At 37.1% G+C, this 71744-nt stretch overlaps 6 protein-coding genes, 1 long non-coding RNA gene and 1 other non-coding gene across 15 annotated transcripts; 5 read left to right on the top strand and 3 right to left on the bottom strand.

Moving 5' to 3' along the window:
• Nucleotides 1-1030: 1030 nt before the first annotated feature.
• Nucleotides 1031-3462, top strand: LOC105034344 (limonoid 21-O-acetyltransferse). Its single transcript, XM_010909470.4, is given in 2 exon segments — nt 1031-1705; nt 1707-3462. Coding segments are annotated over 2 exon segments (1278 nt in total). The 5' UTR covers nt 1031-1078; the 3' UTR covers nt 2358-3462.
• On the top strand, nt 3302-3461 carry LOC114913055 (U1 spliceosomal RNA). The gene has a single exon (XR_003799080.2). It is a non-coding gene; the product is annotated as a U1 spliceosomal RNA (small nuclear RNA).
• A 1199-nt stretch (nt 3463-4661) lies between the features above and the next one.
• On the top strand, nt 4662-7146 carry LOC105034343 (small ribosomal subunit protein bS21c). The gene is made up of 2 exons (XM_010909469.4): nt 4662-5222; nt 6724-7146. The coding sequence occupies exons 1-2, from the start codon at nt 4774-4776 to the stop codon at nt 6830-6832; spliced, it is 558 nt and encodes a 185-aa protein (XP_010907771.1). The 5' UTR covers nt 4662-4773; the 3' UTR covers nt 6833-7146.
• Nucleotides 7147-17752: 10606 nt separating this feature from the next.
• On the top strand, nt 17753-20496 carry LOC105034342 (glycosyltransferase family 92 protein Os08g0121900). Its single transcript, XM_073242558.1, has 2 exons — nt 17753-18118; nt 18612-20496. Exons 1-2 carry the CDS (start codon nt 17965-17967, stop codon nt 20189-20191), a joined length of 1734 nt encoding a protein of 577 aa, XP_073098659.1. The 5' UTR covers nt 17753-17964; the 3' UTR covers nt 20192-20496.
• An 8283-nt stretch (nt 20497-28779) lies between these two features.
• Nucleotides 28780-36059, bottom strand: LOC105034341 (nucleoside diphosphate kinase 2, chloroplastic). The gene is made up of 7 exons (XM_010909467.3): nt 35743-36059; nt 35498-35554; nt 35300-35386; nt 34084-34164; nt 33774-33886; nt 33616-33665; nt 28780-29119 (listed from the first exon to the last, which is right to left on the bottom strand). The coding sequence occupies exons 1-7, from the start codon at nt 35986-35988 to the stop codon at nt 29052-29054; spliced, it is 702 nt and encodes a 233-aa protein (XP_010907769.1). The 5' UTR covers nt 35989-36059; the 3' UTR covers nt 28780-29051.
• A 6483-nt stretch (nt 36060-42542) lies between these two features.
• Nucleotides 42543-63310, bottom strand: LOC105034340 (serine/threonine protein phosphatase 2A 57 kDa regulatory subunit B' theta isoform). 4 transcript variants are annotated; one of them, XM_010909464.4, is made up of 5 exons: nt 63152-63310; nt 62816-62975; nt 61262-62652; nt 43089-43392; nt 42543-42906 (listed from the first exon to the last, which is right to left on the bottom strand). In XM_010909464.4, exons 3-5 carry the CDS (start codon nt 62468-62470, stop codon nt 42872-42874), a joined length of 1548 nt encoding a protein of 515 aa, XP_010907766.1. In that variant the 5' UTR covers nt 62471-62652; nt 62816-62975; nt 63152-63310; the 3' UTR covers nt 42543-42871. The 4 variants fall into 4 exon arrangements, with proteins under 4 accessions (XP_010907766.1, XP_010907764.1, XP_010907765.1 ...); XM_010909462.4 differs by having other exon boundaries at nt 42543-43392; XM_010909466.4 differs by lacking the exon at nt 42543-42906 and having other exon boundaries at nt 43031-43417.
• A 3214-nt stretch (nt 63311-66524) lies between these two features.
• LOC140851109 (uncharacterized) lies at nt 66525-67081 on the top strand. The gene is made up of 2 exons (XR_012133915.1): nt 66525-66634; nt 66788-67081. It is a non-coding gene; the product is annotated as an uncharacterized lncRNA (long non-coding RNA).
• An 11-nt stretch (nt 67082-67092) lies between these two features.
• On the bottom strand, nt 67093-69666 carry LOC114913052 (probable thimet oligopeptidase). 5 transcript variants are annotated; one of them, XM_073242615.1, is made up of 6 exons: nt 69389-69664; nt 69155-69267; nt 68712-68785; nt 68536-68640; nt 68356-68436; nt 67093-67261 (listed from the first exon to the last, which is right to left on the bottom strand). In XM_073242615.1, the coding sequence occupies exons 2-6, from the start codon at nt 69189-69191 to the stop codon at nt 67205-67207; spliced, it is 354 nt and encodes a 117-aa protein (XP_073098716.1). In that variant the 5' UTR covers nt 69192-69267; nt 69389-69664; the 3' UTR covers nt 67093-67204. The 5 variants fall into 5 exon arrangements, with proteins under 5 accessions (XP_073098716.1, XP_029117425.1, XP_073098719.1 ...); XM_029261592.2 differs by having other exon boundaries at nt 69407-69663; XM_073242618.1 differs by having other exon boundaries at nt 68712-69021; nt 69407-69662.
• Nucleotides 69667-71744: the final 2078 nt, after the last annotated feature.

Raw genomic sequence — 71744 nt, 5'->3', positions numbered from 1 at the left:
TGGATTTATATATATTCCATATGAGATCAATATCCCTATATCAAAAGGATTGTATAAGAATTCAGAATTCTTATACAATATCCCTATAAATTCTACTGTTGTTCAGTTTCCAACATTTTACTGATTAATTTGCTCCTTTTTGGGAATGTTCTCTTTAACGAATGAGACTAGAGTTTTCAATGTTGGTAGGGTGTTAAAGTCCTGGATCAGGGGACAGACTAAGAGAACATGGTCCTAAAAGGGAGAGTTGGACAAAGCTGGTTAGAGTTCTTGACGAGCAAAGAAAAGATTTGAGAGATAATGGATATATAAGATCGAATCAATAAGATTTGAAGGTTATGCTTGCCCTAGATAGAAATTATTGGCATTTACACACACACACACACGAGATAATGGAGATATAATATCAAATCAATAAGACTTGAAGGTTATAATTGCTCTAGATAGAAATTATTGGCATTCACACGCACGCGTGCACGCACACATACATATAGTCTACCTTTATTTCTTGACATGCAAATCCGTTGGATATCAAAATCTATACTCATTCCATATTCAATATGTGCATGACTTATAGACCCACTAGATCTTACGATTTCATGCTAGTTTGACCTTGACCTGATCGGATGGATAGATAGGTGGTCGAAATTTAGAGGATCCTTTAATGGATCTAGGTTGATAGTATGTAGACCTGGTCCCATCCAAACCCACCATGTTATGGGGCAGACCTGGATCTAAACATTAGACCTAGATCGAATTCAGGTTGCATTTGGGTCAACATCGACTTGGACTTGGTCAACATGAACTAGGCCAGGTGTTGATTGAGAAATTAGGATAGCATTTCTTGCTCTACAAGAATCTTGACCTTGACAAGAAAAGACGCAGGAGCCCGGAAACCATTCGAACACGGCTCCTTTCTTTCCAGGCAAGTCCAAAAACAATGGACCCTCACAAAACTTTCAAACACGGCTCCTCTAGCACTCCCCTCCCAGCAGCCATTCAGATAAAATCCTAACACTGGCTCCCACTTAAATAAACACCCAAGGGAGCAGCATAGGCTACAACCATTATTTCCACCATGTTGGCAGTCCAAATCATCTCCAAAGAAACCATCAAACCCTCCTCCCCAACCCCCCAAAACCTCCACTCCCTGCCACTCTCTCTCCTCGACCAAATCGCACCTCAAATCTACAGCCACATCCTCCTCTTCTACTCCAAGAATCCACCACAAACACTCATTCAATTGAAGTCATCCCTCTCGAAAACCTTAACACACTTCTATCCATTAGGTGGAAGGATTAAAGCTTCCAAGGATGATAACACTCTCTATGTGGAGTGCAATGATGATGGTGTAGAGTTCATCCATGCCCAAACAAACGCCGAGCTCGACTCCGTCCTCCTCCAACCTCCCATCGATCAATTCAACGAGCTCCTACCAATCAAAGCAAGCAACTTCCGATATGGTGATCCCCTCCTTGCGGTGCAGCTCACTTGGTTCAAACCTCACGGATTCGTGCTAGGTTTCTCCATCTCCCACCTCATCGCCGACGGCGCCTCCATGGCCATGTTCCTGAACCGCTGGGCCGACGTCGCCCGCGGGCTCGAGTTGCATCCGGCTCCCCGGTTCGACTCCATGGCCGCGTTCCCTCCTCGGCCTCAGTTCACCACCAACCAAGCACGAAGCAAGAGAGCGGTCAACCTGCTGCGATTATAAAGAGGTTCGTGATGAGCCGAGAGCGATAGCGAGGCTGAGAGGAGGAGGCGGCTACGACAATGGCCGAGTGCATGCACCGACGCGCATCGAGGCGCTGTCGGCGCTGGTCTTGCGTTGCCTCGTGCGAGCGCGAGGGGAGGCGGCGCGAGGGAAGAGAGCGGTCGCTGCGCACTCTGTGAACCTTCGCAGGAGGCTGTCGCCGCCTTTATCGGATGAATCCTTCGGGAATCTGTGGATCAGCGTGGCCGCGGTGGGGAAGTTGGTAGGAGATGGGTGTGATGATGGAAGTGGGCAGGGGGTGTTGGAGGAGGCTTTAAGGAATGGGGTGAGAGAGGTGGATGAAGAATATGTGAGGAGGAAAGCTGAGGAGAGGTGGTTGGGGAGGGATGGGATGGATGGAGTGGTGGAGGGGGACAGTGAGGTTTGGATATTTAGTAGTTGGTGCAGGATGCCATGGTATAAGACCGACTTTGGGTGGGGAGAGCCAGAGTGGGTTGGATGTGGGATCAGTGATATGAAGGATGTTTGTATACTGATTGATACCAAGGATGGGGATGGAATGGAGGTTTGGTTGTGGTTGAGAGCAGAGGAGATGGAGAGGGTGGAGAGGGACCCTGAATTCCTGGACTTCATCTCCTCTTAGATTACAAACAGAGCAAAATGTTTGCTAGCAGGAATATTAAGATTTTTGAGGAATTAGCATAAATATAGGGATGTCTGCTGGGCTAATTAGACCAAGGGATTTCTTATCCATTGTAAGAAAGATGATGGATTTGTTGTTTGATATTTTCTTCATTAAGAGAGAGCTTCAATTGTGTCATTAAATGGCTTATTTGATATAAAGAATGCAAGTTATGAGAACAGAGGCATGGTGAAGAACAAGATGCCAGGAAGGAGACAGAGTGTGTATTTGATATTATGCTTCAGTTTAAAAAATTGTGAACAATATCCTAATTGAATGTCCTATGCTTGGACCATAATTAATCATCTATGTTACATAACAACTGCAATCATATTGCAAGTAGAATGGTCCTAGCTGAGGTTTGGTCTTCACCTACCATCTAGGAAGTAAGAATTCAGCAATGCATGCACTCTTGGTTTAGGAAAATTATTAGATGGAACAGATCATATTTAAACTATTCAAGATCAAAACAGGGGTGAGAATTCATCCTGTACGTGCTCCCCGGGATGATGCCAGCAAGAATAAATTTCAATAAAAGCAACCTGAGGTGTTACTGACATGGATACGATGCTGAAGAAGTTAACTAATAAAGAAAAAAGGGACACTTTTGAAAGATTAAAGTAGTTCGGAACATTTTCCCTTCTTCCTCCTTCCCATGGGAGTGGTGGTTTTGGATCGTTGAAGAGTGATTCCCTGCTCTAGATCTCGTGTCAGATCTTGGTCGTGCTACAAAAGTCAACGCCCTTTTCTAACGATTGCAGTGGCGCCGGCGGCCGGACGGGTTCTAACAGCAAATCTTTACAGGAGGAGAGCGGTGTTAGTTTTTTTAGTCCCACATCGGATAAAGAAGAGGCACTGGCCGGCGCAAGCGACTATAAAGCGTAAGCGAGGGCAACGATGGATCCATACTTACCTGGACGGGGTCAATGGGTGATCAAGAAGGCCCATGGCCTAGGTCAGGGGCCCACATTGCACTTGGTGGGGGCCCTGGTCTACCATCTCCCCAAGTGGGAGAGTGGACGTCATAATTTGTGGTAGAGGGGGTACGCGTTCGCGCGGCCCCTGCAACACTATGTTACAAGCTTTGTCTACGATTAGAGCTCTTATTCATTCTCAAATCAAAATTAGTAGTTTTAATAGCAGGATGACTTGAAATCCCTAAAAGATAATATTGGTCTATAAATATATTCAAACCTTGCAGGTCGCATTCAATTATATAGATTTTCTAGGACTCTGGTCTTGGTTTTTTCCTTGAAGAAAGGTCAAAATTCAGGGGAAAAAAAAAAACAAGCTCAGTTTTTTCTTCTCGTTTGTACAGTTAAGTCCGGATCCGATCGCCTCCACTGGTTTGATTGCACATCATGGAGCTTTGAAAGTCAATAATAATCCCTCACTGCTATATTAAAAAAAAATCAATTAATGGGATGGGACACGTCTCCCTCTCTCTCCATTTCCCCTCCGTCCCAAGCCAGATCTTTTTTCACTTAAATTTGTGAGGTTTGTGTATATTTTCATAGACTACGCATTTGTTGTACAAGAGTTAGTATTTATCATAGATATTTTAATATTTATTTTTATAAAATTAATATTTATACTTAATATGTGATTATTTATCTTTAAATATTTAATATTTATTTATTTTTAATTTTAATTTATCTTCTCAATTGTTGTTTATTATGATGCAGTCTACCGTGTGGGGATGGCCCATCTATTTTTTTTACTATGTTTATATTTGATTTTATTGATTAGATATTTATTATTTTAAAATTAATATTTATTTTATAAATATGATTAGTTATTTTTGTAGGATAAAAAAAAAAAATAACGAGAACACAGAAACAACTCATGTTTAGAAGGATAGATATAAACATTGGTTGCATGCTCCATTCTTTCTTATTAAATGTGAAAGTAGGATCTAAATCAGAAGATCCAAATCTTCGAATCCAAATTTAACTCTCTCTATTAAAAATTTTTAATTTTTTTTAAATAATAAATAATTAATAAAAAAATTATGAAAAAATTAAAACATCTTAAAAATAGCTTGACGAAATTCATATCAAAAGTTACCAACAATAAGAATTTGACTTGCACTAAATGGTCTTGGAATGGAGTTGTTGGAAGCCCGGAAGGCCTATGGACCGTTCACAATATCAAATATCTTGAAAGCTTGTTTTAAAAAAAAAAATCAAAACACCACGTATTTGGTATATTTCATCACATCAAAACTATTTTTATTAGATGGCCAGCCCAAGACTGCCCCAACCCATTTTGCATCGCCGAATGGGTTGTCTCGAACAATACCAGTGCGGCGGCTAAACCGGCATTTTGCATCGCCGAATGGGTTGTCTCGAACAATACCAGTGCGGCGGCTAAACCCATGCTGCAACTCTTAGCCATGCCTGCTTCTCTGTGCAACCTCCTCTCCTTCTTGCCCTCCCTTCCCCTCTCCGCAAAAAAGGAACCATCTTTTTCTCCTCCTCCTCCTGCTACTACCGATCTCCCATGGCGGAGACTCGCGAGGAACAGAGAGAATGGATCCCTCCTTGTTCTCCATTCTCCCACGGAGGCAGCGCCGGGGAGTGGAGTTTTGAGGAGCTGCTTCCCTTCTTTGGCTTGGGCCAACGTGATGTTCGCCAATGGGGGCTACTATAACGTCCAGGTAGTGGTGGGGGAGGACGAGCCGGAGGAGGTGCTTCTACGGAGGTTCCGGCGAGAGGTGATGAAGGCTGGGGTCATCCAGGAGTGCAAGCGGCGCAGATGGTTCGAGAACACCCGGGAGAAGGGGAAGCGCAAGGCCCGGGAGGCCTCCCGGAGGAACCAAAAGAGGTTTGCTTCTTCCTTTTTTTTTTTTTTTTTTTTTGCATTTGATTCTGAGATTGTTCGAGTTCAATGCTTCTGCAGTCAAAATAAAATCTTTACTGCTGCATTTTATGGTAGATTTTATGATTCCAGCTTAATCATATTCTTCTTTGTTATCTGTTCTGCGATGAATGTCTTGTGAGATTTTAGGGTTTAGGAAATTTCTGGGCTTTCCCCCTTTTGGCTGAGGGATTTAGTCTCTTAAGGTGGATTATTTGTCTAATTGGATTTTATTGCTAAACATTTACGGATTGCCCGTGGTAGATTTTATTTTATTCCGTACTGAAATTAGGAATCGGTAACTTTGGTAATTATGTTTGTGTTGGTTATGTAGTCTTCTGTGATATTCATGAGTCTCTCCCTAAGAGATTCAGTTTTTTTTTTAATGTGAATTATCTATTTGTTGGGTGGATTTCTGTTACTAAACATGTCATCAATATGACTTTCTCAAAATTAATCAAAAGTTGGTTTCTTTAAGTTCTTGCTTTTTTATCAAAAAGAGATTTTTACAGCTTCTGTTATAAGTATTCCAGACTGAAAATAGATTCTCTGATCATAATTTCTTGGTTCTTCATTTTTTTTTTTTTGGATGTTGGTGGTGTTTTGGGATTTTTGAGTGGTTCCTTTATTCTTCAGGTCTTTTCTGGTGGGAAGGTGGATTTTTTTTCTTAGGTGAATCGTATTGCCAAACATGTAAATTGCTTATGAACAATTAAAACGAAGTTTATCTGAGTTCTTGGTCTTCGTTCAAAGAGAATTTTTTACCATTTTTGTTATCTCTATCCAGAGAGACTTAAAATTGCTTTACGATATATATATATATTTTTTTCCAGCCATGTATTTCTTCTCTGTTTGTGTTGGGGTCCTGGGGTTTCAGATTTTTCTGGTTATTCTTATTAACTGTTGTAAGGGGCTCTATGTTCTCTGTGTGCCATCTCTTTCTGGGGGATGTATGGATTTCACTTCTTGGCCACATTTCTTTTAGTGAAAAGGTTATCATTATGAAATGGTCATGATGAACTCAAAAATGAACGCTTAAAAGTTTTCATGCTGCTTCAAAAAGAGAGCTTTTTTGTGGGCTCTTTTGTTTGGTGGAGTCTAGGGAGTTACAGTTGTCATGGAATTTCTCCCTTTCATGTAGGTAAGTGGATTTAGTTACTTGTTGGTCCATTCGTTTCATATGGATAGGTGGATTTCATTATTTGTTGGATTTTATAACTAAATTGTTGAATCATATCCATTCTCCAAGATGATTTTAATTAAATTTCTATTAATATGCTTGCCTTTTGTAAACAATCTATCCATTCTGTTGGGTCATTTGACTGACAGTTGCTTGGATATTTCAAAGGATAAAATTGCTTTAAAAAAAAAAAAAACACTTGCAATGATTTTTGTTACAAGATTTAGTGTTAGTCTTTTTGTAATGCTGATCTCAACTTCTCATCGTTTTTCTCTTGCATATTGGTAGACGTTTTCAGCCAAAATCTCCCCTCAAAGATAAGCAAGTAGACCCAATGAAAAATATAGAAGAGGAAGAAGACAATTGGGAGCTTCCTGAAGGAGAGCTTCCCTATTGAATTGGAGCCACATATCCCTATTTTTTGGCAGGAGACCGTGCAGTGTCTACACCTCTGATGGATCTGATCTCTATGCTGCACAATTTTGTAAGTTTGAAGTCCAATCCCATTGTTGTAATGGAGGTCCAATCTTTTCAAGTTTGGTGACTATCTCATGTGTTCATGATTTATTTGTTTGTTTGCTTTGAAGAACCATTCTACCTTGTTCCTTTTTTCTAAAGACTGACATAAAACAGTGTTACTTTGCCCATGTTTTTGCATGATTTACTCGTAATGGAATCTATGCTCTCCAAATCAAGGGCTTCTTTCTCCAACATCCTGTTCAATTATGTGCATATTGATATTGGAAAACTGGGAAATTGAGGGTGTTTTGAATCTGTTGCATTCATTTCTAATGCCTTGCACCTGAAGTTCATTCATGTTGTCTCAAAGTGAACTGCCATAATTTCATGAGAGAATCCATGCTCCATGCAATAAATCCTTGAACACAGGCACGTTAAGGATAAAGAAATAAAACCTAAGTTGTAATTCAAATAGTTGCTGTAACAACATGATCCCATGGTTGTGGCTACCTGATTTTGCTAATTTTTTGTAACTCAACTCTGTAAATAGATATTGGAGTCCTCTCATGGTGATGTGGGAGAATTACACCAAGTAAATTCTAATTTGTTTATTATCAGACATTAATGTGATATAAAATAATTTCTGTGAAGGTTTGTTTTGGAACAACAGGTTAGTAATTTTTATCATTTTGTGACAATAATCAATGATAAACCATATGATATCATTAAACAAAAAGTGGATGGAAATGTATAAGTTGTCTCTAATAACTTTAAAAATGTTAACATCTTTAAGTAAACAAGCATTACCAGTATATATATATATATATATATTGAATGAGGCGGCAAAATGCCACCTAGATTTATTGATGAGAAGGAACAAGAGATTCAAGATGGCTATTTACAATGTGCAGAAGCCTTAGCACCATGTGGTATCTAGGGTTGGCAATTGGATTGGATCGGGTTGGATACGGGTCGGATCGATACGGATCAAGTTAGAAAATCATCAATCTAAACCTAATGTGTTTATTAAATAGATCAAAAATTCAGGTCTGAATCTAATCTGTTTATTAAATAGATAATTTGATTTGATCCACTTAATCTATTTATTAAGCATATCAATTAAGTTAAATGAATTAAATGGGTTAAATAGGTTAAACGTGTCGGATTAAATGGATCAAAAACAGATTAAGTAAGTTTTAAACAGATTAAACAGGTCTGAAACGGATTAAATAGATTATCTAACTCAATTGGATCTGAATATTAAATAGATTAAACAAGTCAGATATCTGAAATTCAAATTCGATCCAAATATTAAATGGGTTAAACGGATTGACCTATTTATGATCCTAAATTCATTTAGTCTAAATCCAAATCTATTTATGGTGGATCGAACATGAGTCGGGCTGACGGTTCGAATCATATTTTGCCGGCATCAGTGGTACCTAGAAACAAGATTTCAGGCAAAGAGGACTTTGGTGTGAGTTCAGACAAAGTGAAGGAAATTGTTTTAGAAAGTTATAAGAGAACTCCAGTCGATGCTGTGCGAATGTGTCCCCTTGAGCCAGACCTGAGATGGTTGCAAGAACCATGTTCCATCGCCAACGTAGTTCGCCGGACTTGAAATTCGAGTTTCAGCAACAGAGTTTATGAATTTCCAGAGCTTGTACCATTCACGTTTCAAGTAGAAAATGGTTTCAAATCATTCCAGATTATGGTGTGCCCATCCTTTGTCCTGGTTGATCTCAGTTGCTCCTATAAGCTGAATGAAGACAGAATTCTTTGCAGCACAGAAAATACAAAGCTGCTTCTTGTTTGTGAAGATTCTTCTGTTCCTTTCAAGCCAAATTCCAACCGTTGATCCCAAGCTCGGCGCAGTGTTTTATGAATTTTATTCTTCCTCCAAGTGCCAGTGGTCCAAAGATTCTGAAAACTATTAGGCCAACCGGGCAATTTGAGGCACGACTTCAATATGGTCTAAATACATCCCACAAAGGAACATTTTAGGAAGAAATGTGAAACATTCTCCACATTTCCTCCAAAAAGAGTAACCTTAATTCGCTGGCCATCTTTTCCTTTGCAGAATTTCAGTTGTATGCAGCCTATTCTTAAGAGCAAGCCAAAGGAATGCCTCCACTTTCTCCAGTACTGCAGCTTAACAAATAGTTTTGTAGAATGGACAAATCCACAGCACGATAGGGCCTCACAAGATGGAGCAATTCCATCAAATCACCAAGCTGATCCATCTGCTCGAGTGTGAGTTGCCATGAAACTAGCTTGAAGTTCTCTAGCTCCATTGAGAGACTATGAAGGCATTACAATTCAGCGCCATCGATGATAAGTCCGGAGAGAGCTGCATCAAAAGAGCCGTTCCTAGCCGACTCTCTTCCCAGAAGCTGGTATTCTGACCATTTCTTGAATTGAATCTCGTGCGGTTCTAGAAAGCAAAGAGATCACTCTATCAATTACACTAGTGTTGCAGCGAGGCTCCGAGAGAGGGATGATGAGATCGGTGTTGGGCTGATCCCAAAAAGATGATAAGAGTTAGGCCGACATAGACCACGAGTAGATTTATAAAAGGAGTCTTAAAATCGTGGGTTATCCTCAAATTTAGGATTCTCCGATACTTAAGTCAAATTATGTTTTAATCATGATGGCAAATTCAAATTCAATATAAATTTTTAAAATATCAGAATGAGCATGCAAAAGATAGAGCCATATGTAGCGATTGAAATCATCTATAAAAATAATATAATATCTAGAGCCACTCATAGAAGACAAGGGTGCGGACTCCAAATATTAGAATGAATAAGGTCAAAAGGGACGGTAGTAGTAGATTGACTTAAAGAAAAAAGTAAAGTGGATTGTTTAGATAATTTGCAGTGAACACAATATAATTTTTTTATTATAGAGACAGAATCTAACAATATTTTGTTAACTAATTGAGATAATTTTGAAAAGGAAAGATGACCTAAATGGTTGTACCAAGACATAAAAGAGGAGTCAGTAAAAGAAATAGCAGTGCTTGAGTAAATACCAAAAATATGAGGAACATAAAGCTTATTCAGGAGAAACAGATGATCAATCTTATAGCCCGTCCAACTTCCTTCTCCATCGAGCAATTCTACACAACATAGCCAGAAGAGAAAAAGTTATTGTAAGTCTTTTTTCACATAGTTGACCGATAGAAATAAAGTTCATAGAAAGTTGGGGAGCAAGAAGAACATTAAAAAGGGATAGATTATGAGAATGAATGGTTTCACTATGGCTGGCGGTAATGAATGATCCATTTGTAGTTTGAATATGAGGTAGACAATGAAGAGGAGAAACATGTTGGAAAATATTGGAGTTAAAGTTTATATGGTTGGAGGCGCCAGAATCAAAGAACCACCTATCCAATGACTTATCTGACAAAATGGAGGTGTCAGAAGAAGATGAGGCTACAGTATTATCAATAAAGAGAGCCTGATGAATCATTGTCTGGATATTATCAATAGTAAGAAATGTAGTTGCTTGTGCTATAGGCTCCGGTACGATAATAGCAGTAGTGGAGGTGGGCGATCTCCAGGACCTCGAGTCTTCGCTCACATGTTATTGGAGTTTAGATGGGGACAATTCCAAACAACATGTCCAACCTTCTTACAGTAGGTACGCTGTGTAGAAAATACGTCTTGAAATCGAGAACGAGGTAGAGGTCGAGAATCAGATTCTCGATTAGGACAATTACAGGCAATATGGCTAAGCTTCTTGCATGAATGGCACTAGATTTGAGATAGACCCTTCGATTTGGCTCGTGCAGCCAAAATGAGAGAACCATCAGGACTGGAGGAGATGATCTTCTTCCGAGTTTCTTCCATAATTAACTTAGAAAGAGCAGTGTCAACAAATGAAAGAGGAGATCTGTACAAAATAGAGGCCCGAACAAACTTAAACTCATCATGAAGAGCTATTAGAAACTGAAATAGGTAGAATTCTTCATCAAATTGATAATAGAGTTCAGCATCATGGGTCCAATTGGACTCCATCAAGTAAGTTGATCTCAAATCAGAGATATTTGAGAATGAAAATCAGCCATTGATTGCTCCGGTTGTTGTTTGAGGTTGCAAATATCCAGTTCGAGCTTGTATTTGAGGGCAAAATTTGTCTGATTGTACCATTTGGCAAGGAAGTCCCAAATCTCCTTTGCGGTATCGAACTTGCTGAATTGTAGACTGATAGACGTACTTACAGTACTTGAAATCCATGCCATGATCTTGTTATTATTGATTCTCCATTGAGCAAAAGAGTCGTCAGGTTCAACTAGATATGGAATGTCATCAATAACATACTTTCAAAGTCCATGTCCCTTTAGAAAAATCTTTATCATAAAAGACCATTGGCTATAATTGGTCCCATCAGCTTGACTACAATTGATTGAGCCACTTCAGTCATTATAATGCTAAAGAACACAGTGGAAGAAAGCCAACTTGAATGATTTGGAATTCAGCCTAAATCAGCCTAAATAGGATAGAGGGGAACCCTAGCAGAGCCGGTGCTCTTGGTGTGGACCGATTCAATCAGGCTGGCATAGATGAGAAGCCTTAGGCAGAGAAGAAGAGCCAGGGGAAGTATTGGCACATCTGACGGATGGCGTGCTTCCTCATCATAGAGTAAGAGATGGATCCAAAAATGTGGACTTCAGGGCATCCTATGCAAGTCCTTGGTCGGTGGAATGAGTGGTGAGATCCAGCTAACAATGGATATGCAAGCAGATCTAACAAAAGAGATGGAAGGGTGGGGACTAGTGGGATCCAGCCAGAGAGAGGAGGTATAGATTGTAGACATTCAACATGGCATTAATTTTTGACTGCCGACTGCTTCGATTCTTGTCATCAAGAGGTCAAAAGATTAGAAGAAGAAGAAATAGATAAAAGAAAGAAGAATACAGATCTCTGATTGAGAAAAAGAGCAATAGGAAGAATGAGAGGGGTGGGAAAGGCGTTGTTTGAGAGATCATGAGGTGGGGTGGAGGGGGGAGTGGCGGAGGTGAGCGGCAATTGGTGGGGTGAAAGGGTGTGGGCTTGAGTTTGCCGGGGTCGGGAGAGGGAAGGAGAGGAGATGGCAGCAGGGTGGATCTACGGGAGCCGGAGGGCACGGCAATAGGAGGCGATTGTGCGGGAGCGGGAGCCGGGAGCCGGAGGGTGCGGTAGTAGGAGGGTGGTCGCGTGGGAGCTGGGAGTCCGAGGGGATGGTGGCAGGGCGGGGCTGCGGAGGGTGCGAGGGGCGGTCACATGGGACGGGGCCATGGAGGGTGCGAAAGGCACGGGAGGCACCAGGGGCCGGAGAGGGAAAGCTAGGGAGGTTGGTGGCATCGGAGCCGGGGGAGGGGAGGAGGATTGGTGGGTGCAGACAATGGGTGCGGCATGGATGGCGGTTGCAGTGCAGACAACGGTGGGAGATCGGAAAGGCAAGGGGTGGGAGGAGAATGGAAGAGAATAGATGTGGTTATAGCTCTGATACCATGTTGAGGATTAAAACTTTATGTCATTATGCTTGGGATTTACCCCATTAAATATACATTCAAAAGGTTGTACAAGGTAAATACTAAATCATCCTACAACAATGTCCAGCCAATATATCCCAAACAAAGACATCCAAACATGAAGGTATATTTCACAGCTAACCCAGCCCAAGGTTCGCTGTACCGGTACTGGACGGTGTGCCGGTGCCGGACCGATATGATACGATACCGGTACCATACATACCGACACACGGTACGCCTACGCGTATCGGTCCGGTACCGATACATAATATTTTTTTTTATTTTTAATTTTTTTTTGAATTTTTGAAGTTAATAATTGATAAATACAACCTCAATATGGCATTATATTGCATATTATTGACATATTTGAGTTTAATTTGGAGTTAGATTGCGGTACAAAGACTCTTGATCCAAAATTTCAAATATATATTTATTTACATTATATTTCAACTATGTCATCTTTAAACTAAAAAAAAATATATAAAATATGCATTAAAATATATCTAAATATTTAAGTACAAAGCACAATAACTGATATACGAACCTTAAGATGTACTCTGCATTTAATTTCTTGTCGAATGTCTGTGACGCTCGTAGATGTCTAGATCATCAACATAGTCTGAAGGGATATCAGTCCAACCCTCTAACCAAGCTACACCGTACTCTCGAATATTCATCATCCCATAAGGCATCCTCTCTGGATTGTAAGACATCTCAAATCTCTCGCTAAAATTCTAATTCTGAGAAGTATCCTCGAGATGATGATACGGTTGTGGAGGAGCCCATTCAAATATACCAGTAGCAAAATCTGATCCGTAAGATGCTCCAGACTGCATAGGGTAGTAACCACTAGAAGATGATGCCTCGGATGCACCATATGCATATGGATCATAAGGTGGTTGTGGATAATAGAATCCATAATGCGAGGATGATCCAGATACATCCATGGACCTTACTCCATGTGCAAGATCGTCCGCAGTATATATATATAATTAAAATATATGCAAGTATAACAAAATACGATAGTTTAATGATAATTAAAATAATTATATATAATTTTAAAATAATTTTAATAATTATTTTAAAATTTTTAAATTCAAAATAAATATGTTATATGCTTCAAATAATATTTTTAAATTAATTAAAATATAATATTATTTTTATATATTTTTTATTTTATAATTAATTTTTTAATTTAAATAATTAAAAATATAATTTTTTAATTTCAAATATTTTAAAAAAATTTTGAGATTAGATTTAAGTAGCTTGAATCATTTATGATTTCCAAACTCTGATTTTTTTCCTTAAATTTATTTTTTTAATTTTTAAATAAATAAATATTTAAAAATATTTAAAAAATATATAATTAATAAAAATTAATAATTTTGATGTCATCATATAGATCTTCCAAAGATCTATCACATATAATTAAATCATACCAAAATCATAAGATTTTGGCATGATTTTCTCTTATTTTTATTTTACCTTATTTTTATCCTATTTCTAACAACAAAAATAAAAAAAATATTTACTAACAAAATAACAGATTATCTCACCTCCGGCCAAAAATCAGCTTCTTCTCAAATCACTCCTCCAATTTCACGAAATTTTATCTTCTTTTCTAATTTTTTGGAGGTCTCAACGATTAAGTTGCCCACGGCCATGGGTGTTCTCTGAGAACTCTCAAAAAACACCGAAGGCCTGGTACTTATTAAAGCACCAGGCCCTCCCCCAATGTGAAGTGGCCATGCCCATTTTTCTCCCCCCTCCCTCCCCCCAACCACGTGAAAAGGCCCCCACCTTCCCCCTTTCTCCATATGAAATGGTCCCCTGGGCGTACGGTTCGGTTCACCCCGAACCGACGGCAAACCGAGCTATACCATCCGGTTTCAGGCGGTATGGGCCCAAACCGCATCGAACCGGGCGGTTCGGGGGGATCATTTTTCGAAAAATAGGCCCGAATCGGACCGGTAAGGGATCGGTCCGACTCGGTACGCTCCATACCGGACGGTTCAACCCGGTACGGCAAACTCTGCCCCAGCCAATACATCCTAAATAGGGACATCCCAAATATAGAAGCATATCTCACAGCTAGAGGAATGATGTTTAACAATTATAACATCTTATGTCAAATTATGTCTTCTGTATGCAGGATGTCATAATATGATCGGAATATCATAATATAAAAGAGACAGTTTTCTCTAATTATTTTTCAATATATATTTAATGTATGTAATTTTATTTTTTTTTTTAAATTTTGAATGACAAAAATATTCTGTTCTTCGAAAAAAATTATGACATTCTGTATAACATGTTACGATATTCTACGTCAAAATTATGATTTTCTACATGTAAAATTTTATAATATATTTAAAAAATTATAATATAAATATAAAATATTATAATTATTTTTAAAAAATAAAAATATTTTTATTATTTAAAATTTTTAAATAAAAAAATTTATATATTAAATATACATCGAAAAAATAGTTACATAATCAATCATATAAAATATTTTCACGTTGGATTTTCTGTACCGTCCGCGGTGCACAAGGAATTTCACTACCGATCGATTATCATTTCATTTGTCCTCCGCCACAGTACTCACTGTACGACTTTCCACGTCGCCAGAATGGACAACCAGTCTTCGACGTAAGGGGACCACATCGAGGGGGGCCCACTTGTCGGTGGGACCGCGTCGGTAGGTACCAATAAATTCTTTTAATAAACGGGAGAAAATTTTAAATCGAAGCTCGTTGGCCGCGTGAACTGTTCCGCTGGTGCTTGCGTGGGTTGCCGGCCATGCAGCTAATCACAGGTCTGAGCTGTGATGGTGGGCCCCGCAGAATAACGGCACGATATCTATGTAGTGTTAGGTGTCAGGCTATAATCAAGGGAGGCTCTATTTACCCAAATAAAATAAAATAAAACTCTGTGGCAACGGTCCACAGCTCACGGCCCGACGCTTCCACGCCGTCGCTTCGTCCGAGATGGGACACCACGCCATCCTGATAACCGTCGGATCGGTGGAATTTTTAATTATTTTGTGTCGATGGACACTAGGCTGTCCGGTTTCATCAGGACCGTTGGATCATGAAGGGCTATCCATTGGACAATGTGGATGGATGGTGGACCCGTGGCCGGTGAATAAAGTAAGTTTCATCCTGAATGCGGCGGAACTTCGGGAAAAAACAAAATGATAGAGAAGGAAGGTACTGAATGTGAACCGGCGAGGGAAACGAAAGCCGTTTGAGGTCGTTACCTTATCACGTTTTAGAAATGGCAGCTCGAGAAAATTTTATTTTCGCCCAATTCAGCTGGATGGCATGATAGCAGTTATTAGCCAATAATATACTGCAATTATAGAAAAAATATTATTTAATTGTGCCATGAAATACTGTCTTTGATAATAATATGGAGATTTGAATTGAAAACAATTTTGATCAGATGAATAGTGTAATTGTATGTTTAATAAGTAGTGTTGATCAGATGAAAGTTATCCAAATAATCATTGCAATAACATCTGCTTTAAGTTAAGATGTCATAGTCATGGGTCTTTTTCAAGAAGATTTTTTTATATGATTATAATACTATACGATAGTAAGTATGATTTTAGGATTGTCCGAGTCAATGTCAGAAATTGAAGATGATATTGCAAGTAACCATCAATTGTATCTTTCAAAAAATTCACCTTCCTTCATGGAATCCATGTTGGGTCACCCATCAATTGCATTGAGATACATGCTTACGGATGAATGGTGGAGTTCAAAATATTTTGAAATCTATACAGTGGGTGATCCGGTAGTGATCCCCCAAGGAAGATGAATCTTTTTGCATGAAAGGTATAACTTTGTTGCTCTACCATGATTACATTGTTCATTGATCAACAAGCAGTATGGAAATAATGAAATTGAAGAAGTTCAAATCCTCTCTATTTCATGCTTGCACTGAAGGTTCAATCCGTGGATTATAGCATTCTATGCATTATATAGCAACCCATGCTCATACATACTTCGTGTAATGCACAATATGAGGAGAAAAAAGAACAACATCTATCACATGAGATTTGTGTAAATTATGGATCCACGTACAATAAGAATCAATATGCAAGAGAGAAAAAATGAGGTTAATTGACTCCATAAAAAAAATTGATCCACATATTTATATACTAAACTATTAGTAGAAAAATCTATGAAAAAAGTCAAAATTGACCCCATAATATAAGAAAAATTCAAAATTAACCCCACAATATAAGAAAAAGTCAAAATTGATCCCACTAATTTTATGAATTGACTCCATATCTCATGTAAAATTTAAAAAAAATAAAAAATAAAAAAAATATCAAAAAAGTAATTATGACCTACATTTTCTCTTTACTAACTCATTTATCCTATCTCTCTTTTCTTCTTTCTTTCTCTCACACCATTTTGACATCTTTGTTTCCTTCTTTCTCTTTCCTATTAATTATTTTTTTATTTATCTTTTAATACCCTACTCCAATCTCATCTATTCATCTCTTATATTTAAACTCCACATTAATTTATTTTTATATCCTAAAAAAATCATATCAATTTATTTTTTATTATAAAAAATATTTAAAATATTACATATTATTTTTTTATATATTTATTATTTTTTAAAAATAATATTTTATTATTATAATTATTATTTTTTCTTCATTCTTTCTTCATAGCTCTTTAGCTTCTTCTATTATATTATATTGATATCACAAAATAAAATTTTTGGACCCGCCTATAATAACAATTACTATGACATGCAGATTAGATCGATTATTCTTTTCATGGTAAACAGATTTGACCTCCTCAGTTTAAGCATGAAAACAGAAAAAGAAAATTCCACCTGGATCAAACTGATCGATTACGCGCTTTTGTTTCACATGGACGGCATGCAAAGAATGTGCGACTTTCCGATTCATATCCTGTTCCCTAACCCGCTCCACATGCAAAAGACTCCGCTTCCCTTGCGATGCTGGATCGAGCCGCTGGGAAAAGAATTCTCCCGACAAGAAATGGTGGCAATTTCCGAGAAGGTAAAAGGCTTTTCTGAAACGACCCAAAAAAGGCACAGGCTAACGCTGACCGATGACGTGTAATAATAGAAGAACATAACGTAACTTTTTCAGCAAAAAACAAGAGAAAAAAGGGTACCCAGCAGGAAGATTAGTCAGAGACGTGGGTAAATTACCAAGCTATAGATTTGTAGTTAGATTCATGTTAGATCTCGTAATAGATTTCATACCAACTCTTTCTTCTCGATCTTCTTCTTGTAACCACCGCTTAATTATAAACCCGACACCACTCCGTCCCCCCCCCCCCCCCTCTTCTCTGCTCCCTGAGTCCAAATCCAAAAGCCTCGACGCTCCTCTGTCTCTCTTTGTGTGTGCGTGTCTCTCTCTCTCTCTCTCTCAAGGGGAAGAGGAAGGGAATTGGGGGTGTTGAGGATTTGGAATATGAGGTGGAGGGCGGAGGGCAAGGGGTCGGATCTGGTGCTTCGCCGCCACCGCTGCCGGAAGTAGGGAGAGGGAGGAGGCCATGAAGGACCGGAGGAGAAGAGAAGGGGCGGCGTGGAGGGGCCCACATCGGGCGGTGCCGCCGTCCAGCTCCTCCCTCTTTTTCGCCCTCTTCGCTTCCCTTAGCTTCACACTCTTCGCTGCCGTCGCCTTCTCCACAGTCCGCCTTTTCGGAGGTACTTCCTGCTCCATCCAAATCTAACATTAGTCCCACTAGATTCGAGAAATTCAAGTGAGATTCTTGTTTTTGGTGGATGTTCTACATTCTGTTCGAATTTTAAAAAATCTATTAAAAGCTCGTGGCTTGATATCCATAAACGCTTATCCTGTTGCGGAATTAATTTCTTCATGGGAACTGGTTGAAGCCCGTGTAGCTTTTTAGGTTGTTTTTCTTAATTTTTTTTTTTTTTTAAATTGAGATTGATCTAGCTTTTTTTTATTTCTATTTTTTTGAATAATCTTCCATCAGAATTCCGGATAATACCAATGCTCAAATTCTATTCGAGTCTTAGCAGTTCAAACACTCGCAATTTGCTTTCAGAATCCCAAAATTTTTCTTCGAAAACTATCAAGATGGTTTTTTTTTTCTTTTTTATGTTGAGTTTTGCGAGGAATTGGGCTATTCTTTTTGAAGTTTTTAATGGTGTATCTTGCTATGAAATCCAACAGTCTCATTCCACCCGGTGCTGATCTCCACGTGGCAGTCCCCGGCCATGAACGCCGTTTCCGGCGAGCTCCCCGTCTCCCGGCAAGACCGCACCGCCACCTTCTCTTCCCCCCAGATCCGAGAAGCCATTTCCTTCCCCGACCAAGTCCTCCTCTTCCTCAGATATCCCTCTTCCCTCCCCATTTCCGACCTTCTCTGTCTCTACTACTCTTCTTCCCTCTCCACCACCCCAGGCGGCGGCGGCGGCGGCCACCCCGACCTCCGCCTCCCCCCTCTCTCCTCCTCCTCCTCCTCCCCTGACCCCCTCCTCGTCCGGTGCCCCTCCGCCCCCGGCACCTTCTCCATCTCTCTTTCCCCCTCCCCCTCCCTCTCCCTCTCCCGCGACCTCCCCCCAATCCGCCCCCACCCCTGGGACCACCTCGCCTACGCCGCCGTCTTCGATCCCCGCGACAACTCCACCATCGTCTTCGCCAAAGGTCTTAACCTCCGCCCCGCCCGCCTCTCTGACCCCTCCCGCTACGAGTGTATCTTCGGCTGGAACTTCTTCAAGCCCAAGTACCTCCTCACCTCCGCCGCCACCTCCGCCGCCCAGGAGATCATTCGCTGCAAGACCCCCGGCAGCGTCCTCCTCCGCCACCTCCGCCAATCCAACCGTGATCCCCCATTGGTCTCCGTCAAATCCAAGGGCCGTGGCAGCTTCACCCTCCCCTCTGTTGCTCGCCCTGAGACCATCTCCTCCCCCAAAAGATGGCGAAACAAGGAGCATTCCATGTGTGTGTGCACAATGGTGCGGAACCAAGCTCGATCCCTCCAAGAATGGATTGCTTACCACTCTCGAATTGGGATCCAAAGGTGGTTCATCTACGACAACAACAGCGACGATGGCATCGAGCAGGTGATCGAATCACTGGCATCATCTTCAAATTACAATATAACGCTCCATTCATGGCCATGGGTCAAGACACAGGAGGCAGGCCTTGCGCATTGCGCTCTCCGAGCCCGGGGCCATTGCGAATGGGTCGGATTCATCGACGTCGATGAATTCTTGTACCTTCCGGCCAAAATCATGCTGCATGATGTGCTCCACAAGTACTCAAGCAAGCCATGGGTCGGGGAGCTGCGGACCGCTTGCCATAGCTTTGGACCTTCAGGGAGGAAGACGATACCATCAGAGGGTGTGATGGTTGGGTACACTTGCAGGATGAACAGCCCTGAGCGGCACAAGTCGATCGTTCGGCCGGAGGCACTAAATCCTTCTTTGATCAATGTTGTGCATCATTTCCATTTGAAGGATGGAATGAGGTATGTGAACATGGACAGGGGAGTTATGGTGATCAACCACTACAAGTATCAAGTGTGGGAGGTGTTCAAGGAGAAGTTCTACAGGAGGGTGGCAACCTATGTTGCAGATTGGCAGGATGAGGAGAATGTTGGTTCGAAGGACCGAGCTCCGGGATTGGGGACCAAGGCTGTGGAGCCTCCAGATTGGCCGAGCCGGTTCTGCGAGGTCAACGACACCGGGCTTAGGGACTGGGTGTTGAGGGCTTTCAGTGACCCCAACACTGGCCTTCTTCCATGGTAGCTGGGAGAAGAGCTTTATTTGATTCATCACATTGATACAGAGAATGTAGAACAAAAGAAAAAAAAGCACTTAGGTAAACTGTTGAACATGGATTACCCTTGATTCTTTCTGGGTTTCTTTTTGGTGTCATTGATGTTTCTATTATTTTACCACGTCTGTAATTGAGAGGTAAATCATTCTTTTGTAGATAGAGACGTAATACAATCCTCATAACGATAAAGTTTGGAAGGGAATAACTGATGGAAGGCTAGAGTTTTGCATTCCATTTCAGTGGTTATGATCATGTCTTTTGTCTGTTTTTCTTATTTTAAGGTTTAAATTAATCTGGCTGGCTTACAGTCATCAGATATTAACTTCCCTAATAAAGATGAAGTATATTGTACTCATCCTCTGTATTGTTTTTGTTTGCCAACTTGTTCTCAAAGGATCTTTCTATCCAAAAGAAAGACTATCAGATAAGGATGTTATACCTTCCATGATGTGGTCTTTGAAGAATCTGGAGCTTTAGAAATATTCAAGAAAAAAGAAAGAAAGAAAGAACGAACCACTTGATCTTTCTTAGATGAAAGTTAAAGAACATTGCTTTGCCTTTAAAAAAATATTCCATCTAGAAAACTAACCTTACCAGCCACCATTTTTTCCCTTCTCTTTTCACCTTTACCTTTAGTTTCTAGGTGTCAGTATTAAGAGAATGCTTATCTGGTGCTGCCCGATCAGCATCAAACCGCACCATCGTTTTATTTATGCTCAGTGCCTCTGTCTTTAAGTCATCTAATAGTATTCATGGTTGAATTCTCATATAAAGCAGGAAGCATTTAAATGGACCCACAGCTAGGAAGAATAAACTGCAGAATTAAGCACCGCCACCAATTTTCCATAGTTTGTACTTCAGTAGTTGGTTTGCCAATCTCTTTTTTTTTTTTTTTTCCTCTACCTTTTGTCATATACATTAATTCTTTTGCCATTCTCTTGTTGTTGAAGGGTCTCAAGATACCAATAATGGTGGATTTTAATGCTCATGAATGATTAGTTTATAACGATCGGCATGTGCTTGTGGAGCCTATATATCTTGCTTAAATATTATGCAATTACTTACCCTACACGATACCCTTGTCCTGCTTCTAGGGTCTCATTCTTCTAGTTTACTAAATGGGGTGGTTTATGAGAGTAGAGGGCCAAATATAGATGAAGTTGTCCTAATGGTTCTTAATGCAGCCTGTCCTTTTTTTATTATAATCTGGTGACAGATGGTGTGCGCAAGCAAAGAAGCAGAGTTTGAGTGAGCCAGATCATGCTCAAGCTTGGCTTGAATTATAACTTAGCTGAGCTTGAACCCCAGCTGAATAAGTTTTGAGCCAAGTCTAAGCTTACCTTATTTAATTGCAGCCAAACTTGAGCTGCTCACGAACATCTACTTTAAGTGATTGGTGAGACCATAAGGTCCATGAAGGCTTCAAAAATATAATCCAAGTTAATATTTCTTCAGACCTTAATTGGACTGCTCAGCTTTCTTCTTAATATTGAAATAGAACATGTCAGTATCTTAGATGTACACTATATCGAAACATGAATATTTTGATTAGAAGAATACAACAATGGAACATTTGTTCATATTTTAAGCTATATTAAACCAAAAACAAGTGCGGCACACAATTCGCAAGCTTGGCTTCGTTATATTCCAATGTAGATTTTTATTCCGATCTTGGTTTTTATTTTATCATTACTACTGACAGACCAATCAAGCAAAGTTTTAAGCCAAGCATCGGTTTCTTCTAAACAACTTGATCTAATGACAACCCTACTGACAGAGGCGCATGGAAGAGAATAGATATAGTTGGTGTGATCAGGACTAAGGTATTACATGTATTCAGACAGCTAGCACTTGGTAGAAGTGTGGGGATACTGCCATGACTTTGATATGGTGTGAGGGGAAAGCCTATAGACCAGAGGGAAGGGGAAGACAACTTACCTGAGCTGTGGTCTCTGTCCTATCTGTGAGCTGCGTGCAAGTTGTTTGGTTGCAAGGCTCCATGTGAACAAAACAACCAAGAGTCCTAATGGTGTCTCCGTGCAAGTATTTTAATTTTCAGAATCTTCTATGCCAATGTTGCCTTTGGGTTGTTTCAAAAAAAAAAAAAAAAAATGTTGCCTCTAGGTGCAAGCCATTTAGCATTAAGCATGACCCTAGCTTCTTTTATTTAATTAGGATGGACTATGTTCCACCTTCTCTGCTATGCCCATCTCCTTCCCATTTAAACTGGAACCAGGCCCTTAGGGCAGGTCGAGCCAAAGCTCGCAGAACCGGAGATTTGTACAGATGGGGTTGAAGAGAGGGCTGATGTCCTTCAAATTAAACACTATCCCTTACCACAAGTGGCAACAGTTGTATTGTCTGAACAAAGATTTGGTGGTTGATGAAGCTTTTGTTCAGCTTACCAGAATATTTGTATGTAAGTTGGAGGGCAGTGAAAACTTATCTGGATGTTTTGAAGAAAAGATATCTTGCAATTTGATAGATCTGTCCATGTAAAAATAATGGCCTTAGTTCAAAGTCAAGCACTTTGTGATGGTCAGAGTCATGCTCTATTAAGCTAATACTCTTATAATATTAATCAAAATTTAGCATGAAACTACCATACAAGTAGAATTTTATTTTTAGCTGACCAAGATAAAAATTCCATCAAAACTAAAACTAATGGAAGCATGATTACAATGGTTCTACTGCTTATTACTGATATAAACATTGCCTGTATGTTATTTTTTTTTCTTCGGTGGAATCTGTTGCATATACTCATGATATAATAGAGGATTCTTGTGATATCATCATGAACAGCAATATTGTTCCTGCAGACGCTGCATTGTGACTGATTTTTATTTATCTTGAGTATTTATGTTGCTGTTTTCCCTTGAGAAACTATTTTAGTGTTCTCAGGCGCTGGATTGACTGCTTCAAAATAGCAAAAACTTACGTCCCAGGGGTGGTGGGGGGACTATTATTTGTATCTTTCTCCATGAACCTTAACTGAAAGACTCCACAATGCATGACTTGCTGCAAAGCTGACACCATCTTTGGATAAACAGGAGAGAGAATCTATAGGTACCAACGGCTACTAGAAGTACTCAACCTAATTTACATCGGTCCTTGCTCAATTAGGAACATTATTTTTTGGTAAGTTGTTATGAACATTATTCATTAGCAGTATCTATGCAAGAGAATATGAAGTTGTGATATTGGATAAAATTAGGTATTTAAATCAAGTGCATGCTTGAATGGTATCGACTCTTGCCACTTGGACAAGAGGACATAGGTTCATTTCTCGTTGGCATCGGTTCTTGAGGGATGAAGTACATCGGATAGAAAGATGAGGATTAGAGGCAGTAATATCCACCACAAGTTTATATGATACATGACATAAACATGATAAACCGAAGAATGCTTCTTTTCTTACCTCAAAAAAGAATGCTTCTTTTCTAAATGGCAGTGTCTCAGAAGAAATGGAGGATTCCCATAAACTTATAAATTGGTAAGCTTTTGGTCGAATGGTATGGTCCATTGCAAGCTTTAATTGTTTTATAATTGGTTTTTGACGTCGCACCAACTCTCTAGGCATCAATGATGAATAACAAAGCAATGCAATGCAACCTCTATTTTTTTTTTTTTTTTTTTTTTTGTGGGGTGGGGGTTGTAAAATGAAAAATTCATACACAACAAGTATGAATACAATCCAAAAAGTCAAAAAAAAAAAAATCCTATAAAGACATCAACAAAAAAAACATATTAGTCCAGCTATATCCTCTAGAATCATCAGCTATAAAACTCACAATCCAATCAGCTGCGGAGTTCATTTTTGGATAGATATTTCTGATGTCAACGGAAGCGTACTTTGTAAGCATGCTTTAAATGTCTAGATGTACCCCTCCCCCTGGCCTATGGATCCAGCTCACGGCCATAGTTAAATCATTCTCTACCAGCAACCAATCAACTCTAAGTACCCGGCACTCGAAGAAGATAATACAACTTTTCACTTGCAAGAAAGGTGAGCCATAAAACCTAAGCTTAGTTGGCAAATAATGTACTCTACCTTACACACCCAGATTTGGGTGGTGGTCATTCAAGCTTGAGGTACTCATAAAGCAAAACAATAAATGCTCATATCTGAAGATGACCAATTGCCACAAAAGAAAACAAGGTAAGTGATCTATTTTACTTCAAAGGCTCTTTTACATGAAGACACATCAATGAAAGTTCTAACTAGGTTAGATCTAAGGGCATTTTATCATTCGGTTGGCAATTTAATTCGCTTCACTGATTATCCGATCTAACCCAACTCTAATGGGATGGGTTTTACTCGACCGACAATGGATCTGGAATAGGTATAGATAATGATAAAACTTGATCCATACTGGATCCCTTATGATCCCAATTTCATTGCGAGTCTGAATTGCCTTTAGGAAAATAGTGGTATTTCATCGTAGGGAATTTTCATTGGCAGGCAAGACCATGACAACCTCCATGTGACCAGCAGCCCACAATAGCCAAGTTAGTCTCATCCTTGAAAGGGAAACAATTAACAAATTGCATACTTTGACTTCATTCTTGCCATCCAAAGCCACACAGATCAGTACAATAGGTGTAACTCAGACAGGGTTGGTTAGTTTAAGAGTGAGCATGTATTAACCTGAAGCTTAAACTACCCACTCCAATTCAACTTAGACTCGGATGGACCCGGTACTCTCGAACCCAAACACAACTCAGGGTTGAGTTGGATTAGATTATGTCAGGTTGGCTTGGTCTAGTTTGAGCTACTTTAGTATCCAATACAATAATTGTTACAATCAACTTAGAATTCAACTTGTAAGACACATTAAATAAAAGGTTGGTTTGGTTGTGTTGAGATAATATTCATAGTACAGGTCATCCTCATGTTAGGATGGATCAAGAGGAAAAATGAATTAGATATTTGTCAAACTGAGTTGAGAATAAAGCATTTTATAGGCGAGTTGGATGGGTTACTAAATTTTAACCTAATGTTATCTTAAATCAAGTTAGTATTTGAAACCAATCTTAAATAAAAAGCATATAGGCACCACTTAATCAATGTAACCATTAACTTGAATAAATAAAATGCATCTAAACAAGAAAATAGAATTATCTTAGATTAACTTTGTTCAGAAAATTACAATTTTTTCTCCCAACAATAACAATTTCAGGAACAAATTGCTGAGAAAAATATCTCGAGATTCGATCCATAATAAGTCTAAAACGAGATCTAGAACGATGAACGGAATCCAACGAGTCCAAGAACAATCCAAACATAGTCCAGACAGAGAAGAACGCACGATAGAAAATCAACATGAAAGCTGGCACAGCCCACAGGATGGCAGAGACCGGCAGCGGGCCGACAAAGGTCGGCAGTGGCACAGCCAGGCTTGGCAGATGCATGAGCGCATGCAGGAGAGCACAACCCAGCACGCTAGTAGGCCCAACGTGGGCGAGCGCGCGGGCCGATCGCACGGGCACAGCCCAGTGCGGGCATGCGCGAGCACGGCCCAGCGCGGGCCCGACTGTGAGTGCGAGCATGCGTCTCGCTTTCTCATGCGGTCCATGCATGGCCGTGGATCGAGAACATTTTTCGCTCCATTTTTCACGGTCCACGGTGGACCAACAGCATCTTGAAGCCGTTTCTCACAGTTCATGAGAGACTTCTGTGGACTAACGGCATTTTGAAGCCGTTTCTCATGGTTCATGAGGGACTTCTGTGGACCGGATGGCCTATTGCGTGATCCAACGATTGATTATGACTTGTGGTCATGATCTGAAAGCTAGGGATGCTATTTAATGCGATCAAAAGTCCTGAGACGTGCAAAACACAAGCTGGAGGCGGTTTTGGGGCTATAAACAATCCTATGGCAAACCAAGAGCTGTGTGGTGATAGCAGTAGTCGACAGAACCTGAAGCAACAGACGGCAGCAGGCAATAGCAACTTGAGAAGAGTCGGCAGAAAGCAAACATACAGGGATATCTCGAACAAACTGTTAGATAGTGGTTATTTCAGGGATTCAGAGAATCTCCTGAATTTTACTGAGAGCTTATATTTATAAGGGTAGCTTCTAATTGAGAGAGATTGTGTATAAGAATTGAAAGTATGAGGATCTCTTTTTGTACTTGTTCTTTTCTCATAGTGAAATTTTGTATGCTCCATGAAGATAAGCCTTGAACTGATACACGTAGTTGATTTTTTTCTCTTATTTTATATTTATTTTTCTTTCTTTCTTTCTCTTGATGATCCAATGCAATGTGAGTGATATCGAAAATGTCCTATGATAGTGATGTCTTAACCAGACATCTCCAATATAAATTAGGCATCCAAGAAATCCAAGGCAGGGGATGGAAATAAAATAATTGGCCATATGGGGTTCGCTAAAGTTTGTGACATACAAAAGACTTAGGTTGGGCCTTTACTTATTGTTATTAGTGGGCTTGATGTTTTAGGCAAACGTTACATCCGTCCAATAATTTCTACCTACCTCATGCCTTGTCCTTTTCTCTCTTCCCCCTTATCCATACCATACAACCTACATGTTAACATTAAAAATATTTACCTCCATAACATATGCAAAACATAGTATTGTTGTTAATTGCTGCAGGGCAGGCTCATTAACCATAGTATTGTCATAATATTCAATATGGAATTTTAGGTTGTTGTGAGGACAAAAGCTATTTCAAGTGTTGGTTAATTGTTTCTCAGAAATGTGGGCAGTCCATGAAGCTTTCTAAAAAGGTGGATTCAAGCCTCCAGCCCGTTATCTTTAAAAATGAATGCCTCACCTTGATTCAATGTCAAGATTGATATTAATATCAAAGGTCAAAAAATACAAATTTGAATAGGCTTCACCTTGTTTTAGAAGCTCTGGAAAATTAGTTTTACTGATTCCCGACCCTCCCTTGGAAAAGGTCTGACACAAGCTATAGAAGAAGAGAAAAATTTTGGCAGGTCTAATCTTTATCTCTTGAAGAGAAGAGAGCAGACAAGGAAAGGCGTTTGTCAGATTTGTGAAGCCATATCCAATAGCACATGCAAGGGCTCTTAATATGTTCAAGCAGTGGTTTGGCAGGTGAAAATTTAGTTGAGTGAGTTCTTCTCGTTGTGGCATGTTAAAATCTACTCTTGGAGGTGCACATATTTGTTCGCATTTAGGAGGTATTCTTTGATGGCAATAAAAGCATATTTTAATTTCATTATTAGAGATAATATATGGTTAATCTATTAGATTATAGAAGATAATATCTTTATTGAGGATAATTTCTGATTCTTACATTTCATTGTTCTCCAATAAGAGTATATATAGATTACAAGATCTAGCTATTGTAGATATAGATCATTTGGTTTTTCCCTATTGGAGCGTTCCTCATGAAAATTCTCAATCTCTTGTTCACTTGATGTTTATGGTCACCATTTTTGTTTTCTAGTATACTCATATTAATTTTCTAGTGGAAAGAAGTTAATTCCATCACCCCAGGTAGAAACATATAATTTTGTTCCTTTTCCGGCTTATAGCTGAATCTATATAACATGTAGATTGCAAAGAGAAGTTTGTGAGAGGTCATACTGAGAAGTGAGAACCCAGTTCATGCCTGTCAGGTATACATGTTTATCTTTTTACTTATTAATTGAAAGGAAGGATACTCCATGACCATAAAGCCTAAGTCATACGCAAGGTAATGTTAAAGAAAAGTAAACCAGGATATTAGAAAAAGTAAATTTGTACACATAATAAGCTTGAAAAATTAGATCCAAATCAATGTTCAAGTGAAGAAATAAAACCTCAACCACCAAAAAAGAAACTAAGTCCATCTATAACACTACAGTTCTGTACCCTATGCTTTCATTTGTTTTAATTTCTAAATCTTTCAGTTGTACAGAAATAGAAGGAAGTCAGGCCTTGTCTTGGTTAAGACTTTAATGTCTTTGCTTATTAGCTGCTTTTCTACATGCTGCTTAAAGAATTTTAAGGCTGTCATGGTAGTTAGGAGGTTGTGGACAAGGATGTCTAGGTGAATTTTGGACAAAAGAGAAGGTCCACATCATGGTCCCTCTAGTTATATACTATTGAGATACCTTGAGATTTGCATGGCAAGCCTAGATGGAAAAAAAATCAGCCCATACTTTAAATGATGGTAATAACATATCATCTATTTCTGATGTAAAGTATATGTAAACCATATTACTTATAGCTACCATCAGCACAAAGCAGGGCAGAATGCCTTCAGCATCACCTATATCACCCTTTCCTTTGTTGTGCCCTGTCTAATATTGACTATAAAACAGTTTAGACATGTTGATTTTTTTATCGCATTGAGTTAAATTGCTACTTTAACTTCTGGAAGGGAGAAAAGAAGATATTGAGCCAAATTGACTGCTAGTCATGATGGAATGTGATCAGACCTCAACTGCCTTGTTAGAGTTCATGGCTGATCATAATGAAAGTAAGGTGGTGAAAAGAAGAAAGTTTAAGTTGAATTACTGAGGAATGTCAAAAAAAAAAAAACAAGGAATAATTCAAGCATGCAGCTGTGCCAACACAGCTTTAAGACAAGACCAAGTTGTCTTGACGGTGAAAATCATAGTTTCAATTGCCTTGACTTCTTGCTCGAGCTAATGCAATGACAAGGCAGATAAAGAAGCAGCATGCAGCTGAAAGACTTATTATCCTGTGCTCTCTTTGAGGTGCTTATAGCCCCCTTTCATACAAGCTACAGGATGGAATCGCATGAGACCATGCCGGAAAGAAATAAACTGACCTTGAAGAAATGATCCTAAAGAATGAAGCTAACTAGCCCCAAGCAAAGGTTACAAGATTACTCTCTCAGCCAAGGTGCTTGAACGGGTACCCATGAACACAGTTCACCTTCTTTGAACCATAGCGCTGTACAAAAGGAATAAAGGCAAGGTTAGAGACTTGACAACAAATGAAATCTCACACATAATGACCAACTGCAGTGAATAACTCAGTACTATAGCATCATGATGAATGCCAACTTAAGTTTACGGACTCAAGATGCAGTCTACAGTTCAGTGACTAATTAACTTACTGAAGCCATAGGTATTCTATTTCTCATATCTAAACAACCTATGCTTCCTTTTGTTGAAGGATTGACAAAAGGCAATGTGGACACAATAAACTAAATATTCTTCAGTTGCAACTAGTGATTTCTTTTCCCTTTCATTATGGCGATATTCAAAAAAATATATAAGCTTCATCCTATCAAGGTTTGTAGTCAAGAGAGAAAATTATAGATAGCAGAAAGTGCCTATGCATGAGTGGGACTTTTAAGGGCTATTTGTCCAATAAGATTTCACCACAACATTGCCATCGAAATATTAAAATTTAAGTTTCCAGGTGCTCACCCACATGCACGCAAACACCCCCATCTTTATATGCTGCTGTCTTTTTATTCCTTTTTACATATCATTCTTTAGTATTTAAGAGGGCATTCACATACTTACAATCAAGCCACTCAACTCTAACAATTAGGGCAGAGCTTTCGATACCAGGCTTCATATAACAAATTTTGAATGAACACCTCACTTACTACTCAACTGTACAAATATGCATACTTTTCATATAATTTTTCAACCCTTTTTTAGTTATGTTATTCAATTTTAATATCCATAATGCAATGTTAAATGAAGTTTTCATGCAACCCATAACAAATTTGAATTTATAAATGAAACTCCTTCTAAAGTGTGTACTTGAATTATATATCCACTTGCCCTTTGTATTAAAAGACTATCTTGTGTGGAAAAACGAAATAATAATATAATTCTATGCATTTTAATACAACCATAGATTTAAAATGTGAAATTATTGCAAAAGTATAACATACTAAACAAGCAACAGAATAGAAAATTTATATATAGATGACAATTAACAGAATAGCTCCAAGAACGGCTCATCCTGTGCTTGGACACACAGGCCAACCCATCTGATATAAGCCAAAATTTCATTAACAATTTTAAAATCCCATTTTGCATCAACAGCCCTAGGTCCAAAATTTTCCAGAGAAAAAGAAAAAGAAACTTTGTTGCAGATTCTATATCACATGAATTCATGAGGATATGATCTCCAAATGACAACTTTATTAGAAAAAAAGAAAAAAAAAAAAATTCAATGAACAGATTGCCTGAACAGGATTTATCACAATTTCTTCTGTTTAAGTTTAATTCCACGGGATGTAAGCATAGAGAATAAAGAGAACTTGTTCAAGCCATGGAAAAAAATGCCAAAAATTATGATTTAGGTATCCCTGAAATTTTATGCAAAAAACTGTATAGTGGAATAATGCCTCTTGCCTTTTTTAAATGGCAAAAGAAATGCCAGAGTAGGCAAAACTGTAGGTTAAGATAAGAAAGAACCTTCTGGACATGTTAAAGATGATCTCCCCCATCGGTCAGTTAAGGATGGAATTCCCTAGTTTTTACTTGATCTTTTTGGCCCCAATTCTAAATTCTCAATACAAAACTTTGTGGTTAGGTTGCACTAGGAAATTTGTTATGGTCATTAGGATATCTTTGGTTGCAAGAAAGCCGATAGAAAAGGAAAGGAAAAGAAAATTATTTTCTGTGGAAAAGGAAATTTCAATTTCCCATTTGTTTAGTTTGCTAGAGAATTGATGATTTTACGAAGGAAAAGGTTGCCACTACAATGGAGAAGAATTGGAAAATCAAAACAAAATTTTACTAAACGAGAATGTACAGTAATTTCTTCCAAGGCAATCATTGGCCATTTGGATCAATGTCATATCTGCATAACATGGAAGGCATCTATAGAACATTGACTATTGAAGGACAACTGAGAAGAAGGTACATAGCAAGACAATAGAATGAAGATCTGATGATCACAGTCACAGACAAAAAGACAACTAAGTTTTGGCAGTTTCACCGGTTTTCAGAAGTTCCACTCCAAGTTTTGGAGTTTTGGCCAAAAAATCAGAAAGACTCTAAAATTCAAAAGCATAGATGAAAAATAAAAGAAGCAAAGAAAAAGTTATTTTAGATAACATTTTAGAGTATTTTGTGCTATATTGATTCTTTATTTGCGCATTTTCGACAAACCTAGGCTGATATTAGTATTGCATGTGAGTGAAAGTATACTGCTGTTTTTGCTGTATAAAATATGTAAAATTTCTTTCTTGAACTTTAGACCTTAGAAAGTTCATTATCTTTACCAATGTTAAAGCCTTTTAGTGTTTGGTGAATTCAAATATTTTCTTCATTTTCTACTAGGACTCAAAAATATATTGAATTCTTATATTTTTAAAGTTAAGTGGCTATTTAACACATTTGTATGCATTGGCGGATGCAAGAGAAAAAATATGGGGTCAATTGATCCCACAAAGAAAATTGACCCCATACACACACACACACACACACACACATACGTACTAGACTACTAGTAGGAAAAGTCATATTGACTGGTGGAAAAAGGCAAAATTGACCCCACAATATTAGAAAAAGTCACAATTGACCTCACCAATTTTATGAATTAACTCAATGTCTCATGTAAAATTTTGAAGAAAAAACATAAAAAAACCACATCAAAAAAGTCATTATGATCTACATTCTCTCTTTTTAACGACTCACATGTCCTACCTCTCTCCTTCTCTCATACCACTTTGACTTCTCTCCCTCTTTCTTTTCTTCTTTCTCTTTCTTTATTAATTATTTTTTTATTTATCTTTTAATACCCCATCCCAATCTCATCTATCCACCTCTTATATTTAAACCCCACATCAATTTGATTTTTATACCCTAAAAGGACCATATAAAAAAAATAAAAAGAGTAATTATGATCTGCATGATCTCTCTCTTTAATGACTTACATATCCCACCTCTCTCTCCCTCTCTCATGCCACATTGACATATCTCCCTTCTGTCTCATTCTTTCTTTTTCTTTATTGATTACTTCTCTATTTGTCTTTTAATGCCCCATCCCAACCCCATGGTCCCCATCCGTCCACCCCTTATATTTAAACCCACATCAATTTATTTTTCATACCCTAATCAATCCAAATACAATAAAAAATTATATGTTCTTCTTATCTCTCTTCTCAATCTGAATTAGGTATGTTGCTTCTAGCTTTTTTTTTTAATAACATTCTTTTAGTTCTTTTCTATCTTTTCCTTTTTTTCACTCATATCAAATATATATAATTAGCATAATTTTTACTTTGCCATTATACTTTTAATATTTAAGAACATCCAGTATTTTATGATGGTACTTTTTTATAATATTTTATTATAAAAAATATTTAAGATATTACACATTATCATTTTTTATATATTTTAATATTTTAAAAAAATCATATTTTATTATTATTTTTTTCTTTCTCCTTTTTCTTCTCCACAGCTCCTCCATTTTTTTTATTATATTGACCCCACAAAATAAAATTTCTGAATCCGCCACTATTTGTATGTACACTGCTATTTAATCATATAAGTGAAAGTATACTGCTATTCTTAGCTATGAATATATTTTACACACACACATGTGTGCATAAAACTTCCTTCTTGAACCTTACATGTTAAAAAGTTCATTTTATTTACGTGTATTTTAAATGTTTTCTTCATTTTCTAGTAATAAAATATATGTTTGAAATGTCTTGTATTGTTCACACTAGTCATAATATGGGCCTTTTATTGGACATGCTGGCCCCTTCAAGTTTATATTCATTATCTACTACATATTTCACTAAAGAAACATAAAGAAAAATGATTGAAAATTTTAATATCATATGGCCCATGGAATTAAACAAATAGATAAATGACTACTAATACTTAAAAGAAGCATCTATACCTAGTTTCAGTTAGTTTAGGCTGAAACTAGCAGAAATGACTGAAAGTTGACCAAAACAAATCAGTTTCGGCCCAAACTACTGAAACTGATTGAAACCCGAACCTGGGGTTTACCAGTTTAGTCTTGATTTGGTCAAGGCCAAAATTGATCCATTTTGGTCAATACTTAAAACCTCGAAGCATCGACAAAAATGGAAGACTGTCATAGAAACTTCAAGATCTGGTTGATGGTTGAGCATGATGAGTTTGGTAACAAGTGATTTAATATCTAGACTTACTACATGCTACATGTGAAGTGAACATGGATTGAAAAGAAAAACTCAAGCTCAATATGTGATTAAGAAGTATGTATGTGGAGTTTACACAGAAAGGACTCTGGTTAATAATTATGTTCATTGAAAAGGACAGAACAAATCTGACATTTAATTCTCTTAAAATATAGAACCTAGTAATCAGGCACCTTAAAAATAAAATGAGAAAACTAAATAAGAAAAAAAAAAAAGGCACTCTTGGGGCTTGCTTTCAATTTTATGATATATGGTTACTTAAAAAAGTTGTATGGCATACCAATTTCACGCTTGCCATTCTCAGGGCTATCACTTCCATGAACAACATTCCTGCAAAAGGTCACTGTAAAGCCCTTTTCTCGGAAAACAAGATGACAAAAGAAATCCTTTGGTTGCATTAGAGAATAATTTTAATGGAAAAAGGGTAAAGGAATGAACCTTCCTGTTTGAACTGCCAGATCACCTCGTATGGTGCCCGGTTCAGCTTGAAAAGGATTTGTTGCTCCTATAAGCTTACGAGCAGACGCAACGACACCAACACCCTCCCAAGCCTTTCATGTGAACATGAAAACAAATAGCAAAAAGGAAAGATACTAATATGATTTGCATAATTCTAGTGATGCACATTACCTTTATGAATTCTTATTCCTTAATATAATATATATGTATGCATCACAGGCATAAATATGTAAGTACATAGAATATTGTATATGTACATGCATCTAGAGGAAAATGCCAGGAAATATACCATACAAACAACGGGGCCAGAAGTGATGTAGTCTATCAGCTTAGGAAAGAAAGGTTTGTCCTTGAGATCCTTGTAATGCTCCTGTCCATCAAATACACATCAGAAAATGACTATTCTGTACTTGCTATAATTCTTCAGCTCCATTTCATAGGTAACATATAAACAAATGAAAACATGCACAAAGATAGCCAAGTATACAATATAATGATACCCTCATTACAACACCTAAAATTTGTAAAGAAAAGATCATATACATCAAAAATTGAATCATACAACCTTTAATCACTAAAACTATAGCTTCTTTCACCATATCTCCAGCTTTACCTTTGTCCTTCAGCTTTCAAGATGAACCTTTCTTTTATCCTTAGGTCTTCGACATGAATATTTTTCTACCTATAGCACTTATGTTTGTTATGGAGCTAGATTGATAAAGAAGCAACAGAATTGGAGGCACTACTCATCAGACTTAATCAATTCTTGAAAAACAACCATCCTAGTCTATCCCAAACCATTGACGTAAAAATCCACTTTGTGTTCAATTCCTTCTGGAAGCGAACTCTATATTTTAGATTGAGAACTGTCAGACAAGCATCCAATTCTACAGAAAAAGGCTGTGCTTCTACAATGCTATCAATAACATAAATTGGAGAAATTATGCAACTCTTGAATATAATTAAGAAGGATAGTCTCATTCTATCATAATGTATTCTTGAATCGAACTAAATACAAAGGAAGAGGCAAAAAAAAGAAAATACTATGTTCCTAATTTTGTTATAATGAAACCTTTAAAAAGTAGTTTATCAATATACAAATCCATCTTGGCAAATAAAAAAATTACAAAATGAATAATTCTAAATGAGGAGAAATAGAACAGAATGATCTGTATTATCTATATTAATGCATCTAACTTTAAAGAATGATTCTGTCCATATGAAGACTTTTTTCTTTAGTCAGGTCAACAGAATCCAGAGGCCCATTTGAACTCTGGACCATCCACTTTTCCAATAAATAGCTCCTTGAATGTGAATTTGCTTCCAGCAACAATTGATTCATCCAAATGAACAATACTATCCCTCTCTTCTTATTTCTAATATAAAAAAATGTTATTTTCCATCCAGGCACATAATAATACTTTTATTTCATATGCCAAGGAAAAAAAAGAAAAGAAATGTTTCATCATACATCAGTGAAGCTAGCAGCAGTCTGGGAAGCAAACCTCAGCTAACTCCTTGGGACACTGGAAAAGCTTTAAGCCTTTCAGCAAAAATCCCTTCTTCTCGAACCGAGAAATAATTTCTCCGACCTACATCAATCCAACCAAATTTTTACATAAAAGAAGAGATTAACTAAAAGAAAGTAAAAGAGAAACAACAAAACAAAATCTTTATCAAAAATACAAGAATAAGACTCCTACCAGGCCACGTTGTACGCCATCAGGTTTTACCATGATATAAGTCTCCTCAACCTCTTCCTGCACCCAAATAAATTCGAAGAACACATCAGAACAGTGAGAAAAAACAAAACTTGTGCTAGTTCCCGAGTGGATTTTCAGAATTTGAGATAAAAAATAACAAAAAGTTACGATCTTGCTCCTTCCTACATGCAGTTCATTTTATTTTTCATTGAATCCAAGGCGTACAAAGGAGAGGAAGAACATACCATGGCGGCGACAAGATGGGGAAGAAAGATGCGAGTTCCTGTCCTCCGGCCGCGCGATTTTGCATGGGCGGGGGCAGAATGGATGGAGAGAAACGGCGACGGCGGGAGCGCGGCGAGGTGGCGGTGGGAGGTGAGGGCGAGGCTTTGTGCGCCGCGGGGGAAGGAGGAGGCGGCGCCATGAGTCCGGGAAAGCGGGGTTTTGGATAGAGCGCAGGGGCTTCTGCCGAGCACGGCGAGAGCATCCATTCTCCTTGTTCTCCCCCGCTCGGCGTTTTGGACAGGCTATGTGGAGTGGACCATTGAGATTTGACTCATTGAAGGAAATCATGTTGGACATTTTCTTCCTTTTGTCAATTGTGCAGCAGCTTGGTTTGAACAAAAATCATATGGGAGAACCATGAGGCACACTTCATAATTTATCATATTCTTCTTTAATATTAATTTTAAAAAATAAATTTAAAAATTAAAATTTTTTTATCAAAAAAATATTATTAAAAAAAAAATTTTCGACACATACTTCTTAACAATGCATACTACATGACCATATGATTCACGCTAAATAAATTAATCATCTGATCAACATACATTTCTAAATAATTTAATATATAATTTTTAAAATATAAAAAATTTATCAATATATAGAATATAATCAAGCAATATATATTTAGTAAATTAGTCATTTAGTAATTTGATACACATATCTATGCAAATTGATATATAATTTCTAAAATATTATATCCACTAGTACATACTATGTGGCCTACTGATATATATATATTGATTTCATCATGCATACCACAAACTTATTTTAATGCATACCTAATAATGATCCAATACATATCTCCAAATAAAAAGAATATTCTGAAAATTCTATCAATTTATCTGGAGGTGTATATTGAATCATTGCTAGATATGTATCAAAGAAGCTTGCAATATGTATAAAAAAATTAATGAGTATGTATCACCATACCATATAGCATGTATTCATAATGTTTTAAAAAGTATACATCAATTTGCTTGAAGGTGTATATTAGATTTCTGGTAACTAATTTGTTAATAATATATCATTTGGCCGTATACTATATATTGCTGAATTCTATGTTCTGAAGACTGTATATCAATTTATCTAAAGATATATATTGCATTACTATTAAATATATCAAAGAAGCTTGTAATAATCAGAAAATCGATAAGTATATATTACCATACCATATAGTATGTATTAGTGAATATAATATTTTAAAAATTATATGTCAATTTGCTTGGAGGTGCATATTGACTATTAGGTTAGTAGATGAGTAATTTGCTAAGTGCATATCATCTGACCGTATACTATGTATTGATGAACTTTATATTCTAAAAACTATATATCAATTTATCTGGAGTTATGTGTTAATTTGCTTGATAATTAACTTGTTCGGTATATATTGCTTGGCTATATAATATGTATCGATAAAAAATATTATATAAAAAAGATTAAAAAATAAAATATTATTTTTTTAATTTTTAATTATAAGACAACTACTCCATTAGTATAAGTCTTTGATTTTTAGATTTTTTTTTTAAAATTGATATTAAGAAAAATATGATAAATCATAAAGTCCACCCCATAATTATATCTCAAGTGTGCGCCACTTATGATCTTTGTTAGCTTAACTTTTTATCTTGCATCGGAGATGATGGATGATGATAATGGAGATGATATGGAACGAGAGAGTTATGGTTGAGATTGACCCTTTTGAATACAGGGGCATTTGGGATGTGTAACGCATCAGTAATTCAAATTAGATGTTCTGGCTGTCCACTATGCTCATTATAGATGGTCAAAGGAATTATTTGATGGATTCCATGATCTTGTCAACTTAGATGATACATGGGTATGCTAAATTAATCAATTCCAGGGAAGAAAGTATCTGGTGGATTTTTATAATTCCATCAAAAAATGAAATGTTTTGATCCATCGTATCAATACTTGTGAAGCACGTGACTACAGACAATCATGATACCATTAGCAGGAGCCTTTGAAATGTTGGGATATACCGACCGATCCTTGCACGCCAATTTACCCTCGGATCTGTCAAACCGACGTCCGACTCTACCGATCGATGACTACCGACAATGGCTGCCGACTATATTCGGCCGAAGATATGTCTGCCGAACAGACCCATACTGTTCCCGGCCGGTCAAGTGGTCGAGCCCGAAATACCGACTCACTATTGGGGGAGGGGGGGTGGCGGCCGACGTCCGACTCCCGCAGCGCACCAGACCAGCCGACGGTGTCTCCGGGTCATTACCCGACATCCCGACAGCCGAATACCGACGTATAGTCGGTCAACCCCCCAACGCTGTACGACTGCTATGGGCTGTTGTCCTGATAAGGACATGTGGTGTGGCCGTCCTGGGACATTGTCCTACCAAGAACATAGGTCAATCCCAGTGACTTGACAGCCCACGGCGACTTGACAGCCCGCGGTGATTTGACAGCCTTCGGCGATTTGATAACTCCCCAGTTGTCTGCACCATTAATGGCAGGACCATGCCGCGTTCTACTATAAAATGAGGTAAGGCAACAGTGTTGGTAAGGCTAAGCTCCCTAAGCTCTTGAGCCCTCTCTCTCTCCCCCGTTGAGCTCCTGATTTTCCACTGTTGCCTAGTCTTCTCTCTGACTTGACCGTCGGAAGGTCCCCACCGGAGACGTCTCCGATCTGTGAGGACTTCTCTTGTAAGTGTGCGACATCGGTGATCGGACGATGGAGGGATTGGTTGCAACATGAAGAATGATGGACTTCATCATCCAAAGTAATATACGGTGGACAGACTAAAGCAGGAGGTGGCATCTGATGGATAATTGTGATTTTAGAGGAAGGAGTATTTGAGGAGGGAAAGAGGTCCTAGAGGCAATATTTTCCTCCTATTTTGTGCACAGAACCATTGCATCATTAAATTATAAACATGGATGCATATACAAACAAAGTTTTCACGTAGCATATTGTAAATGCCAGTTGCCTATATGTCAGCACCAGCAACGCATATAACTAGACTGCTAGGTTAGATATAATGTTTACATTTATTATATATTAAAGACAGACACTAATTTCATTTAATTCAATATAATATTTAAGAGATTTTCTATAATAATGTTTTATGCATGGTAATGCCTATTCTTCCATATATTTGGAGATAAAACTAAGTGCATGTCAAAAAATGAATCAAAAATATTTTTGGTTAACAAGTCATGATCTGTAAATGGTAAGCGAAATAAACAAAAACCAAAAAAAAAAACTTTTTATAGTTTTGTGGCATTTATTTCACAAAATCTAGAAAACATATTGCATGACTATTATACTCTTTCTATGAACCTTCCATAATCTTATGATGTGTGGATGCACCTCACCTTCACCTATTGGAAGGAAACTATTTCATTAAATTTTTGAGAATCCTCATTCATAATTATTTGCTATTTATGGATCATCTAGAAAATCTTATGAGTTGTACATGTGGTTAGAGAAAGCCTACTCTAGATCAAAGAGCATATCTTACAAAGAAAGCTCAAGGCTCAGATCCAGTCCCAAGCTACCCACTCAAAAAAGTAAGAACAAAGAGGATGATAGCTACCATTGCCATGCATGAAGGTAAAATCTCCATCTCCATCACACCCATCACCGCTCTCTCTAGTTTTGATCACTTCCTATTTGAACTAGAATTTTATGTCCTTAATTTTGAATGTTGGGAGCACTTTGTTTGAGATGAGGTAGCACATAACTATTTACTTTTCTAATGATTTAACAAAATGGAATAAATAGTTTTTATGTCTCATAATCAACGAAATTTCTTGGCATTTTGTATTGATTGAATATAAGATTATCTTTTTTTACTGTTGTTCTTTTAGCATCAAGTATAATCATAAAGTGATTCAAACAAATTATCTTTGTTTGGGCTTTAGGCCAAACACTAGTTTTTGTTTGGGCTCTATTATTTGAGGCCAACACCTTTCAGCCCAAGCCCTAAGCCTGACTCAAAGCTGGCCCAATCCAACAAGTCTCAGGCTAGAGGAGCCCACGATGGACCAGGGATCCTCCTGTATCACTAGATCAAAAGATGAGTGTAACCTGCTTGATGATGTGAAGTCCTTTCCCCATCTAATCAGCCTCTACACTGGTTGGCTTCTATGTAGACATGCTTGGCAAAGTAGGTGAAAGACATCACCAAATGATAAATACTCAAGAGATGTGTATGCTGACAAGTCTAGTCTTTAAGAGTAGTTTTCTTGCTATACCAGTGGATAAATCTCCTTACATATGGAAATATGGACGATAGTTCTATGCAACTCTTATTCTCAAGCCCTTCGAACCACTTAAAAAGGACTGAATTGTATGAAACGAATACATGGGCAGTAGCAAGGACATGATTGTGATGATGATCACAACTGATATATCTAACTCTTCCATCATCAACAAGGACTAAGTCTTAAAAGTTCTTTAGGTAGGTATCTAGGAAGATGCAGCACTCAAACTATAATGGGAGGAGAAAGGCCATAGTGAGTAGGGTACCTCAGGCTTGCTAGAAGTCTTGAGTATCTTTGCAACAAGTACTTAGCCACTATTAGAAGTTATCAAGAGTCTTATAAGTGAAGCCGCATGCAGCTTGGAGTACTTAGCCACTATTAGAAGTTATCAAGAGTCTTATAAGTGAAGCCGCATGCAGCTCAAGCTGCAAATGCAGATCACTCTGCTTGTTTGAATATATATACCTCAAATTATATAGTAAATTTAGTCGCTCATTAAGCTGCAATTCATAACTATCTTGTAGTTGATTGACTCTCAGTCACAACGACTGCAACATAAGTTGCAATTGCTCGAATAGATATCTTGATTAAAAAAATATTTTTAACCTTTTCTTCCTCTCTACTCCACTTCATCACCTACTTTCTTTACCTCTACACTACCATACGCTGCCTCTCCCCTTTGTCGCTCCTCCCTTCTTCTTCGTTATCCTTCTTAAAACCTACATCAGCACTTGCCTCTCCCCCTTGTCGCTTCCTTTCCCCATATTATTATTGTTGAAGCAGTCATATGAGTACATTTTTGGCAATAATGAAGATCCTCAAATGCAAGCTGTTCCATAAAATTTAGAGCAAAGTACGCAACAGGCTTCTAGAAGCAAATATATCGAGGGGGCATTTGATTCGTAACCGAAATTAGAATAGGAATGAAAATCGAAATGATTTAGAATTGGAATCGGAATCGGAATAACCAAATCTTCCGAAGCATTTGGTTCATGATCGAAATCGGAATCAAAATTGAAATGAAAAATTGAATCCACAGAAAAATGTAGGGATTGAGTTCTATGTAGATTGATTCATTCTCATTCCACTTCGGAATCGGAATCGAACTCCTTCCAACCAAACGATTGGAATGAAAACCACTCATTTCGATTCCGATTTCAAACCCCCACTCTCTTCAACCAAACACCTTTTGAATGTAGATAAGTAGAATACTAATGGCAATGCAGTGCTTATAAGAGAAGCGTAGATTTCATTTATAATCGCGACCACATTTGTATGCGGACGCACTTTTGGCGTCCATCGACCAACTTAATAAACTTCATCAGCGGCTGTCTATCTAAGCCGTGGAGTAGCAATTAGCAATTGCTGGATGCCCAAGAAAAATAAGCAGGCAAAGTGCTCACCTCATGGGAAGGTGGAAACTGCCACCCCCCTACAGTTAATTGACATATTTCAATCCTAAAAACCAACAGAAATCTGCGAACACTGCCAACATGACTCAGATATGGAGTATACTATACCATATCAATGTAACATCGATATTTTACTGATATACTATCTCCTATCTCCCACTACTATATCATTATTTGATACGTTGTCTCATACTGTACCAAACCATATATTTATATTATAATAATATGGTACAACATAAAATCCCGTACTAAGATAATAAATCTTGACCTCAAAATTTATTCTTTGATAGATAAATATCATAAAAAAATTGACCTATTTTTTTATTGACCAACTTATCCATATTTTCATATTTTTCAAAATAAATAAATTATTTTTTTATAAATAATATTTATCCATAAAATATAAAAAAAAATTATCCATCCAAAACATAACTAAATCATTTTTTCATCAATTAGTAAAAAATTTATTTAATTTTTTTTAAATATTTCATCCTTATTTTTCAATGCCTTATTTTTCAATGCCTAATCTTGTCCATCTAAAAAATGACTAAATCATTTTCCAATCAATCAATAAAATAAATATTTAATTTTATTTCTAAAATATCATATTCTCATCTTCAATTCCTCCATCATTCAATGTCCAATAATTCAATTGTCTACTTTCTTCAAACCTAAAAAGCACAAATAATATTATAAAAAATATAAATAAATTTTAATAACTTATCCAAAAAATAATAATGCAAAGAAACATGAATGACAAATTTCCAAACCACTTTCTTATACATAAAAAAACATAAATAAATTATTTTTTTATTTAAATATTATCTGAAAAATATTTATCTAAAAAATATAAATTTTTAATAAATTATTTTTTTATCTAAATATTATTTAAACAATATTTATCTAAAAAAATAAATTGTTAGATAAATTTTTTATCTACAAAGGAGCGGACCTAAAATAGTATAACAACGAAAACAAAGTTTCCACACTTCAAATAGCATTATTCGTTAAAGTCCATGGTAAGTAAACAGCGGTTCACGCAAACGTAGATCCATGGAATAAAGGTGCTGCCGGTTCATTTCATTTAAAAAAAAAAAAAGAAAGAAAGAAAGGAGAAGTGATGATAATTGTATTCATGGCTCATGCTACAGCAACGTTGCATTCATCTAGCATCAATTGCTTGAAAAAAAGACAACCATCAATAAATGAGGACTGCTCCAATAAATATTCCAACAAATCATCACCAAAATCTGAAAAGAAAGGTAAAGCAGTCATCTGCAAATTTCGAATACAACACCCTTTCACATGTCAAGCATAACGCCCAAACTGACAGGCTGTGTTCTGTTCTCCTGTGGTTGTCCAACGGTTGTAATCTCCAACAAGTTTTTGACATTTTTGTTGCTTCACATCCTTCATACCTCCTATACACAGTTTAACCCTGTACAGTGTTCATGGATCTTTGAGGACCTGACAACCCAAACAATTCAGAAGCAAAAGGTGAGCAACAATCCATAAGTATCCAATATTACCCGTTTCCATGATCATAATCTTGTTAGACAATTGAATATATTGAGCTACCAAATAGACATGGTTTTAACCAGAAGAAACTTGATGGGGCATGACATGGGAAATAAGAACAGCCTCATTACTTGCAGCTTTCGAAGTGGCAATTTCTTCTAGGCGCTTCCATGCGGCCTCGCGTCTCGACTTAATCTCTTCTTTTTTAGATTCATCTTCTTCAAACTTCTTCAAGCACTCCGTGAATAGCTCAGGATCATGATCAGAAAATATCTTACGAACATTTAGCGTGAGGCTCTGAACAGCTTGGTTCCAGTGAGACTTTGTATTTCTCTCCAAAGCAGGGAAGATAATTGGTAGAACCACCTTACAGTTTTGTTTGATTAAGCTTTCAATATGATCATTGTTCCATAAAAATAATGCTCTCTCTGCAACCTGCAAAAGGACCACAAGAAGCTTCCTGCATAATTTTATTAACAAGCTATTTGCAAGGAAACAATTAAAGCACATCATCAAGGTCATCAAAAATTTGTTCACATGCATATCAGATGAAATTTTAATTTTCAAATTAAAGATATGATAATATGAATATCCATGCATTTCGAATTTCAAATAGCCATGTTAAAGCTTGTTCGCCTTTTCAACAACACTGACAGAATATATTTTATCATTCTTATTTATCTCAAAGCTGTAATACGAATCATGAAACTTCACCAGCTTCCAATAGGCAATCAGAAATAGAAAGCGTAATTCCTTACATGCTCGTACTTGATAGTGATAGATTGTTACCCTGGTTAACTTATTAGGGTCACCACATCTTAATATTAGTCCTTTTGCTCACCAAAATCCTCAAAAGATTGCAAGCACATGTGTAAGAAACCAAATATTGCTTCTAAAAGAGAGAACCTGACTAGTGGTGACGTCTAAATGGATCTTATATTGTTCATTGCATCCAATATTTACATATATTTAATGCAAAGTTGGAGGATGCCCTACGCCAGCAGTGTCCATCAGATGATGGATTTGCATGGGGATAAACAGATAACTAGTAGGTGATTTGTGACTCCAATTTCTAGTGAGATTTGTGAGCCAAAAGAGGTTGATCATAGATATTGAAACCATTCATCGTATCGACCAATTCTACACACCTAAACCATAGTGTTTTCTAAGACATACTGTTTTCAGCTGAAACCTTTCACCCTCCTGTTACCAACAATAATGCACCTATGGCCTTGTAACCAACACAACATGCATGTAGATGCTTGCACGAGTGTACTATAGTATCATTATTGTTACTAAAGGCCCAACAATTTCAGCTGATATTACATTTTTATCACATTTTTACCTACAATAAATTCCCTCATGCTCATATTACCATTGACAACTCTTTTCTTGTTATAATGCATTTGCAACAGTTTAATATCTCTGCAACATTCTGAATGTTCAAATGATTCAAAACGTTGCATAATCCTAATTTGGGAGTCACAATCCAGATAGGGTTGCTACACATTTAGATTCAGTTCACTTCTGATAGAAATATGACTGAAATAAACTGCAAATTACTTCTTCTGTCTTACGACCTGTATAGCACGGCTCCCATCTTGCCCAAGTTATAACAATGATAAATTCTGAATAGTGGGTGTTAAGCCGGGATGTGCTTATTATTTCCTTTTCACTGAGTGGTTGCTACTTCTTTATTGTTTGTCCTCCCATAAACATAGTTATTACTGTCCAGACTAACATGGAGACGACAACATTACCAGACTAACTTAGGAAATAAATTGGAAATTTCCATTATTTATTTTATAATAGAAGGATCGTTTGTTATTATAAATTTCTTTATGTGAAACAAGCCCCTTTTTCTGGAAAATCTGCAATTCGAACTACATCCATCCCTCCATTTTGATTTTGGATTTCCTCAAACTCAAGTAGTTACTTTCTATCTGTACAATGTGTAAAACTATAATTACTTTAAGTTTTCAGAATATTGTTAAAACTCACTGTACAATTTTGATAGGATGCACATCTATGCCAAAATATGATCTAACTATATATAAAGAAAATTTCAGAGTGGAACATTCAAAGCTGGACTCTTAAAACAGTTAAAACATGAGGCCTATCTTTTAAAAATAAAATCCCGAGGCAAACACCCCATACCATAGAAAGTAGCTCAACTCCATGCTTCCTTTGATATCCTCCCAACCAAGGGTTGCTGTTTCTGTTTGGGGCATACCAAACTGTTCTAGGCTAGAACTGGGACGGCATGGGCTACCAGGTTGGAACAGGCCCTGAACCGGCCTAGCCGACACAAACCAAGTAGAACCACCCAATTCTATTCAGTTTACAATGGTTTGTACCAGTTCAGGCCAGCTCCACCCTTAATCATATAATTTTTCACGTTAAAAAATGTATTTTTGGATAAAAAAATAATAAGGCTCTATATCGAGATATTCACATCATACGCCAGAATCACAACTAGCCATGATCATATTGGGTAGAACAATGGGCAAAATGATACATGCCACAATCACAACTAGCCGAGCAATCATAGAGATCAGAGGGGATTCGATAATCATCACAAACCCCCATGTCCGAGACATCCTCCTATAGATTTGATAGAGATTCCAAGAAGAGGCCATCATGGTATCTGGTCTAGTTGGGAGGGAGGGCCAGTCAGGGTGGTGGGTTCAATCGAGCCACCCAGTAGAACCAAACAAACAGAGGCATCCAAGGAAAGACAGCAGATTTTCAAATCAGCAAGAATGGGAAAGAAAGCAGAAACTATACATCCACTGAAGAGAGTGGATGTGGAGCTTGGTCATTCTGATTCAGAAAGCAGTGACCCTCGAATGACCCACTGTCTAGATCATCTCTCGATATGAGCGAAGATAATGATGACAATTCGAGTGGATGATGCATCTGGTAGCTCAAAAGGTAGTGATGGACATGGTACAGGTGCATATGATTCGTGGCCCCATGGTTTTGTTTGCTTCACCGGTGAATCGCCGTCCGCTCATGCTATGCAGGATATGAACTAAAAGCCCATAAAAATACAATTGCATACAAGGGATGGGTCCATCGAGATGGTTAGGAACATGAGGCTGTTGCTACAAATGACCTTGCATGCAGGGTAGGGTGCCTAGACCAAGGTATACGAAACCAGTACCGAGGCTCGTACCGGCTGACGATCAATTCAGTATGGTACAGGTCCATACTGAAATAGGAGGAGAGAGAGAGAGAGAGAGAGAGAAGGACAAAGAGGAGGGGAGGGAGGGAGAGGACAAGGGAGGGAAGGAGGAAAGGAGAGAGAAGGGGGCAGAGAAGCATCATGATGTCAAAAAGAACACAAGATCCTCGATAGAGCATAGAGATCGAGGAAGAGGGCATCAAAGCATCATGGCTTCCCACGATCCAAACAGCACCCAATCAAGGAGAACAAAGATCGCAAAGCTGTGCCTCAAATTTGGACTATTGAGCCACAAAAAACCTCCAAATATGAGCGAATCGAAGGCCACAAGAATATGAGCGAATCGAAGGCCACGAGGATGGATTCGAGGGGAAAACGAGCACTCAATCAACGAAAATTTGAGACTTTAGGGTCTTAAGATTAGAAAGAGAGGAGGCCAGGCTTATCAATAACCACCAGCATCGAAGAGGGGGGAGCAAGCAACATCTGGCTGCATCAATACCATCAAAGTCAGCACTGAATGGCTAAACCGTTCAGTACAAACCAAACCTCCCAAGTCAGGTCGGTTCAGCAATCCCTACGCTGGAGGTATCTGGATCCAAATCATACACTGAATCCTATTCCGCATAGCCAAGGTATGACCATATCCTTCGTTTGAGACGTTGTATTCAAGTGGCCACTACCCTCCACTATCTCAACCGGATTATAAATCGGATTTCGCTACCTCAATTTTTCCTCAGAAGGGATGGCCATCTCAATATCAAATATCATATCAATATTAGGGTGGTTGGTATGGTATTGTACTAAGAGTCAAGTATGGTATTGAACCGGTACCATACTGTATCAATAGTCTGACACCCAATACTAGTTTGGCAAACCATGCTTTTAGTACCATATTGTATCGGTACCATACTGTATCACTAGTATGACACCTAATACTAGTTTGGCAAACCATACTTTTAGTACCATATTGTATCACCAATACGACACCCGGTATTACTTTGGCGAACCATGCTCCTAGCTCTTTCTCTTAGCTTTTTCTTGAAAGGAACGTGCATACCATATATGAGATACTGGTTTCCTTTAATGACCACTTGATGAATATGTTGGAAGCATCTGAATATTAAAATTATATATAGTACGAGCAAGGTTTGCCATACTGGGCTATACAACATAATATGGTATAAGGACCTAATACAGTACTTTACCAACATATGGTATAGCTATTGAAAGAATAATGCCCTACAAGCCAATCATATATAGGATGCGATAGGGTGTTTTCTGTAATTTATCTTCCAAACTCATGTAATTGACATTAATATTTAATAGACATTTTTTATTCATTATATGCTGCATCTTATTATTGTTTTTAAGATTATAATGAACCCCATAGGTCTAAGCAATGATTTTAGAATCGTGATGAGATCACGCCAGTGAGACCTAAATCCTTGATAGCCATGACCTAAAATCTTTCCAGTCATTGGTTCATTGAGTCGGGGATCGATGATACCGATAGGACTAGCATGTCCTATGTATGTCCAGAGATGAAGGTGGTTGATCTCACAACCACTTGTGTGGTGACACTAATACAAGGATGTGGATGCTCATATGAGAATGAGTTCATTGAATAGACCTGCGAGAGAACATCTGATAGAGTCTTATTTGCATGTCAACTGATTGTTCTCTAGTGGGAGTTGTATAAGTGATCCTTTGACCTAAAAACGTCATGATACCTTGTGTACATAAATCCATGTTCTGGTTCACTTCCTAACTTGATTCTCTGATCCTTGCATGGGGTGTTTTGGATGTGATAAAGTATGCATGGAGATTGTGAGTGATCAATAAGGGATCAGTCACTCCTAATAACAGAAGCAAACATCTTATGTGATCTCATAGGTCGATAATTCTGAAAGTTTTTGGCCAAAGCAGGATGATAATTAGAAAGGAGTTTCTAATATATCATCAACTGAATCATTACCTTCTGATCGAAATACATATAGATAAGCAATTGGATTTGACATGTTTCCATGCCCACAGTTCATCCGAGATGTTGTTTGACTGAAGGATTGAATTATACGATAACTTGCCACTAAAAGATATTTTGATAATTTTTCAACAAAATTTTAAATCTTTCGGATAGTCATAACACGTTGCTAGATGTCAATCTTGACTTGTGGATTCGTCAGAATTAAAAAAGTTCAATTCAAAAATTAATTAGAAAGAGTCTTAGTTGATCGAGACTCTTAAGCTGACCTAATCTGATCGGATTAGAATTACGTCAAGAGTTTGGGTCCACTGTTAGCTAGATTTGAAACTCAATGGGTCACACACTTTGAGATTTGATCTTGATCTGATTTAATTAGGATTTAATATAAATTCTAAGGGTTAATTTGATATGCTAGCATATTGTATTAACCCAAGTTCCTAAATAGATTCAGTTCAAAGTGTTTGAGCTTAAACTACATCAGTTATTTTTGACCTAATGGGATTGGGTCTATTTTTATTTGGTTCTTATCCAACTTGAAACTATTTCAAGTGTGAAAGGAGTCCTCTGCACCCACCAGGTCTCACACCAAAATATTAATGCCGCCCCCGCTTAATTAGCGTTGAGATATGAAGAGTCCTTAAAAAAGACTCTTAACTTATCTAATCTCATCGTTTCTCATCCATAACTCTATTTATTTCACGCTAATTTTCTATGAAAATTTTATGGGATGCAGAAGAGTCCTTCTGTGTGAAGGCTCTCCTGCACCAAAAATAAATCTCGATGATTTATTTCACTGCGTGAGAAGTTGGAGTGTCAAAAGTTGGCGCCCCTTGGTCCTTTATCATGTCCCTTCTTCACATATTTATATGGGGCGTCTCATATGGACCAGTTGCTAGATTTTGGGTGAAAATCAGAGCTAATTGGCATGTCAAAGAGAAAAAAAATTCTAAAAAGAATCTGAGAAAAAGAGAGAAAAATTGAGAGAGAAAAGTTATAAAAAGGGTGGTGAGAGAATTAGTAAGTGTTGCTAGTTTGTCCTAGGATTTGATTTTTCCATGTGTTGGAACCCAAATCAAATCCTAGGTTGTGAGACTTCTGAAGAATGTCTTCTTGGCATGATTTTAGTGGCAAAATCAAAGATGACTGGACTTCGGGGTGATCGTACTTCGAGTTCGAAGCCGGTAGTGTTCTTATAAAGAAAAGACTGTGGCAGCACACCGATTAAGGACCTTGACCAACTTTCGTGTGGATCACCATTGGAGGGCTTCTACTTTAGCGTCTCGTGGAGATCACCATCGTACCATATTGCTCTTTTGAGGAAGTATAAACTTCTATCTCTTTGCATGCTTGTTTTTGTTTTGATCGACATCGATAAGGTGATTCTAGGGTTTGGATTTCGATTCGATGGTTTTAATTGTTAAAGCTATTAATATGTTTGTTTTAAAAATTTTAAAATTTAATTTTCGCTGCATGACCGAAATCCAACAGTGGTATCAGAGCCACCCTTGTTAGATTCGATCAAACAAGTACAAAGTTGTAGTATAGAATTGTTCTAGTTCATATATTACCAAAAATATTGCATCGATTTCTAGCATCGGTCTTAAAAATCAAAAATTATTTTTGATTTTATATGAACTATGGATTTAAATTTTAGTTATTAAAATTATGAATTTTTGATAATATGAAATTTATAGTTTCACGGTTGCTTGATGCTTAAATTGATTTCATGTTTAAGGATGTTATGCATGCCTAATTTGATTAGGATTTGCTTTCTATTTGGCTAAGCTTGATATATGTTAAGTCATTTTATGCACCCTTATATGATTTTTGGCATGATAATATAATTGTTATTATGATTTGTAAAAGCATACCAAATTGCATATATTGTATAGTATATTTTATGTAATTGTAGTTAGGATGTATCGAGACTAGTTCAAAGACCCTCAATAAAATTATATTAAGTTGTAATGTCGGGATTCATTTTCAAATCAAATATCGAATTCATTTGATCAATTGTTGTCTAGGTAAGTATTAAAGATGATTTTCTAATTAGGTCCGTATGCTGGCCTGGCCAACTTTATTGGTGTCTAAGAAAAGCTACGGGGAGCCTCCCACCTACTGACCTGACCAGTTTGGTCTTATTGAATTTCGGATTTAGATTGCTTAGTGATATAGATACTACAAGAGCCTTCCTTCAAGCTTGGTCAATAGAATATGTCAAGATCTTAGTGAGCTTGTTGTGCTATCCACAAGGTTTATTATAGAAATTGATATGATATTGACTAAATGCATATTGATGCTTATGGTATATTTGAATAGTGTTGCTTTGTTGTGCTATCCACAATGACAGCATTGTTTAAGTATGATACTATGACCATGTGGGATTGAAGCGTTAACTAGAACACTCTAGTTTATTGTGCTATCCACAAGACTATAAGTAATCTAGAGGCAAGAGAAAAAAATGTTGAAAATTGTATGAGGTACAATTGGTAAAGAGTTACCTACTCTTGAACTCATGAATGCTTGTTGTGCTATCCACAAAGTGTTTATGAGGAATAGGGATCTCAACCCCCACTAAGAAATATAAGGATGTTTCTCGTTTTTCATACTTGAGGACTATGAAATTCATTAAAAAAATGAGAGATACAATTAGACAAAAGTCCTAATTTAGTTGTGCATGTCATCATGAGTTGTCCACTTATATTGTGTTCTTGTCATTGTAGATAAACTACACATATGACATCCTCATTATTACTTAGAGGCATACTAGATGCTAACAAATTGATCGGACCAAACTACGTGGATTGATTAAAAAATCTAAAAATTATTCTCACTCAGGAGAAAGTCTCCTATATATTGGATACACCTGCACCCGATACGATCGGAGAAGATACATCTGAGGAGAGGAAAGGGCCACATATAAGATGTGGAAGGATGATAGTGTGACTGTCAAATGCATCATGCTTGCCTCGATGAACAATGAACTTCAGAGACAGCATGAGGACATGGATGTTCCTTCCATACTCCTTAATCTTAAGGAGTTATATGGGGAACAAAGTTGAACCACTAGATATAAGATATCTAAGCAGTTGTTCCGTACCTGCATGACTAAAAGCACGTCTATGCAAACTCATGTCCTAAAGATGATTGATTTGATCATTCGTCTAGAACAATTGGATTTCGTCATGGACGGTGAACTTAGCCAGGATTTGATTCTGCAGTCTCTCTCCGACTCCTCTCAGTTTGTCATAAACTATCGTATGAACAAACTGAAAATTAGCCTACCTGAACTACTGAACATGCTGAAAAACAGCAGAGAACCATTTAAAAAGTGAAAAGGCTCCAATTTTTTTTGTCGATAAAATCAACAAGAAAAAAAGTAAGAAGAATTTCGAAAAAAGTAAGATGATGGCTAGCATCTCCAAGAAGAAGGCGAAGGTCTCCGCCAAAGGTACTTGCTATCACTGTGGCAAGGAGGGGCACTGGAAGAGGAATTGCAAAGAATATCTTGCAACTATGAAACAGACAAATGTTGCTAAAGATTTGTATATGATACAAACTAACTTATCATTAAGTACTTCAATTTTGGATTCTTGAGTATTGGATACCGTTTATGGCTCACACCTTTGCAAATCGTTGCAGAATCTGCAGGAAATAAAGAGTCTGAATAAAGGTGACTTCGAGTTATTCAGCGCTAGTGGAGAGTCCATTCAGACCGAAGCTATAAGAACCAAAATTTTAAAATTGCCTTCGGACAAAATTTTGGAACTGAAGACCTGTTATTATATTTCTAATATCGTTAGAAATATTATTTCTGTACACTTGATATTAGAACAAAACTTTGAAATAAAAGCAAAAAACAATGGTTGTTCTATATATTTTTCTAACGAATTTTATAAAAATGCTTATATTGATAATGGTCTTCTTTTCCTATCACTTAATAATAATATACTTCATGTTGATAATATGAAAAAAAGGAAGAAAGAGGATGTGAATGTCACATACCTCTAGCACTGCCGATTTGGTCATATAAATGAGTCAAGAATTAACAAGTTATACAAAGATAAATTCTTTGATCCTTATAATTTTAAATCATATGAAACTTATGAATCTTGTCTCATAGATAAAATGACCAAGACTTTATTTACTGGACATGGAGAAAGGGTGAGTGACATATTGGACCTTGTACATACTGATGTTTGTAGTCCAATATCGACTCAAACTAGAAGTGGATACTCTTACTTCATCACTTTTACTGATAATATGTCTAGATTTGGATATGTGTATTTAATGAAATACAAATCCGAAGCCTTTAACAAATTTAAAAAGTATCAAAGAATGGTTGAGAAACAAACTGATAAAAGTATTAAAACTCTTCGATCTGATCGAGGAGGAAAATACTTAACTAGTGAGTTTTTCGATCATTGAAAACAAAATGGAATACTCTCTCAGTGGACACCTCCTTACACTCCATAATTAAATAAAATTACAGAAAGGAGGAATCGCACTTTATTAGATATGGTGCGGTCCATGATGTGTTTCACGGATCTTTTAATTTCTTTTTAAGGATATGCTCTCGAGACCGCAGCATATGTTTTGAACAAAGTGCCATCTAAATCTGTCTCTAGTACTCCATATGAGATATGGAAAGGTAAAAGATCCAGTCTTAAACATCTTAAGATTTGAGGTTGTCTGGCTTATGTGAAAAATATTGATAGACATAAGCTGAATGTTAGATCAGAAAAATACAGATTTGTGGGTTTCCCAAAGAGATTATAGAATACTACTTCTATCACCCTACTCAACAAAAGATGTTTGTTGGTAGACATGCCGTTTTCTTGGAGAAAGAGTTTATCCAAAAAAGGAATAGTGGGAGGTCTGTTGAACTTGAGGAAGTTCAAAACCTACAACCCATCCAGGATTCACAAGCTAATTCTCAACCAGATGTATCCATTGTTAAGACAGTCATTACACACACCTCCTCTCCGAAGATCAAATAGAGTACGTAATGTATCGCTCAGATATAGATTTGTCATTAAGAATGACAACACATTCTACATCATTGAGAATGAAGATCCCACGACCTATTCGGAAGCTGTCATGAGTAGTGACTCTGACAAATGGCTCAATGTCATGAAATTCAACATAGACTCCATGTATACCAATCAAGTTTGGACTTTGATTGATGCGCCTGAGGGAGTGATCCTAATAGGCTGCAAATGGATCTTCAAAAAGAAGATTAGAGCAGATGACCCGGTAGAGATCTATAAGGCCAGCATGATGGCAAAAGATTTCAGACAAAAACAAAGTGTTGATTATGAAGAAACTTTTTTTTGGTAGCCATGCTCAAGTCTATTCGGATTATACTTGCTATTGCTGCATACCATGATTATGAGATCTGACAGATGGATGTCAAGATTGCCTTCCTTAATGAAAACCTTGAGAAAGAAATCTATATGACTCAGCCAGAGAGATTTATCTCTAGTGGGAAAGCAAATCAGGTATGCAGGCTAAATAGATCTATTTATGGATTAAAACAAACATCGAGGAGCTAGAACATCCATTTTGATGAGACAGTTAAATCGTTTGGCATTATCAAAAATATGGATGAACCTTGTGTGTACAAGAAGACTAGTGAAAGTGCTATTGTCTTCTTGATCTTATACGTGGACGACATACTGCTCATTGAGAATGATATCTCAACGTTGCAATCGATCAAGATGTGACTATCACAAAAATTTTTCATGAAAGACTTAGGTGAAGCGTCCTATATACTTAGTATAAAGATCTATAGGGATAGATCAAAAAAGATGCTTGGCTTGTCCCAGTCTAGGTACATAAACCTTATGTTGGAGAGGTTCAACATGGAGGAAAGTAAAAGAGATTACTTACCCACGGATCATAGCATACAACTCTCTAAGAAGATGTCTCCTAAGACACCTGAAGAGAGAAATACAATGAGTTTTATTCCTTATGCTTCAGCTGTAAGATCAATAATGTATGCTATGTTATGTATCAGATCTGATGTAGCTTATGTCTTGGACATTGTAAGCAGATTTCAGGCTAATCCCGTAGATGATCATTGAAAAACTGTAAAAAACATATTCAAGTACTTGTGAAAGACGAGATGTTTTTCTCATATATGGAGGATCTGATTTAAAACTGGAAGGTTATACTGATTCTAATTTTCAATTTGATCCGGATAATAGTAAATCCATATCTGGATATGTGTTCGTCCTGTATGATGAGACAGTAAGTTGGAAGAGTTCTAAACAGCAAACTGTTGCTGACTCAGTCACTGAGGCTGAGTATATTGCTGCTGGTGAGGCTGCTAAGAAGACCGTCTGGATGAAAAAATTCATCTCAAAATTAGATGTGGTTTCAGGGATTAAACAACCAGTACCCCTTTATTGTGATAATACTGGGGCAGTTGCTCAAGTCAAGAAACCAAGGTCTCATCATAAATTCAAGTACCTCCTAAGACAATTCTACCTCGTTTGGAAGATAGTCGAAAGACGCGATGTGATCGTGAAGTGAGTTGATACCAAGAATAATATAGCGGATCCATTCACTAAAGCCTTGTCATTGCAGCAGTTTGATCGCCACCTTGATTGCATGGACATCAAGTATAGAGGCGATTGACTTTAGTGCAAGTGAGAGATTGAAAGAATAATGTCCTACAAGTCAATCGCATATGGGATGCGATACAGTATTTTCTGTAATTTATCTTTCAAACTCATATAATTGACATTAATATTTAATAGGCATTTTCGATTCATTATATGCTGCATCTTATTATTATTTTTAAGATTATAATAAATCCCATAGATCTGGACAATGATTTTAAGACCGTGATGAGATCACGTCAGTGAGACCTAAATACTTGATAGCCATGACTTAAAATATTTTCAGTCATTGGTTCATTGAGTCGGAGATCAATGATACCAGTAAGACTGACATGTCCTATGTATGCTCAGAGATGAGGGTGGTTGATCTCACAATCACTTATGTGGTGACACTAACACAAAAATGTGGATGCTCATTAGAAAATGAATTCAATGAATAAACCTGCGAGAGAGCATCTGATTGAGTCTTATTTACATGTTAGCTGATTGTTCTTTAGTGGGAGTTGTGTAAGTGATTCTTTAACCTGAGATCTCCATGGTACCTTGTGTACATGAATCTATGTTTTGGTTCACTTTCTAACTTGATTCTCTGATCCTTACATGGGGTGTTCTGGACGTGGTGAAGTATGCATGGAGGATGTAAATGATCAATAAGGGATCAATCATTCTTAATAAGGAGAGCGAACATCCTATGTGATCTCATAGGCTGATGATTCTGGAAGTCTTTGACCAAAGCAGGATGATAATTAAAAAGGAGTTTTTAATATATCATCAACTGAATCATCGCCTTCTGATCGAGATATATATAGATAAGCAATTGGATTTGACATATTTTCATGCCCACAGCTCATCTGGAATGTTGTTTGACTGAAGGATTGAATTACACGGTAATTTACCACTGAAGGATATTTTGATAATTTTTTATCAAAATTTTAAATCTTCCAGATAGTTATGACACGTTGCTAGACGTCAATCTTGACTGATGAATTCGTCAAAATTAAAAGAATTTAATTCGAGAATTAATTAGGAAGAGTCCTAGTTGATTGGAACTCTTGAGCTGACCTAATCTGATCGGATTAGAGTTACATCAAGAACTTGTGTCCACTGCTGGCTAGATTTGGAACCCAATGGGTTACACACTTTGAGATTTAATCTTGGTCTGATTTAATTAAGATTTAATGTAAATTCTAAAGATTAATTTGATATGCCAGCACATTGTATGAACCCAAGTTCCTAAATAGTTTCAGTTCCAAGTGTTTGAGCTAAACTAGACCGATTGTCTTTGATCTAATGGGATTAGGTCTATTTTTATTTGGTTCTTATCCAACTTGAAACTGTTTCAAGTGTGGGAGGAGTCTCTTGCACCCACCAGGTCTCACGCCAAAATATTAATGCCGCCCTCTCTTAATTAGCATTGAGATATGAAAAGTCCTCAAAGAAGACTCTTATCTTATCTTATCTCATCATTTCTCATCCAGAACTCTATTTATTTCATGCTGATTTTTTATGAAAAATTTATAGGGCACAGAAGAAGAGTCCTTCTGTATGAAGGCTCTCCTATGCCAAAAATAAATCTTGGTGATTTATTTCACCGCGTGAGAAGTTAGAACGCTAAAAGTTGGCGCCCCTTGGTCCTTTCTCACGTCCCTTCTTCACCTATTTATATGGGGCGTCCCATATGGACCAGGTGTTAGATTTTGGGTGAAAATCAGAGCCAATTGGCGTGTAAAAGAGAGAAAAAATTCTGAAAAAAACCTGAAAAAAAGAGAAAGAAAAATTGAGAGGGAAAAGTTTCAAGAAGAGTGGTAAGAAAATTAGCAAGTGTTGCTAGTTTGCCCTAGGATTTGATTTTTCCATGTGTTGGAGCCCAAAATCAAATCCTAGGTTGTGAGACTTCTGAATAATGTCTTCTTGGCGTGATTCTAATGGCAAAATCGAAAGCGACTGGGCTTTGATGTGATCGTACTTCGATTTCAAAACCGACAATGTTCTTGTGAAGAAAAGACTGCGGCAGTACATCAGTTAGAAAGGATCTTGGCCCACTTCTGTGTGGATTACCGTTGGAGGACTTCTACTTTGGAGTCTCGTGGAGATCACCATCGTACCATATTGCTTTTTTGAGGAAGTATGAACTTTTATCTCTTTGCATACTTGTTTTTGTTTTGATCAACATCGACAAGGTGATTCTGGAATTTGAGTTTCGGTTCGATGGTTTTAATTGTTAAAGCTATTGATATGTTTGTTTTAAAAATTTTAAAATTCGATTTTCGCATTGTGACCGAAACCCAACAGCTATTGTCTCACTCAAGCCTCTAGTAGAATACCATGTACTAATATGGGGCTATACCATGCTGACCATCCCGTACCGATAAGCTACCGATGTAGTTGCAGGTATCGACACAACCAACCTTGAGTATAACACATTATTAGATGTTTAAGATGGTTTGGACTATTGTCTGGATTTTTTTTAATTTAGATGGCAAATGATGCTTTCTAGAACCCAGCCAAAATGCATTTAATGCATTAACAGAGTGACTTAAACCAAGTTCTAAGGATTGCAGTAATGTCACTATACATGATGGACAGCTAGGCAATAGCCTCTGACATATGTAGCTTAGATGAACACACAACAAAACCTTTCATAGTCCTATACACAACTCATAATTCTAAATTAATCCAACCCCCTTCCCGTGCCCAAAGGAAAAGGTTAAGAAAAATGATTATAAATCATAGAACAAGTCCTTGTCCCAGAACCGCTATAAATGGCTCCATGTGAAAATTTATGTGCTACATGGTAGACTATACATTGAGAAGTAAGAATGTAAGAATAAGAAAATTAAGCTGAAAGTTGATCTAAATTTGCCCCTTCTGATTATTACAAAAAAAATGTAAAGCATTTTGATTTTTTATAATATAATAAAGCATAAGAATAAAGGGAAACAGAATGACTGGAGCAGTAAAGCCAAGCTATGTGACTCATTGTCAACAATGACAAGGCTGTCCTGCTTCTTTATGTCCATGTGGTAGGTCCCAAATTTAAAAATGTCAACATTGTACCGGTGTGTATATGCATGCGGAGATTTGATGAGAAGACAGCAACTAGGGGGTAGTGATTACTCAAATAAATCCTGTCTCTACCCCAGTGTCATATAATTTAACCTAAAAATAGGCACTCAAATCGCAAATTTCCAATTCTTAAGTTATGGATATGAAACCAAAGCAATAACTACTTCCTAAATCATGGGAAATTAAAACAAAATTATTAATCCAAAGGCATATGAAACCCTAAATCACTAACTGATACAGGACAGCCTGTGTAAGAGGACAAACTAGGGTTTCAGAAAGAAGGTGGAAACCAAGGATTGGAATAATATTGATGAAAAATTAGAGTCGTTGGTTTAGAAAGCCAAGAATTGAGCAAAAGATCAGAAAAATAGATGATATATTTCAGACATGGTATACACAGAGTCATTTCTGCAGATATGTTTAGTGGCCCAGCTTAGGCTATATAGGATTTTAATTAGGAAGGATTTGCTGTTAATCAACCAACAATTTGTTGGAATAGAGCCTGCAGCAAACAGGCTTTCTGGGAAAAAGCTTTTTGAGAGCATGATGAGTCCAGATCTAATAGCAGTTCACTAGACCTGACCAGATTTGACTGGGTGCTAGTGGCTGCAGAGAGAAATAAAGAAAAAGAAAAGGGAAACAAAGTGAAATAGACAGAGGGAAAAGACCAAAAAAAGAAGATAGAAATGGACTAATTCTTAGACTTAGGAATTACAGCCAGGGCTGCAGGCGTCATGCTTGTTCTCCAGCATCAACCCACAGGAGAAAAGACAACCTGCAAGTTTTTATTGGTTTCCTACATAAAGGAAGCTCTAATTAATAACCTCATATTTAGTAGAAAATAAAATCCTAAATAAAATTTTTAACTCCCTAAACAACCCTCATAATGTTTGGTTACTGCTCATGGCTACCTGTAGCATGAACGGTACTATTACATTAATGTATCTCATCAGCAAACAATTAAAATCTGAAATTTTTTAATCTCACTCCCTGATTGAAAATAACCCTCTGTAAAGTAAATCAACAGAAATGACAGGAGAACATAGTGAATTGATAACTAAAATTACATCTCAAGAACAACCTAAGTTGCAACCTTCCAATGCATCATAACATGACCTTGGATCTCAATTACTAAACCTATTGGTATATCAAGCAGGCTGACCAGGACAGTTTGTGTGGGTAAAGATGACTTTTAAAAGCATATTGTGACAACCTTGGAGGTAGCAACCAAAAAATAGCTTACAATTCCTCGCGTTAGTTTGTTTAGATGCAAAATCAGCTACTCCAAAGTTTGCCCTCAAATAAAGATGGTTACTCAGGATAACTTTTTTCCCAAAGGGGATATGAGGATACATACAGTGTCAGTCCTTACCTTATGTGCTTTAATATGGCATGGGTTGGATGATATATATGGTGGCAAGCCTCACTATGCCTGCTCTAGTAAGGCATACACGAGATGAAAGACTGAAGAGATTCAAGTGGAAAAATTCAACCACTAAAGCTGATTGAATATTCAAGTGGCTCTACAACATAGACCAATAAGGAATACAAAGAGGTTATAAAAGTGGATAAAGTCATTTTGGCAATACAATAGAAAAAAACAAAGGAGCGAGGATTGAGAGATGATAACCAGTTTCTTCTTGTAAAGCAAATGGTGAAGATAAAGGAAAGAATCAACATTATACATGGAGAGATTTAGCAAATACAAATGAAAAATTTAACTGCCCAAGAAAATATTTCTCCTATATATGTGGAATAGGCTAATATGAATCGATGTATTTAAAAACCTGATCTGTTTATGATTGACGAGGATCAAAGAAATGGACTATTGCAATTAGCCCGAGCTACTTAAATAAATTTACAGTGAAGCAAGAAGCTTTCTTTTCCATATCAATCAGATGTAAGAAAACAAGATTCCATTTCATTATATTTTAATCATAAATAAACCATCTAATCAATTATTTAATTGAAGATGGATCCTACACCATTTTATCTGTCAACCAGCCAACTTGAATGTGAGAATTATGTATTACTTAGCTGCAATAGATACTACCATGAACTTTGAATTGTGGCTCTCAGATTGGTCAAATTACATTTATACAATAAACCATAGCCAACAAGACTAGTTACAAATCTTGGTCTTGTACCTCTAGCAACCAAAATGAAATCCTATCTAGCAACTTCCATTTAGGCAGCCTTTGGTCATTCTATACTTTTTTCCAAACCTGAGACAAATCTAAGCCCCTCTCCATATCCAGTGCTCCACGATCATTACTGGCATACTCATATCATCAGAACATCATTGTATTTGTTACTAATCCATCATCCCAGAGTAATCTCTGCAACACCACACAATTTGCATCCAGTTTGTACACATATATGCATGCATGCATGCACAAATATGTACTTATGTAGTATGTGCATGTATTTCTAAGTATGTATATGTAAGCATATACACATATGGTATATGCATACACATATAAACATACATGTGTATGTGTATGTGTATGTACGCATGTACACATATACACATTTATAAAGTCTGAAAATGCTATAAAAAGTGACTCTTGATCTACAGTCAACAATTTGAGTTAGTGATTAGTTCTTGGCCAGGGAATTGTTGGAGTGGAGACGTTCCATGAAACCGTGGGAAGCCACGTGGTAATTAAGGAGACCCACCTTCTTTGTTATGCAATTTGGCTCAAGCAACTCTCTAAAATTTCTCTACTTTAACATGAGTGTACACACTATGGAAAAAAAAAAGATCTACTGGGAGTTAAAAATAATCTCCAAGGCACCAATTTTGAGCCAAGTGAAAAAGCATGCTAACCAACATGGAGCCATTTAAAACTTAGAGGAAAGATTTTAAATAACAACATGTCAGTAGCAAGTGCAATCAGAGACAGGACAAGATGATTTAATTGGCATTTTGCACTCAAAATATGCACTTAAAGTATTGGGAATGGTGACATATTAAGTCAATAAAACATTGTGACCCATAATAACATTATTTCGAAGTGTTCCAACTTCCTAGAGAAGCAGGCTTGTTTGTTTATGCATTTTATAATTAAACTAAGACACTCTATGTGAGTAAAATATCCCAAAAAAGATAATTCATCCCAAAGACCAACTTGATTTGGACATCACATATATATTACAAGTCACATACAACTATAGCTATTCAGATGGCATTCAATGTTGAATGAAAAAAAAAGCTCTGCATAAACACAGAATCAAATTAAAATAGTTAATAGTTCTCAAGCCTCTTGAAAACTATTTTTTTCAATGTATAGGAATTCATGTCTACCAAACACAGAAGAAGCATACACACAACAAAGAAAGAAAATTCAGAAGCAGCAAAATCTTTCTGGGCTAAACAAGTACATAAGTCAGTTAAATTATTTCTAGTTCAAATTGAGACTTTGTTGTGCATGTCACCTGAAAGTGCGAACTATTCAAGCAGCGAGCGAGTTGGCGGAAAAGTGGAACCATACATCGCTGAAATTCTGCAGGCTGAGTTGCCTCTAGGACCTCCTCCAGCTCCCCCAGGAACATTACTTCTTTTGAGCTATTTGTGATGGGCCAGTATTTCAACAGACCCCTTATCACAGTATCCGCAAGCTTGCAGTCCTTCTCAACAAACTGAGTGATGCAGTACGATAACTGTTGATGGTACATGGCTATGCACTTTGGCTTGTGAAGGGGGATTAATGCTCGAACGAGGAACAATTTATGCTCTTCCTTCAGTGGCAGAGCAAATCCGTTGATAATGCTTCCCAAAATCTCCAAAAGCTCTGCAATCCCATTAAACTTTTCTGTTTCAAAGATAAAACGATAGAAGATGTTGTTAATAGCTTTCCTGATGAATGGGCGGTGCACCATAAATTTTCCATAGATACGGTGAAGTATCGTCTTCAAGTACTCCCTCTCTCTAGGGTCTTCAGAATCAAAGAGATCAAGTAGCCTAAGAATAAAGGAATGATCTATGTATCTTTTAGCCAACTTGGCATCAGTCTCAGGAGATGCAACAAACCTTAAAAATAACTCATAAACAATTTGCAAGTGTGGCCATGCTGGGTCCATCACAGGCTCTTCCTCTTCCAAATCAAAGGCTTCCAAACCCTTATTCTCTCTGGGAGGGGAAGTGAGGGCCCTGAACAAGTTCATTGATACCATCCTAATGGTCTCTTGGATGACATTCTCAGGAAATTTCCCGTTCGCTGAAGTAACATAGTCAACAAGCTCTAACAATGTCTGCCGCTTTACATCCTTCTCTTTCAAATTCTTTGTTGGATCAGTGAAGTCCAACACAACACAACAAAAGTTCAACTTTTTCATGAACAAGTTCTGCTTTTCAGAGCTTGGGACATCCCTAAAGCTTGGCAATGCTTCATATGCGGGGGAGACTAAACTGCCATTTAGCTTCAACTGAACTGCTGGACTGTATCTGCTTCCATGATTCAACCCCGGATTCAATCCAGGAAGAACCTGACTGCTCGGATCTGAAAAACTACTATTCAACAAATCCCCACTTCTTGAACTGGTAGAAGAACTTGACAATGAAGGAGTTGATCCACCACTCGAATCCCGATTATCCGCAGACTTTGACGGCTTCCGAGGGAGCCGTCCTAGTATTTGTTTAATCATGCTTTAAAAAAGGCAACCAAACTGGGAAAAAGGGACAATTTCAAGAACTTGTAATTCTCCGAGGGGAAAATGCTTTTATGATGCCAAACATCCACCAATTCAAGAGCTCAAAATTTTTGAAGGAACATTTCTTCCATTCTCAAGTCAGTTTCCACGCTGGGAGAAAAGATGCTTGTTCTCATCTAAAGACACGGTTTTTAAGAAAAACCAACATCCAAAAAAGAGAGATTTCAGACACAGGGAAGCATCATAGGGCACAGATCATAAAAAGAACAAAAATTCAGTCCACCCCACATAGTTCGTTTTTATTTCAAGGCAAAAATGATCAGGGTTGCTACTTTTTACCTCTTATCTTCTCTCCTCTTCTTTATAGCCCAACAAAAATAATCCCACGCGCAACCCAGATATCAAAATCGATCCAAATTAAAGCCCAGCTGAATCTAAAGCCGAATTCCTCCGCCTCCAAATCGACGGCTTTCGAGCGAAATCGAGGAACCAAAACGACCTAGAACGATCAAGATGGAATTTTTTTGGAGTAAATTGAAAGAATTACCCCATAGGACGAAGTCAAAGACAGAGAAAAGCCAAAGAATGATCAAAAAAGAGCTTTTTTTTTTCCCTATCGACGGAGGAATCCGATGCGGAAAAGAGGAGGAAAAGGGGGTTTCTTTCGATACTTACGAAGCGGTCTCTCGCTCTCTCTCCTTTGATAGGTTGCTGGATCTCCTTGGTTGGAGAAGAAGAAGACCCCTCTCTCCTCGCAGTTGGAAGGGGAAAGTACCCAGAACCAAAGGAAGATTCTCTCCTCACACTGGGTATTTGTATGCTCACAACCATCATCATATTTTCATTTGTTTATTTAGATACTATACTTATATATCGTCAGACACGGCTTGGAAAATGTCTTCTTTCTTTTCTTCTTTTCACTATTTAGATATATTATGGTGTCATATTTATGTTTAATGTATTATCTACAATTGTTTTTATTTTTTTGGTAGATCTACAATTGTTTTTATTAAAAAACACATGTTTAATGTAGATCTAAATGTCAATTGTAAGTCTCCATAAAACAAGTTAGCATGAGGAATGATAGTTGGTTTGTCAACTTATCCTTCTTGTTTTCTTTTCTTTTCTTTTTTTTTTTTAACTTTTCTTTTATAAGCAATGTATCCTAGCTGATAAGATGATAGTTGAGAATTATGCCTTGAATCATATGCTTCTGCAAATCAGATTGTAAGAAATATGTTGCCTTTTTTGTCACTTGATATTTCTTTACATCATATTTTTCTTTTTGTTTCATTTGTTGAATTTTTTTTCTTTTGTATCTAAACATTGGTTACATGTAGATTGAAATTAATTATGTGCCTTCATAACCTTATTGTGTTGCTTTCAAAAAAGGTTTGAGAACAAAAAAATTACAAAATCCAAATATCACAAATATAAAATTTGAAACTCTTACCGTGTGGATGTCTTAACAATTGGTTATATTTATGCATTGTATACTAACTTAATACAATCTTAATTTTAGAATTGAGCATATTATTATCTCTTTTTTAGGGTTGCAAATGAGTCAAATTGAATTGAGCATGTTTGACCCCAACCCGACTTTGACGACTTGGTTTCATGCATGGGTCTTAATATTGGACCCAAACCAAAATCCAATAAATAATTGGGTCGAGTCTATGGAAAATCGACAAGCCATTTGGGTTGGGCCAGGATCTTGTTATTGAAATGCATCCATCCTCTCTCCAACTTATTTTACTGATAGATGCATGTTATTATATCTCAATGGATATTTTTTTCTCCTTAACACCATCTCATTTTAGGTGATTTCTTGTGTAAATTTGTAAATGATACACAAAATAATTTCTTGTGTAATGATGCACAAAATAATTGTTTATCAGAAATTTGGCCATCCCTTGGCTTAAAGAAGTGTGTAATCCTCTATATTAGTATCCATGCTAGGAACAATTGCATAAATATTGGTAGCCAACTAAGCTTTCGGCACAAGCGAGATTGCGTTAGTCCAGCCCATGTCTAGGCCTAATTTGATCCTAGCATTTCTTACTTTTATCTATATGGAACCTGATTTAATGCCCTTACACATTGTAGATCACTTGTAAACCTTTTATCGGTACTACTAATATTAACCAAACTGTTATACTCACATCCATCAACGTTTACAAAATTAAAGATTATCTCAATCTATGTCAAAAGAATTGGTCACCATAGAAGTTTTCAACTCGTATGGAAAGAGTCAAATAATGCAGTGCTTTCGGTCTTTACTACCGAGTCAAGTCACAACCAGACCACTAGTCCTCATTTGAATAAACACGGCTTCCCACACCATGGCGGTCAAAGAACCCAAGAATTGACCAGGATGGCAACCATAGCCGGCCATCTCACAAGGATTGGGGTTGTGCGAAAGAATGGTTAATCCTTTTCTTCATCACATCAAATCACACCTTGCACATATTCGAAAGCACTCCAATCTCTATTTTTCATCTGTCTGCATAGATCTCGAATCGGTCGCAATACAATCCAACGATTGGTTGACATTGCGAAAGAAGAAAAATCATTCTATCTGACAAAAGATGCAAGCAGACCTACCTTACAAAGCCCAACCAGACAAAAATTGCACATCTCTATCCCTCAACAAATCCCTTGGATTGTGGACAGAGTAAGAGGACTTTCTTTTTTCTTGGAGGAAGGTTTTTTTTATCAATTGATTAATAGAAATTCTCTGAAGGATTCAGTCAATCAATCTCTGCGTGACACATCCACTTCTCACGATAATGGAGTGAAAAGATTCAGTCACCAAAAATACTACTGCATTGCTCCCATTGCCGTCATCCCACTACTTTCAACTTTAAAGTGCCAGAATGCGTTGGCATTCCGCTTGCCATTCTCTACCTCGTGGAGCAAATCATTCCCCTTCGCCGACACAAAAGAGCTGTCACATCTAGAGGGATAAGAACCGTAGCCTTATCCTCCTCACAAAATGTTTGTAAGATTAACCACCATCTAAAAGTTGACCATTCCAAGATTCATGGTTATTATAATAATTCGATGCTATAATCATCATTTTGGCCAGCATATTTCATTCCGCAAACACTAGCCAAGCTGTAATTCTTTTTTTAATCAAAAATTGTTTTGGACGGTGCAAACTGTTAACTAAACTAGGCCAAGAATGGGTGCAATGGACCGAATAGGAAATAAAGTTACTTTAGATTGAAGTGTCTTGAAATATATATATATATATATCTTAGATGATTTTTTTTTCCTTTTTTTATGATCTGATGAGTTGTTTTTCCTTTTTTTTTTTTTTAAATGTGTGCTAAACTGCTTGTAGAACAACAGTTTTATCAGTCAATCAATCTCAATTAGGTGAAAGTAGTTCCTGCTAAATTATTTTACAGGACAACATGTTGATTGGCGAACATAACATGCTTTTTTGGCATTAGCAACACAAACTAGGCTAATAAAGATTCATGTTTGGCTCTGCTACGATCTCATACTAATAAAAAAAAAAAAGAAGAATATACCACATCAGTTATCTCATTAAAACTATCCAACAAGATGTTCCACTAAGCATTTTCCTTATTGATTCATATAATATCAAATTTAATTTTGATTTATTAAGAGTATGATGATAAAATATTTTCAATTTATCAAGACAGGATTTTTTTTTTTTTTTTTTTTTTTTTGCAGATGCTTCTAGTGTAGCAATTTAGGCAGTTACAAATAAAACACAATTAAGCACAGCAAGCTAACTAGACAAGTTCAATGTACAACCACACTCTTAAATAATACAAAGCATAACTTTCCCCAGAAGCATTAACCTTGCTTGCTATCATAGCAACTTGCAAATAATTTTCATTTAGAATATAAATCAGGAAGCATATTTGCACCCAAAAGCAGCAATTTCATAAAACAAGGTGGATAAAGGGTCAGCATCTTTGAGAACAAAGTTCAAGAATCAGATGCTGCTCACACATGTTTAAATAAGTCTTCCTGAAACAGTTGGAATGTCCACTTACATGCACCCAAAGACATACTGATCACATAAACCAACCAAAGGAATAGATAAGATGTCCTTGTGCCATGAAGACAGTTGCAGAGATATTTGTCTTCACAACAGCCACTCAAATGTTGTTTCGTCAGGTCCAACCATCTGGTGTCTGATCCACATGACTACAAACAACTACATTTAAAGCACATTGTTTTTTCCTTCTCACTTGGAGACAGTCTCATCCACATATAAGACAGAGATTTCAATTCCAATACCAACTAAATCTAGGGCATTTTTTTTTTCAGGATTATGGTCGATCTTTTCAGAATTGTTGAATCAACATTCAGTGCCACAGTAGCCAAGCTGGAGACCTTCTATGAAAAAAATATGGATGCTGAAGAGGTTAGCAGACAACATATATCTTCACCTTGATATGGGATATCTCATCATGGCAATTTATCAAACCCTTTTGTTCTTCTGTTTGGTTTGTAGTGATTTTCTTTTACTCAATGCCCATGAAAAGATGAGCAAATATTTGCAAAATAATACTTTCAAAACAATAAATTGAAAATACTATGTGCAAAACTTCTTTTATCCTAGCACACATATATGAGCATAACATATGGTTCTAGAATAATATTTGTTCCACAATAAAGTAAAATGCCATTTTACAAATTATTCTTGCTTTTGCATTCAACAAATGACTGAATTGATGGTTCTCTTCAAAGATAATCTGATAGAATCTCAAGGGTTTCCTTAGCTCCTTCGGAGGCTAATACCTGCATGGCATAAAAATTATTTATTTTGGTTTAAAAGTAATATTGCATGCAATTAGCAAGACTGAGAATACGAAAATCACTGCAAGAAGAATGAAGTTAAGCATCCATGGTGCACTAGTTTCCACAAAAATAATTGAAACACAAAGCCCATGCACATGCATGTAGGCACATGCACTCACCTTTCGAACAAGAATATGAAAAACAGAATAATGTGGTACAGAGAACAAGCTGAGCAAACCTAGTGTCTCTTCCAATAACTAACAGTATCATTAGCATGCTGTTGGATGGTCTTAGGGGCTGTACAAACCATTGTATCTGAAAGACTTAATATCAAGCCTGACTTAATATCATGCCCGACTTAATATCATGCCCGCATCATGCATCATTGAATCACTGAACAAATTGATACATTTGGTAAATTTGCTAACATGCAAGGATGAAATTAAAAGCAAGCATTATTTTAGTAACCCCTTCACACTGCAATGCTCCTCCAAACATGATTCTTCTGTGTATGGCTAACCTTGTGAACTTGGATATCATTATAGAACTCTTTCTTGAAAGAAGGGCTCAATATATTTCTTTCAATATGCCCACATATTGGACTTAACAGACACTTTTGATGCACAATTTTTAGCACTATGTTATTTATGTTAATATTTATCCAGGACCTTATACTTGAAGAAGGTTAGGTCTGAATTATCCCATACTTTTCAAATTTCAATGCAGCGATAAAATTCCAATATGCTAAATTTAAGTCTTGAGGCCTGAAGAAACAGCTGAGAATATGTTGTCTACATCTCAGTCTCTTTTGAGATCGCAAGGAGTTACTCATTCAACATGTGACATCATATGACGACAGTACAAATTGTATGCTTCAAGTCCACTGCTTCAATTAGAGATCATATCAATTAAAAGAAAGAACCCATGCATGTTTAGTTGGACATTACCAAACAGAATGTCATCTGTTGATCCTCTCAAAAGAAATTCATGTTTTAGATCCAAGAAAATATGGAGTGGTATCACCAAAAACACGGTGGCAAAACTCAGTTATTCAAAATTTGATTCGACAAAAAAAATATAGAAGAGGATATTACCTTATTCCTATACTGCAATCCTGCATACTGGTTGAGCAAATCATCTTGAAATTCTGAAACAAATATATCAGCAGCAGAAACCTATATAATCAACAGCATATTATCATTTCCTATCAGTTTCAAGCAGAAAACAGACATGCCTAAACATCAGATTGCATAAAAACGTAAATTAAAACAAACCTCACTCCAGATATAATTACAGCAGACCACTTCATAACCAATAGCAATGCGAGGGAAACATGAGGCTGGGTTGGTCCCTTCCAACAATGGTATTCCTAACATTAGCTAGAAAGAAGCAGCCGATATAGCGCGACAGAATAGACATACAACCAACATAGAAGCAGATCCATTTATACCTTAGGATGGAGATGCTTGTGTAACTCTACCATGTCCCCATTCTCACTTGAATGTATAATTTGATGAACCAGGCCTGACAAGAGCAGTGGATGAGATTTTCAGCTATTTTTTGATGTTTCCATGTCTTACATCATGATTTCATCTTCAATATATAAATCTCAAGGCCATCCCCAAACCAAAGCCAGTAGGATGGCAACGGGAGCAGCCAAGAACCTGCTCAACCATCACATGGCTAGAACACGGCACATCCTCCAAGCAACCAACTCCTATACCTCCCCTATCGGTAAAAACAACTAGCATCGACCACGCCTTGACCGGTGGCAACATCCAACACCCATGCCATCGTCGGCCAAAAAAAAGGAATATGGAAAAAAAAAAAAAAAAAGTAAAAAAAAAAATCACAAAAGCATTCCATCGAACGGGCAGCGGGCAAGCAACATACCCTTCCTAACACAGTGGCCGGTTTGCTCCACCACCATGCATGGACCACCCTACCAAAGGACCAAAAGAAGAACTCACCGCCATGAGCATTTATAGTGCACCAGCTCTACGAATCTATGTATATTCATTAGCACCAGAGAGAGATGGATATGCAATTAGAGAAAACAGAGTCAGATTCCAAGAAAACAGAGAGAGAGCAAATAAAAAAGAAAGGGAAAGAAGAAAGGAGGCGGACAAGCGAATGCATATATACTTTTTCCCTCTCGGCATCGTTCCCACCAACTCTAACGGCAATCTTAGTTTACACTTGAAGCACCTGTCAGACATCACATTCTTTGAGTTTCCGTGGCCAATCGAGTTGAAACCATTTCGGAACATCCCTGAACCCCCAACCCGATAGCAAATGCAAGGGGCATAGCTAATTTTCATCCCTCCCGAGGTTTACCGTATCAGTCGGTAGCATGTTATATCAGACATATAATATTATATCGATACCGAAATGATACGTAGTTTCATATTATATCGATACTTGATGTATTTCATCAACTTATATTATACCACATATATTGATATTATGGTAGAATGATATCAATATAGAATTTGATATCGAGACAACGGATCTTGATCTTTTTTTAATTTTAACTTCATGCTAATTGTGCCCCAATTTGATGGATCATGTAGGCTTGAAAGGAAGGTTGAAGGGCAAAATGGTTGACGAAAGTTTGACACCAAAATTTTGAAATATGAACAAATCAAGTAATTTATTTTTCGATAGAAAAAAATCAGGTAATACTTTCTAGAGGCCATATAATATAGATACAGATAGATATTTTTGTCCTTCATCAATATTCTACTCTCATTCTTTATAGACAACTATACGTCTAGAATCTTCCATGGATTTCATTATCATCTTCACCCACCACATGCATTCTTAAGATCACGATCATATAATTTCTACAAATTTTTGTTACTTCTGATAAAAAAATCTTGAAAGATGGAAGAAATAATACTCGGAAGATAATAAAAATTTTAGATACATATTAACATAAAAACTGCACATGAAACCACAATAATTTAATCTTGACACAAATAAATTTAGAAGGATTTAAATTCTAGTTTCAGATAAAATTATTGTAAAATATTAGGAAAGATTGACCTATAAAAAATTAAGATAGCTCAAAATAATATTTAAAAATCTACATAAAATTGGTAGATTTTCTTTGCAACTTTTCAATATTTTTGAAAAAAAAAAAAAATACGTTGACTATGCTAAAACTAGTTTCAACAAACCATGGTAATTTTGTTATGTTAGGTTATATAATTTTGTTCAGCCAAATTTAGCCATTATCAGTTTGCAACAAAATAACTAAAGTACCAAACATTGCAAGTTAGTGGTGACTTGTAAGTAATCAAACATCTACTGGTTTCTTACAACAAATTGACTTATAGCCTATCCTATTGCAAAGTATTAAGCATCCTTAAATGAGTGCTCGACTAACAATTATAGAACTTTATCTCATTTATAATGAGTTACTTGTGAAGACTGAATAAGTTGAACTCAAGTATAGAGAGCAGTCAGTTCTCATAAATAACTCTCTTTCGAAGATGATTTGCTTGACAAGTCACAACAGGACATACTATTTGACTCTATTTATATCATAAGGGTGCGGTAATTTATTGGCTCTAGTTGCTTGCTAGCAGTTGGGGCTCTGACATTAAGCACAATTGGTGCATGCATATAGGCCACAAGCCTTGGTGATGAGCAGCGAAAGTAAGGATGGATGAAAAAAAAAAGGGTCGAAATCAATTTGAAAACTAGAGATCCTTCAATTTTGATGAGATATCGAGGTCACACAAAGATCAGCATAGTAGAAATTTTTGAGATTGAGAGCAGAAAGAATATTCTGATGAAGAGACCTGAGATCTATGATGAAGGGTTGTTAAGAAACTAGGATGATCTTAACTAATACTCAGATTCAACATTACAGCCATCCTGACATTGGATTTCTACTAGAGTTAGGGAGAAAATGATTCCTATCAGGAGTCTACCTCCTTCTTTGCATATGCGGCACACTTATGCTACACTAACCCCTTCAGCATATACAAAGCACGTGCCTAGCCCTTTTTTCTCTCAAATTTTGCTTTGGGCCAAATAAATCTTGGGCCAAGTGGGATTTTAGATCTAATGGGCTTCATTTTTTTTATTTTATCATTTCGACATGTTAGATTTTTAGGCTATGTGGGCCGGTCGAAGCTAACAAAATCGATCAAGTGGACTTGGCCCTGGTTCATTTCAGGATGGGTATTACAAATAGATTACATAAGAAGAGGTTAGCCTATCACTGTATATCCCTATTCTTTCAAATTTAGTGAAGATAGAATTCGTTATCAGATCATTTGATACAATTAGCAAAACCTTCACTCTTCAGAGATCAATATTGATCATTAGAGAAATTCAAATCTGATTGGGTTCGGATGTTAGGATTAAGAGATTTAGACATTAGGTTGGGTTAGGGTTTGCCATCAACTCAACCCAATCTGGCTAAGACAAAGGTAGGCTCTTTGCCATCGCAATCTCTGCAACGATATCA

The sequence above is a fragment of the Elaeis guineensis genome, chromosome 8 (genome assembly GCF_000442705.2).
Source record: "Elaeis guineensis isolate ETL-2024a chromosome 8, EG11, whole genome shotgun sequence".
Lineage (NCBI taxonomy): Eukaryota > Viridiplantae > Streptophyta > Magnoliopsida > Arecales > Arecaceae > Elaeis > Elaeis guineensis.
This window is presented reverse-complemented; position numbering and strand designations above follow the sequence as displayed.

Coding starts and splice junctions, on each gene's coding strand:
- LOC105034343 (XM_010909469.4), top strand. CDS start 4,774: ATGCTGCAACTCTTAGCCATGCCTGCTTCTCTGTGCAACCTCCTCTCC. Junction 5,223..6,723: donor TCCCGGAGGAACCAAAAGAG/GTTTGCTTCTTC, acceptor GCATATTGGTAG/ACGTTTTCAGCCAAAATCTC.
- LOC105034342 (XM_073242558.1), top strand. CDS start 17,965: ATGAAGGACCGGAGGAGAAGAGAAGGGGCGGCGTGGAGGGGCCCACAT. Junction 18,119..18,611: donor CACAGTCCGCCTTTTCGGAG/GTACTTCCTGCT, acceptor GAAATCCAACAG/TCTCATTCCACCCGGTGCTG.
- LOC105034341 (XM_010909467.3), bottom strand. CDS start 35,988: ATGGATGCTCTCGCCGTGCTCGGCAGAAGCCCCTGCGCTCTATCCAAA. Junction 34,165..35,299: donor GTCCCAAGGAGTTAGCTGAG/GTTTGCTTCCCA, acceptor TTTGATGGACAG/GAGCATTACAAGGATCTCAA. Junction 29,120..33,615: donor GAATGGCAAGCGTGAAATTG/GTATGCCATACA, acceptor CCTTTTGTACAG/CGCTATGGTTCAAAGAAGGT.
- LOC105034340 (XM_010909462.4), bottom strand. CDS start 62,470: ATGATTAAACAAATACTAGGACGGCTCCCTCGGAAGCCGTCAAAGTCT. Junction 43,393..61,261: donor TGAATAGTTCGCACTTTCAG/GTGACATGCACA, acceptor GTCCTTTTGCAG/GTTGCAGAGAGAGCATTATT.
- LOC114913052 (XM_073242615.1), bottom strand. CDS start 69,191: ATGGTGGTGGAGCAAACCGGCCACTGTGTTAGGAAGG. Junction 68,641..68,711: donor ACAAGCATCTCCATCCTAAG/GTATAAATGGAT, acceptor GCTTCTTTCTAG/CTAATGTTAGGAATACCATT. Junction 67,262..68,355: donor GATTGCAGTATAGGAATAAG/GTAATATCCTCT, acceptor TATGCCATGCAG/GTATTAGCCTCCGAAGGAGC.